The following is a 72089-nucleotide window of genomic DNA, read 5'->3' on the forward strand; positions in this document are numbered from 1 at the left end:
CAATAGCAGTTAGACTTATATACCGCTTCATAGGGCTTTCAGCCCTCTCTAAGCGGTTTACAGAGTCAGCATATTGCCCCCACAGTCTGGGTCTTCATTTCACCCACCTCGGAAGGATGGAAGGCTGAGTCAACCTTGAGCCAGTGAGATTTGAACCCCTGAACTGCAGATAGCAGTCAGCTGAAGTGGCCTGCAGTACTGCACCCTAACCACTGCGCCACCTCAACTAGCACATATGTGCAAGGGGAACCTTTTCCTTTACTTAAAATATTTCATTCTTCTTGGAGGTGTGGGTGCTAACTTTCTACAAAGTGAAAGTGGGGGGGGGGGTGAATCGGCTCGAGCTGAGCCCATGGCCAGATTCCTTTTTTTTTTAAATCAAAAGCATAAAACTGAAATTCTTGCAAAGGGAACGAGACGGATTTTCACCTGAGGGGACCTGTTAAACCAAGTTCTCGTGTGTACAATAGGGGGTCTCTTTTTCTTTAAATAATAATAATGAAAAATAAACAGGCTGAATGCCAGTGAACAAAATGTCTTTAAAATGGAGCACATCGAATGCCGCGTTTACAAGCGTGTGTCATCCCTCATTCTCAGGCCTGGCCGGCTATTTAAAATAAATATTTGCACTCTTTGGCTCATTAGAGTAACTTCCCTGCCTTGCCGCTTAGACTGTAGAGCAAGGGTGGGGAATCGTGGGCCTTATTTATGACTCGTGGACTTCAACTCCCCAAAATTCCTGAGCCAGAAACTTATAAAGATTTAAAGATTAGAACTGTGCTATTTTTAAACACCAGCTAGCTTTGTTCTTCAATCGGTTTTGTTGGAAGAAACATCCACCTGGTTCGGTTCCAAGCGAGGAGAAAGAAATTGGAAACATGGAGGCTGATTGGAAAGATGGGGTTTAATGATGAAGCGGTACCACCAAGCCCATGGTCTTCTGGTGCAGCTGGCAGCTGACCACCTGGAATTGGGAGTGAGGGGGTGTTTATGCCTTCTTTTGAGCTTTGAGCTTTGAGTTTCCTGTTCCTGTGCAAGAACATGTATTCTATTGTCTGTTGTCAGTTTCCTATGGGGTCAAGTTTGTCTGAGCTCTTAGGTTTGGTTGAAGTTTGCCGGGCGATGCAATGTCTTTAGGAGATTGTCCTATGCAGTGAGTTCTATGTTTTCTGCTAAATGGTCCTATTATGTCCCGAAGGGCCATTTCTTCATCCCATCACTTCTGGAGATGAAGATCTTCCAGATAGGCTGGCCCACTCCTGTTGTTTTCTGCCTTTAAAAACATGTTTCTCATTTAAGGTGAAGGCTCCCCTCGCGCACATGTGCTAGTCGTTCCCGTCTCTAGGGGGCGGTGCTCATCTCCATCTTAAAGCCGAAGAGCCAGCGCTGTCCGAAGACATCTCCGTGGTCATGTGGCCGATGACTAAACACCGAAGGTGTAGGGAACCAAAGGTGGTTCCTATTTTTCTACTGGCATTTTTTACGTGCTTTCGAACACGTAAAGCAGGAGCTGGGAGAAGTAACGGGAGCTAAAGTAATCTCTTTCAACAAATGGTTGTCCAACTTCTTATTAGAAATTGTGTTGGAGCATTCACAACTTCTGGAGGAAAGTTTTCCCACTGATTAGTTGTTCTAACTGTCAGGAAATTTCTCCTTAGTTCTATGTTGCTTCTCTCCTTGATTAGTTTCCACCCATTGCTTCTTGTCCTGCCCTCAGGTGCTTTGGAGAATAGCTTGACTCCCTCTTCTTTGTGGCAGCCCATGAGATATTGGAACACTGCTATCATGTCTCCCCTAGTCCTTCTTTTCATTAAACTAGACATACCCAGTTCCTGCAACTGTTCTTCATGTGTTTTACTCTCCAGTCCCCTAATCATCTTTGTTCCTCTTCTCTGTCCTCTTCTTCTTCTGCTGCTTCTTCTGCTGCTGCTTTCCCAAAGGTGCTTCTCAAGAGGCACCTGGGCCTTTCGGTTGTTCTTTGAAGACATTTTGTTTCTGATCCAAGAGGCTTCTTCAACTCTGAGCTGAAGTCGGAGCTGAAGAAGCTTCTTGGATGAGAAGCGAAACATCCTTCAAAGAACAACCAGAAAGTCCACGTGCCTTTTGAAAACACACCTTCGGGACAACCAAGACCTGGGTTGACGGAGAATCTCCATCGGCTTCTGCTGTTTTGTTTACTGAGAAGTCTCAAGAGGGGACAGCTGGGTTGAGACACAACGCGTAATAAATATGTCCCCAGCTGCAGCTTTGCGTCGTCAGATATTATTCCCCCACACTTTCTGATTCACTGTCCCTGCACGGATCTCAAGGAGGCCCCCACGCTTGTTAAAAGATTTAATCCCTCAACAACAACAACAACAAAACCCTTCATGGCTGGAAACTCTTTCAGACCTGAGTGATGTAAAGTGTCAGCTGCAAGACTCCATCTCAGCCTGGAAAACAAACAGATGAAAGAAGAAATGTGACGTAAGTTAACTTGTAGGCTTCAGCGGGGAACGGTTCTGTTATATAAATAACGGCTGGAGGGAAGGCGGCTATTTGTAGCTGCAGAGAAGCTCTCCACGGAGGGAGAATATTTTTGTCAATAATATTGAACCAGAAGAAGATTGCATTCAGTTTTGGCCACCATCAGTGGTGGCATTCAGTCGGATCGGACCGGTTTCGGCAAACCGGTAGTAGGAACCTGCAGGTCCACCTACCCTGGCACTGTGCCGTCCTAATTATCCAGGTTTTCTAAGCCGTGTGCATGCGTGCAAGCCGGTGGTGGATTGCTCATCCCATTCCAACCGGTACGGTTGGAACGGGGCCGGCGGCGTCCTCGTGCACGCGCGCAGTTCACGCATGCATCTTAGCGCCTGCGCGATGCTCCAGCTGCTCGTGGAGAATCGCGCAGGCGCTGTATGTGCCATGCGCCTGTGTGGAAGCGCAGAAGCCTTCAAAGACCGGTAAGGAGCGCGGGTGGGTGGGTGGGCCCTTCGGCGTTCCCGGAAGTTACATACTTCCAGGTTCACCGACCAACCGGTCCGCGGGGACCGCCGCGAACCGGTTGAAACCCACCCTGGTGCAAGCCTAGCGCACAAGCAAAGCGTATGCGTGCAAGCTGAGCACGCAAGCAAAGCGCATGCACGGGAGGCAAAATCCAGCCACGTTTTCTAAGAAGCCCCGCGCACAAGCTAAGTACAGGTGTGGAAGGCATGCGCACACTCACATTTTCAGTGCCCGGCGAACCGGTGGTAAAATTAGGTGAAACCCACCTCCAGCCACCATGTTACAAAAAAGATGTCGAGACTTCAGAAAAAGTGCAAAGAAGAGCAACGGGGATGATTAAAAGACTGGAGGCTAAAACATACAGAGGTTGCAAGATTAGGGTATGGTCCAGTCTAGAGAAATGAAGGACCAGGGATGACATGATAGCAGTGTTCCAATATTTGACGGGTTGTCATAAAGAAAAAGGAAGGCTGAGCGCCAACGAACAGAGGCCGTTGAACTCTGGTGCTGGAGAAGACTCCTGCGAGTCCCTTGGACTGCAAGGCCACCCAACCAGTTCAATCCTAGAGGAGATCAACCTTGGCTGGTCTTTAGAAGGCCAGATCCTGGAGATGAAACTCAAAGACTTTGGTCACCTAATGAGAAGGAAGGAAGCCAAAGAATGGGGGCCTTTGAACTCTGGTGATGGAGAAGACTCCTGCGAGTCCCTTGGACTGCAAGGTGATCAAACTGGTCAGTTCCAGAGGAGATCAACCCTGGCTGCTCTTTAGAAGGCCAGATCCTGAAGAGGAAACTCAAAGACTTTGGCCACCTAATGAGAAGGAAGGACTCCCTGGAGAAGAGCCTCATGCTGGGAAGGATGGAGGGCAAAAGAAGAAGGGGACGGCAGAGAAGGAGGTGGCTGGATGGAGTCATCGAAGCAGTCGGTGGAAGCTTAAATGGACTCCAGGGGATGGTAGAGGACAGGAAGGCCTGGAGGAACGTTGTCCATGGGGTCGCAATGGGTCAGACATGACTTTGCAACTAACAACAACTTAAAGAAGAAGGGGTTAGCTTATAGAATCAAGATTACGTGAAGTGTGCATACTACTTTATAATGGCTTGATAAGGCCACACTTGGAATGCTGCGTTCAGTTTTGGTTGCCATGATGTAAAAAAAAATACTGAGACTCTAGAAAGGGTGCAGAGAAGATCAACAAAGAGGATTAGGGGACTGGAAGCTAAAACATACAAAGAACGGTTGCAGGAACTGGGTGTGTCTAATGAAAAGAAGGACCAGGGGAGACATGATAACAGTCTTCCAAAATCCACAAAGAAGAGGGAGTCAAGCTATTCTCCAAGGCACCTGAGGTCAGAACAAGAAGCAATGGGTGGAAACTAATCAAGGAGAAGAGAAGCAACTTAGAACTGAGGAGAAATTTCCTAACAGTTAGAACAATTAATCAGTGGGACAACTTGCCTCCAGAAGTTGTGAATGCTCCAACAATGGAGGTTTTTAAGAAGATGTTGGACAACCATTTGTCTGGAGTGGTGTAGGGTTTCCTGTCTAGGCAGGGGGGTTGGACTAGAAGACCTCCAAGGTCCCTTCCAACTCTGTTATTCTATTCTTAGTTTCCTAGTTCAGAGAAGATGTCATTCCACTCTCCTTTTGCAGCTGTTCAAAGCATAGTTCTACAGTCTGGCTCGAAAGCTTCCTTCTTTGAAATTATGTGCAATCATTTTTCTGAATATTGATCCGGAATAATGCATGCATATTTATAACAAGCAAGTGGTTTTCAGAGCTAAAATTCCGACAACAGAATTTGATGTTTCTCCTTTTTCATTCCTGCCACCCGATTGCAAAGGGGGGGTGGATAAATAAATTCTTTTGCATTTGGTTCCTGCTGTTCTTATTTCAACTTTCCCAAGCATTGCATTTAAACATGTACTAATGTAATTTTTTAGAAGGCGTTCGCCAGAATGCACATTTTCAAATATGTAATGAAACCTTTGCAGAGGCAGAAACTGGACAGCGATATTCCAAAGTGGGGGGAAAAAAACGTTCCATTCTGAACACCATATTTGAAGTTGGAGTCAGAGAAATCAAAAATGTCCAGAGAAGAGCAATGAAGAGGAAGAGGGTCTTAGCAGTGGTGAAATTCAAACTTTTTCCCTACCGGTTCCGTGGGTGTGACGGTGTGGCTTGGTGGGAAATCGTCTGACTGGGTGGGCACGACCAACTTTTTTTAAACTTCTTTTTTTTTAGCATTTTTAACTATTGTATTTTTCAGAGCATAAGATGCGCCAAGGTTTTGAAGAGGCAAATTTTTAAAAAAGGTTTTGCACTCTGCAGACTTCCCAAAAAATTTTCATTTTTCGTTTTCGTGAAAAGGGGCCTATTTTGTGTCCAAAAAAAGGCATACACAACCTTTAGGAAGCTTATAGAGTGCTCCTAGGGGCAAAATCGAGCCAAAAAGCAGCCCATTTTTCGTTCATTTCTGCCCTCCCCAGCTCCCAGGAGCACTCTGGAAGCCTCCTAAAGGCTATGCATGGCCATTTTTGCAAAGGGGGCAAAGTTTCAGGAGGCCAAAAATGCTGTGTTCAGTTTATAAGACGCACCCAGATTTTCACCCTCTTTTTTGAGGGAAAAAATGTGCCTCTTATACTCCGAAAAATATGGTACTGATTCTCCAAAACCGGTAGTTTAAAAATGCTTTTAAAAAGTTTTTTTTAAGTTCCAACAATCAGCTGTCCCGTGCGATCATCGGAACTTTTTTTTTACTTTAAAAAATGCTTTAAAAAGTTTTTTTAAAAAAATTCCAATGATCGCACGGTACAGCTAATGGTTGCACAGCTGATCGTCGGAACGAGCCGAGGTGGCGCAGTGGTTAGGGTGCAGTACTGCAGGCCACTTCAGCTGACTGTTATTTGCAGTTCAGCGGTTCTAATCTCACCAGCTCAAGGTTGACTTAGCCTTCCATCCTTCCAAGGTGGGTGAAATGAGGACCCAGACTGTGGGGGCGATATGCTGACTCTGTAAACCGCTTAGAGAGGGCTGAAAGCTCTATGAAGCGGTATATAAGTCTGCTATTGCTATTGCTATAACTTTAAAAAAAAACTTTTTAAAGCATTTTTTACATGACTGACAGCTGTATTCTGACCTAGTCATCTGCTCTGGGAGACCGATCGGTTAGCATCGTAATGCCCAATGTTTTCATTCTCCAAGAACTGTGACAAAACCGCCAACCTCCTGAATGATTAATATTGTGCTTTCCACAAGAGACGTATTTATTTTGAAATGCCAAAAAAGCCAGCGCGTCCCTCTCCGCCAATGTTAATTTTTCAAGTGAGGAGCTAATGGGTTTTGACAGCAAGGCCATATTCAAATAGATTTGGACAATTCGTAGTATTCTCCTTTCAATGAGCTCTTGCTTCAGTGGGGATCCAATAATATTTGGAGTCAGAATACAGCCGGGAGGGACCTTGGAGGTCTTCTAGCCCAACCCCCTGCTCAAGCAGGAGACCCTATATCATTTCAGACAAGGGGCTGTCCAGTCTCTTCTTCAAAACCTCCAGTGATAAAGCACCCACATTTTCTGGAGGCAACTTGTGTGGCACTGGTTAATTATCCTCACTGTTAGGAAGTTCCCAAGTTGCTCCTCTTCTTGATTAGTTCCCATCCATTGCTTCTTGTCCTGCCTTCTGGTGCTTTGGAAAATAAGCTGACCCCGCCCCCATCCTCTTCTTTATGGCAGCCCCTCAAATATTGGAATACTGCTATCATGTCACCCCTTTTCTCTAGACTAGACAAACCGAAATCCTGCAGCCGTTCTTCCTATGTTTTAGTCTCCAAACCTTTAATCATCTTAGCTGCTCTTCTCTGCACTTTTTTTTCCAAAGTCTCAACCTCTTTTTTTTGTAATAGCAATAGCAGTTAGACTTATATACCGCTTCATAGGGTTTTCAGCCCTCTCTAAACAGTTTACAGAGTCAGCATATCGCCCCCACAGTCTGGGTCCTCATTTCACCCACCTCGGAAGGATGGAAGGCTGAGTCAACCTTCTAATGCGGTGACCAAACGAATAATTTTTTTATAATAGAATTTTTTGTAATGTGGTGGAAATATCTACAGACCCATCACATCCTGGACATCAATTGTTTCAACTTCTACCCTCAAAACAACACTTATAGGTATTGCACACCTGAACAACTAGACACAAGGACAGTTTCCCCCCCGAATGCCATCGCTCTGCCTGACAACTAATTCCCACAACACTGTCAAACTATTTCCTAAGACTGTATTACTATTATTATTCTCTTCCTTCCTATTACCCATCTCCTCCCACATATGACTATAACTTCTTGCTTGTATCTTTACAGTTTGCATTGTTTTATTTATGTTCCTAGTATGGTTTGATTGCTTATTTATTATCCTATGACTATCCCTAAGTGTTGTTTCTTATGATTCTGGATGAATGTATTTTTAATGCACACTGAGAGCTTATGCACCAAGGACAAATTCCTTCTGTGTCAGAGATTAATAGGATGGGGTGTGTCTAAAAAATATGGCATTAAATACAGCAGGATCCACAGAGCTTGGGATGTTATCTCCACACCAGCAGAGGGCAGTCTTCCCCAAGAAGATTTTTTGATAGCAAAAAAAAAATCATGAAAGTTGAAGATTTGAAAAATGTAATTAATCCCACAGTTCCAAAGTGATTCTCTTTCTCCCCCCTCTCTTTGTTTCTCTTTCTCTATCTCTGTTTCTCTGTGTCTCTCTGTTTCTCTCTCTGTCTCTCTCTGTCTCTGTCGCTCTCTCTGTTTTTTTCTTTCTCTCTCTCTGTTTCTCTGTGTGTCTCTGTCGCTCTTTCTCTTTCTCAGAGTTAAGCAAGGGTTAAAAGGCAAAAAATTCCTTATGCAAAGGAGGCACGTGATTCTCCCGCCTCCTGATCTGGGAGCAGCCAATCATGCCTTGCCTAAGTAAGTTGCTTTTTTATTTTACATTTTCATCATGGCGGGCGGACAAGAGGAGAGTTGAAATCCACAGCTGGAATCGGACGGAGCGAGGGGTGGGGGGATTCAAAAGAAGAAGATGTTGGACAGCTGCTTGTCAGGGATGGTATAAAGTGTCCTGCTTGAGAAGGGGGTTGGACTAGAAGACCTCCAAGGTCCCTTCCATCTGTATTCTGTATTATTCTGTATTCTGTATCACCTTCAGTGTGTGGTAGTAGAAACATGGAAAGATCCTAATACACCTACATGCTCTCCTGAAAGTTAATACATAGCAATCACGACACAATGCTCAAATAAATATGATAATTACTTGAATAACAGAGTTGGAAGGGACCTTGGAGGTCTTCTAGTCCAACCCCAGGCAGCTCAGGCAGGAAACCCTATACCGTTTCAGACAATTGGTTATCCAATCCCTTCTTAAAAACTTGGAGTGCCCACAACTTCTGGAGGCAAGTTTTTCCACTTGGAAAGTTTCTATGTGGTTTCACCACACTTGTTTGCCTCTAGCGTCTGTTTAAGCTGCCTCTCTTAATCTTCGGTGTAATAGGCACACCGCAATGGCCTAGTTGTGTATTGTGTCATACTGTTGTGTTCCATGAAGGTATGTGGAATTGCAAGTGTGCAACCCAAGTAGGACACTCACATGGCCTCCTTCATCTCGCACAAGGATGTGCATGTGGAAGTGTAAAGCGCTACCTATTAGCACCCCAGCCTTGTTGTGATAGTCACACAAAGCTCTCTTGGTCACACAATGCACCTCGGTGTCTTTCTCTCTTTGACTAAGCCCTCCTTGTTATGGATAAGAAAACAAATATTATTATGAATGGGCTGTTTTTGCTTCGCTCTGCTGTGCTTTAAATGAAAATATTGTTTTGCACAAGAATGGAAAAGGGAAGAGATCCCTACCGAGGAAATTGTAATTTAAAAATTGAATGTGCAGAAATGGATAGATTAACGCTTAAAATTAAGGAAAAGGTTATACAGTATTTTAATTGATTGTACTAAATCAACTTTGCAGTAATGGAAAGCACTGTGCAAATATATAATACACTAATATAAAGAGGCATTTGAGAGACTCTGGTTTCTTTCATTTAGCTTTTCATCTTACTGTTTATTATTAGATTCAGCTATTGTTTTCTTTTTTTTCTCTTAAAGGTAAAGGTTCCCCTCGCACTTAGTACGTGCTAGTCGTTCCTGACTCTAGGGGGCGGTGCTCATCTCCGTTTCAAAGCCAAAAAGCCAGCGCTATCCGAAGACGTCTCCGTGGTCTTGTGGCCGGCATGACTCAATGCCGAAGGCACACGGAATGCTGTTCCCTTCCCACCAAAGGTGGTTCCTATTTTTCTACTTGAATTTTTTACGTGCTTTCGAACTGCTAGGTTGGCAGAAGCTGGGACATGTCACGGGAGCTCACTCTGTTACGTGGCGCTAGGGATTCGAACCGGCGAACTGCCGACCTTTCTGATCGACAAGCTCAGCGTCTTAGCCCCTGAGCCACTGCATCCTTTTTTCTCTCTCTCTTACCGTAGTTTAAAAAGCAATTAATCACGGAAAGAGAGAGGGTATCAAATTCCCCAGGAAGTGAAGCCACTGGGAAAATATGCTGTTCTAAAGGCAATTAATAAAGGTAATAATTAAGATAACTTCACTGCAAGATCTACGTTTAATTACACCTGGCACATGGGATCTATGACTCAAGAAAGATAGACTTTGTAAGAGCAATGTTTCGTTAGGAGAAGAATATCAAGGTCACTCAAAACAAATACATTTCCTATCTGATGAAATCAATGCATCTCTTTTCTAACGTAAGGTAAATAAATTCTCTCACAAGCTTTAGATTATTTGTCAATTTTTGTCAGGGGCAACTCTGTAAGCCGTCCTGAGTCCCAAGCTTGGTTGAGCCTTGCTGGGTGATGTACCGTATTTTTCAGAGTATAAGACACACCTTCCCCTTCCCCCCCAAAAAAAGAGTGCGGAAATGTTGGTGCGTCTTATACAACGAATATAGCTATTTTTGGCTTCCCAAAGCCCCGCCCCCACATCCCATTGGTTTGAGCTTGGTTGAGCCTTGCTGGGTGATGTACCGTATTTTTCAGAATATAAGTCACACCTTTCCCCCCCCAAAAAAGAGTGCGGAAATGTTGGTGCGTCTTATACACCGAATACAGCTATTTTTGGCTTCCTGAAGCCCCACCCCCACATCCCATTTTTGTTTAAAAAAAACAGGCCGTTTTTTTTGTAAAAACGGGAACATTTCTGCCTTCCCCCACCCCCCAGAAGCATTCTGCAGGCTTCAGCAGGGCTGGGAGAAGGGAAAAATGCCCCCGTTTTGCCAAAAAATGGGAGCATTATTGCCTTCCCCGAGCCCTGCTGAAGCCTGCGGAATGCTGCTAGGGGCCGGGGAGGAGAATTTTTTTTTTCCTGATTTACCTCTTTGAAATCTTGGTGCATTTTATAGTCTGAAAAATACGGTAATCTTCCCATGTAGTGAGATTGGGTAGAGGGCTAATCCTACCTTTGTTGGATCCTGGGTGAGGGCATTTGCCTATGAATAGACCTAGCTAGCTCTTTATCTCTTAAGTGCCGGAGATCTGCTGTGGGCTATTGAGGAAGGTGGAGGCTATTAAAATGAGCCTGTTTCCTCCCTAAAAAAAACATGTGTCTCCATTTCTCATCCGGGGCAATATAATATTCTGCCTTTTTAAATATTTCCTAGACTGTTTCATTCTTCTAGGAGGGAGATGGGTGCTAATTTCCTACAACACTCAATAAACAGTTTGCACCAGAAAAATAGATCTGCCTCCTAGATTAAAGGGGTCCAACCTTTGCAACTTTAAGACCCGTAGACTTCAACTCCCAGAATCCTCCGTGCTTGGCTGGCTGGGGAATTCTGGGAATTGAAGTCCATAGTCAAGTTCTTGTGTTTTGGGGCAGATCTAAGCTTCTCTTACCTGAAATTTACCTCCTAAATGAAAACCAGTAAGAATACAGGTAGTCCACGGCCGAGCCACGAATCGACCTTGCCAAGTGAGAAATGTGTTCGGTGATCTCTGCCCTCTCTTACGACCTTTCTTTCCGCCGTTGTTAAGTGAACCACTGCAGTTGTTAAGTCAGTTAACACGGTGGCTTCAGTGAATCTGGCTTCTCCCTGGATTTTGCTCGTCGGAAGGTCGTAAAAGGGGATCAGCTGATCCCAGGATGCTGCAACCGTCATAAGTGTGAGTCACGTTTAATAAGCATCCGAATATAAGTCACGGGGGGATGCTACAACGGTCATTAAGTGTGAAAATCGGTCCTAAGTCACTCTTTTTTTTACTGCTGTTGTAACTTCAGTCACTAAATGAAGTGTTGTTAGTCGAGTTACGTAAGTAAGTAGTAAGTTACTACTACCTGTAGTAAAAAAAAAAATACAGTTGGGTAAATCTGTGCTTCAAGATATTGGCAAAGGACTCTCCCTACATCTCCACAATCGAAACCCCTCTCCCCTAGGTCCTCCTCGGCCACAAAGGGGTCTTTGAGCTGTATTAAGCAACCCTACCCATCATCCTGGGCAGAGAAGAGCAGGGAGGGTGGGGGGAATTTGCTGGAAAAGGACTGAGCAATAGTGTAGCATGCTACCCCACCCCCCCAAAAAAAAACCAAGAAAAAATGGGGTTTGACTGAGATCTGTTGCACCCCCTAAAAAACCCCAAGGAAGAAATCTGGGGTTCAGCTGGGGATCTGTTGCAACTAGATCCCCCCAAAAGAAAAAATGGGGTTCAGCTGGGCATGTGTTGCAACCCAGTGCCTCCTAAAAAAGAAAAAAATGGGGTTCAATTGAGGATCTGTTGCAACCAGATCCCCCCCAAAAGAAAAAATGGGGTTCAGCTGGGGATCTGTTGCAACCAGATCCCCCCCCAAAAATTGGGGTTCAGCTGGGGATCTGTTGCAACCCAGTGCCCCCTAAAAAAGAAAAAAATGGGGTTCAATTGAGGATCTGTTGCAACCAGATCCCCCCGAAAAGAAAAAATGGGGTTCAGCTGGGGATCTGTTGCAACCAGATCCCCCCCAAAAATTGGGGTTCAGCTGGGGATCTGTTGCAACCCAGTGCCTCCTAAAAAAAGGAAAAAAAATGGGGTTCAACTGAGGATCTGTTGCAACCAGATCCCCCAAAAGAAAAAATGGGGTTCAGCTGGGGATCTGTTGCAACCAGATCCCCCCCCAAAAAATGGGGTGCAGCTGGGGATCTGTTGCAACCCAGTGCCCCCTTAAAAAATGAAAAAATTGGGGTTCAGCTGGGAATTTTTTGCAACCAGGTGTCCCCCAAAAGAAAAAATGGGGTTCAGCTGGGGATGCGTTGCAACCAGGTGTCCCCCCCCCCAAAAAAAGCAAGGAAAAAATGGGGTTCAGCTGAGGATGTGCTGCAACCAGGTACCCCTAAAAGAAACTAGAAATTAATGGGGTTCGGCTGGGATCTGTTGCAACCCAGCGCCACCTTTAAAAACCAAAGGGAAAATCAGGGTTCAGCTGGGGACGTGTTGCAACCAGGCATAGCCCCCCCCCAAAAAAAAACCAATAAAAATTTTGCCAGAAAGGACTGAGCCACCCAGGAAAGAATTGCAGGCAAGGATTGCCTCTAAGGTGATCTCCTAGTGGTCCCCTCTCCTTCCCCTCCCTGTCCTTCAATGGGCGGAGCAGGGCGGAGCACCTCCTTGGGCGCCCCACCTCTCCGCCCCCCTCCCGCGCGGAGCTCCTCCCCTCTCCCCAGGCGGGCGCTGCCATTCGTCGGGGAGGTTCCCGCCCACCCTTTACTCCGCCCCCCGGGGCGGGGCCCGCCGAGAGAGCCGGCAGTCCGGCCTTTCCCTGCGCTTCTCTTGGCATCGGGATGGCGGCGGCGGAGGAGGCGGCGGCGGAGGAGGCGGCGGATCGCGCCCGGGCGGCGGCGGCCCAGTGGCTTCTCTGGGACAAGGTGAGAGATCGGAAGGGATCCCGAGGGTCGGTCGCCGCCCCGATTCCCGATCTCCCCCCCTCCCCACCCCTCCGCGGCGCTCCGGAGAGGAAGCTTCCCAGCAGAGGATCGCTCCCGGGGTTGGGGGAGTGGGGGGTTTCCTGGTGGCCTCCCTTCCTTGTGCTAAGGCTTTGTTCCAAGGCTAGCAAGGGGGTGCATGCTGGGATCTCTTGCAACCAGGCGTCGTCGTTTCCCCCCCCCCAAAGAAAAAAATTGGGGTTCGGCTGGGGATCTGTTGAAACCCAAGGCACCCCCCCAAAAAAGAAAAAAATGGGTTTTGCCTGGGATCTATTGCACCAGGAATCATTCCCACCCCCCAAAAAAAGAAAAAAATGGGGTTCACCTGGCATCTATTGCAACCAGGCACCCCCCCAAAAAAGAAAAAAATGGGGTTCGCCCGGCATCTATTGCAACCAGGCACCCCCCCAAAAAAGAAATAAATGGGGTTCTGTTGCAAGCCGGCGCACCCTAAAAAACCCTAAGAAAAAAGCATGGTTCACCTGGGGATCTGTTGCTACTAGGCACCCCCCCCCCCCAAAAAAATCAAGAAAAACTGGGGATCTGTTGCAACCAGACACCCCCCCCCCCACCAAAAGAAAAAAACTGGGGTTCGGCTGGGGATTTGTTGCAACCAGACCCCCCCCCCCAAAAGAAAAAAACGGGTTCGGCTGGGGATTTGTTGCAACCAGATCCCCCCCCCCCCCAAAGAAAAAACTGGGGTTCGGCTGGGGATTTGTTGCAACCAGACCACCACCACCCCAAAAAGAAAAAACTGGGGTTTGGCTGGGGATCTGTTGTTACCAGGCATTCCCCCCCCCTAAAAAAAAAACCAAGAAAAAAATGGGTTTTGACTAGGCTCTCCCCCCCTTGCAAAAAAAAAAAACCAAGGAAAAAAATGAGGATTGTGTCGTTTCCCCCCCCCCCTCCTTACTCTCAGTCCTGGCATTCCTTTGAATTGCTCCAATGGGTTTGTAACGGGGTGCCCTTTTTGCTCCCCCAAAGGTGTGTGTGTGTGTGTGTGTGCAGTGGGGGGGGGGGGTGGGACTGGTTTTGCTGGATTTCTGGCCAACACTTGAATCCTTCCTCCTTTGTTCCTCCTGCTGGCCGGCCTCCTGCCTCGGCAAAAAAATCTGATGCAAGTTCAAGGCCCAAGCGGGATTTGAACCAGCGGTGGCTTCTGGGTTGCTGTCATTCGAGGCTGCTTCTAATAGTAAATAAATCAGATGCCGGTGACAGTCGGTTCGCAAAACGCCCGTCTTTCTGCTTAACGGAGTCTGTTTTTCTCTAAACTGTACTATAGGCAAGATTACTAGGAGGATACTACTGCCTTGTGCTTTTAAGTCATTGCCCCATAGGCAGGTAGTCCTCGACTTACAATGGTTCATTTAATGACTGTCCGATGTTACAATGGTGCTGGGGAAAAAAATGGGGCCTTGGGCCATTTTTCACACTTACGACCAAGTGTTGCAAGCCTCCCCGGGGCCACATGATTTTCATTTGGATGCTTGACAACCTGACTCGCGTTTATGACGGTGGCGGCGTCGGCGTCACAGGATTCCCTTTTGCGACCTTCTGAAAAGCAACGTCAATGGGGGTGGGCGGATTCACTAAGCGGCCGCGTGACTCATTTACCGACTGCAGGGGTTCGCCTTGACAGCTGCAGCGAAAAAAGCGGTAAAATGAGGCACAGCTCACCTCGCAGGTGTCTCACTTAGCAGCATAAATTTTGGGCTCACTTGCGGTCGTAAGTTGAGGACTACCTGGACTGCCTTGATCATATGTCCCGGGGACGCTGCAGACGTCATAAAGATGAGTCAGTCGCCAAGCCCTTGAATTTCGATCACGTGACCTTGGAGGAAATGCTACGATGGTCGTAAGTGTGAAAAACGGCCATAAGTCCCTTTTCCCAGGGCCGTTGTAACTTCGAACATGGTCACTTAATGTTGTAAGTTGGGAACCGCTTTATAGCTCTTGGTGTTTATTTGCATTTTAATGTCCTGCTTAGTTTAATTTATTTATCCTTTCTCCATCTCGGTGGCCTGCAGAAGTATTCAGGATGGCTTGTGAAATAGGTTTTGGGACAATCCATAACAGAAGTGTGTTAAAGGGTCCCCTCTGAGCAGGGGGTTGGACTAGAAGCCCTCCAAGGTCCCTTCCAAATGCCTTAATTCTGGCATTCGGTTTGCTTGGCTATTTCAGTCGAATGGGCAATTATAAAGTCTTTTTGTCTTGATAGGGTCTCTTAGAAACCTAACGCAATTCATGTGACACACCTCGTTGTATCCTACGTAAGATAGCACAGCACAGAGCGAGCATTGAATCACGTAAATTTAATCATTCTGGGTTTCGATTTTATGAATAGGTTAAAGTACATAGTGTGTGCTACAAGCATGCAGTGCTTAGGGCATGTGATGATCCAAATTAAATTTTACAGCTCTCTGGAACACTTTTATATCCTGGTGGTTACATTTAATTAATCAGCACTGTCAATTTTTCAAAAAATAGAATAGAATAGTATAGAATATCAGAATAAAGAATAGAATAGAATAATATGGGAAAAGAATATGAATAGAATAGAATATCGGAAAAGAATATGAATAGAATAGAATAATATTGGAATAGAATAGAATATCAGAATAAAGAATAGAATATAGAATAGAGTATAATAATATCGGAATAGAATAGAATATCAGAATAAGGAATAGAATAAAATAGAATATCAGAATAAAGAAAAGGGTAGCATAGCTTAGCATAGAATAGAATATTAGATTAAAATAGAATAGAATATTGGAATAAAGAATAAAACAACAGAATAGGAATGGAATAGAACAGAATATCAGAACAAGGAATTGAATAGAATATCAGAATAAAAAATAGAATAGAGTAGAATAATATTGGAATAGAATAGAATATCAGAATAAAGAATAGGATAGAATAGAATAGAATATTGGAATAAAGAATAAAGCAGAATAAAATAGGAATAGAATAGAATATCGGAATATAGAATAGAATAGAGTAGAATAATATTGGAATAGAATAGAATATCAGAATAAAGAATAGAATAGAATATTGGAATAAAGAATAAAACAATAGAATAGGAATAGAATATCAGAATAAAGAATAGAATAGAGTAGAGTAGAATAATATCGGAATAGAACAAAACAGAACAGAATATCAGAATATAGAATAGAACAGAACAGAACAGAATATCAAAATAAAGAATTGCATAGCATAGAATAGAATAGAATATTAGAATAGAATAGAATGACCACCTCTTGATCTCAAGAATTTCTTGAACCAGAGACCTCTTGCAATGATGCAAGCAGAATAGAATTTTAATTGAGCAAACCTATTCTGCAAAAACCTTTTTAGGTGTTGCCCCCTCAAAGCCCCCATTAGTAAAGCAGATTTGCAACAGTCTCCACTCTTAACCAAGTAGCTCAGAGGGGCAGAAAAATTACAAAACTTTAAGTAAAGTTCAGTTGCATCGTTCGTCCGATAAGCCGAATTGTGCCTGTTGCGAAACAGGAATTGAATTTGGCAAGCTGTGACGTGGGCCGATCTCGTCATCCTGGAACGAACCAGGCAGCCGGCTGGAACACAGGAACAAACATTGGTTTCTACGTTTCACTCAAGCCAATTTATGACCAAGTAATCTGGAATTACAAAACGTTTTTTGAATTCAATTCAATTGAAATATCTCCCGTTTTATATACTCAGGATGGTTTTAGGTTAAGCCACCAGCAAAAGCGTGGAAGACTTTGCTTCTGTCACTAAAGATCATAAAATAGGAAATGAGATATAAATTGGCAATACGGTATCAAGCATAGGTTTCAAATTTTGGGCTCTCTTATGGTTGCAAGTCTAGAATTTGCCGTATACATATTAACCGTGTGTGTGTTTCTGTGTGTGTGTGTGTGTGTGTGTGTGTATTGCATATTGCGAATTATCCTAAAAATAGGAGTTCCAGGTGTAGTTATAAAAGAAGTAACAGACATTGCCATCTCCGGAACTTAAAATATATTGCTCACGCGTGCAGTGGCCAAATCGATTAATAGTGTATAAAGGCAGATGTCTCTTTAATGGTTTTTACACTTTGACGATCTTAGCAGTGGCTAATGAAAGCTAAGTCGTGTATGTGTTTGTGTGTGTGTGTGTATTGCATATTGCGAATTATCCTAAAAATATGAGTTCCAGGTGTAATTATAAAGGAAGAAACAGACATTGCGATTTCAGGAACTTAAAATATGTTGCTCACGCGTGCAGTGGCCAAATTGATTAATAGTGTATAGAGCCGAGGTGGCGCAGTGGAGAGCCGAGGTGGCGCAGTGGTTAGGGTGCAGTACTGCAGGCCACTTTAGCTGACTGTGATCTGCAGCTCAGCGGTTCAAATCTCACCGGCTCAAGGTCGACTCAGCCTTCCATCCTTCCGAAGTGGGTGAAATGAGGACCCGGACTGTGGAGGCAAGTTGCTGACTCAATTTGCTAAAAAAATTGTAAACCGCTTAGAGAGGGCTGAAAGCCCTATGAAGCGGTATATAAGTCTAATAAATAAATAAATAAATAAATAAAGTATGTGTGTGTGTGTTGCGAATTATCCTAAAAATATGAGTTCCAGGTGTAGTTATAAAAGAAGTAACAGACATTGCCATCTCTGGAACTTAAAATATATTGCTCACGCGTGCAGTGGCCAAATTGATTAAAAGTGTATAAAGGCAGATGTCTCTTTAATGGTTTTTATACTCTGACGATCTTAGCAGTGGCTAACAAAAGCTAAGTCGTGTGTGTGTTTGTGTGTGTGTGTGTATTGCATATTGCGAATTATCTTAAAAATATGAGTTCCAGGTGTAATTATAAAGGAAGAAACAGACATTGCGATTTCAGGAACTTAAAATATGTTGCTCACGCGTGCAGTGGCCAAATTGATTAATAGTGTATAAAGGCAGATGTCTCTTTAATGTTTTTTACACTCTGACAATCTTAGCTAAGTCATATATCTATCTATCTATCTATCTATCTATCTATCTATCTATCTATCTATCTATCTATATACGTGCATGTGTGTGTCTGTGACTATATATATTAGACAGGTAGGTAGGTAGGTAGGTATAGATATAGATATATGAGAAACACTTTCAAGAACCTCACCCTACAAGTATACAACAATTGGACATAACTAAACTCAAGTTTGTAATATTTTGCAGAACCCTAAAACCTTGGAAATAGTTAAGCAGCTGATTGCCAAGGGAAGCACGGAAGAACTATTGAAATGCTTCGGCTCACGGATGGAATTTGGGACGGCAGGACTTCGAGCGGCGATGGGACCAGGCACATCCCAGATGAACGACTTGACTATTATTCAGACTTCCCAGGTATCAGAGTTATTTCCGCGTGCGTATTTAAAAGAAGCTGGGCCCCCATTTTCCAAGCAACGATCCCCACTAAAGAAAGTTGGATGCGCGACTAACAATCAATTCACATTCGCTGAATAAAAAGGGTTTATGTCAGGACAAGGAGTCTGCTTCGTGGTTTGGTGAAGCGTCGGTCCGAACCAGGTGTACTAAAACCGCCGCAGCTTAATAAAACGGCTAAACGCAACTGCTTTGCTTTGTTTTCAGGGATTTTGTAGGTATCTGGAAAAGAACATCAGTGACCTGAAAAAGAGAGGAGTGGTTATAGGCTACGATGCGCGGGCCCATCCATCCAGTGGGGGTAGCAGCAAAAGGTATCCGTCACAATTCTTGCAGCGCTTGTCCAATTAGAGCAGGGGTGTCAAACTCAACGCCTGCAGGCTGGATGAAGCCCGCGGGGTGCTTAGATCTCACCCGCGGGGTCACACAGGAAACAGCGAAGAACCGGCCTGGGGTATCTCTGCCAATAAAAATGGAGCTCGAGAGGGCCTGCTGTGCTCCCCCGCCTCCCGGAGCTCCGTTTTCGGCCGCAATGGCCTCCTGCAACCCTCTGCCAGTGAAACCGGAGGGGAGGGCTGCAAACTCTGTTTTCGCAGGCAAAGCTCTTGGGCCCCCACAGGCGCTCCCGACATGATGTCGAGCTGACCATGCCCAACCTAGCCACGTCTCCTCCCCGGGGGGGGGGTGTGTTCTGTTAAGATACAGCCTGTTGTGCCTTTAAATGGCTTCTACTGTACTGCTGTAAAATGGCTTCTACTGTACAGTGCAGTGGAGTTGCCATGGTAACAGCTTCACAGTTCTCCACAAGGGGGCTCCCTCTGGTAAGGGAGAAAATCCGACATTAGAAATAACCTTTGGTCCGGACATTTTCCCCTTATAAATAAATCCCCAGGCAATGTCAGGTTATCAACTAGTGAGAAATATATTAATTTATTACTAAATGTGCTCATGGGTCAACTAATAAATTCATTTGATTGAGCCGACGTATTTATTTGGTAATTTTTTAGGCTGCCTGTCCTTCCCTCCCCCCTTACAAAGTGACTCTGGGCAGTTTATAAAACATAAGCTTTTGTTTTTGTTGGGAAAAATAATAATAATAGGTAAAGCCGCTTCAGGTGCCAACTAAACACAACAGTTCATTGTGATAGAATTCAAGTTTGACTTTTCACCTTTTTTTCCCCCCCTTTCTGGCTGTTAGGTTTGCAAGACTGACGGCCACAACATTCATCACCCAGGGAATTCCTGTCTACCTTTTCTCCCAGATCACACCGACTCCCTTTGTGGTAGGGTTTTCGTTGTCGTTTTTGTCACATCGTGCACGCCGGCAGGGCAGATACAGTGGGATCGTTTCTTCTTAACATTTGATCTATTCCGCATTTACAAATAACAGAAATATCATATTTCCAATCGTGTTGCTTTGTGCTTTATCTTATACATTTTCACTGTTACGGTTTCATACATAACTCTATTCTACGAATCTTAGCCATTGCCTATTTTGGATCTGTTCCATTTTGTCGATAAAGCATCGATAAAATGGTTCACCGGCAAATGCGCGCCCGACAAATGCACGGCGACAAAACCGCTGTGACAAAACGGCGACGTCGAAAGCGCATCTACACATGCGCGCCGACAAAAGCGCGCCATTGAAAACAACGTGAAAACAACGATAACAACGTTAATCCTAAACCTAACCCTAACCCCAACCCTAATCCTAACCTAAAAACCCTAATAGCGCATTTGTGGGCGCTGTTTTGTCGGCGCGCTTTAGTGGGCGCGCTTTCGACGTCACCGTTTTGTCGCGGCGTGCATTTGTCGGGTCACACGATAAAATTTATCCCAGATCCTATAATATTCTGATTCGTCTTTATTTTTCGATTCCCATGTCGATTTATCCATTTCAGCACAGGTCAGAATTTTCCTAATTATTTCCCCTTCTTGTGGAGTTTCCCTGTTTTTCCAATTTTGGGCAAAGACTGCCGTAATGATATGTATTGTTCAGTAAATGACCCCCTTGTTATATTTATGATTTATAATTCCCCAAAGAAAGAGTTCCGGTGTGAATTCTATTTCCTCTTCGGTCCTCTCTTATCAGCCACTTTTTGAATTTTCTGCCCATATTTTTTGGTTTTTTGGCACGACCACCACATGTGGAAGTACATGCCTGGTTCATAGTCACATTTTCAACAATTTGGTGCTCAGTTTCTGGACATTTTGGCAATTCTTGCGGGTGGAAGGTGCCACCTATAAAAAAATATAAGTTTTCCTTATACGGTATTGACAATGTTATTTTCCTGTTCCTTTCCCATGGTTTTTGCCATCTATCCAAGTGTATATTATAGCCAAAGTTTATCACCCATGCAACCATTGTCTCCTTAACCTGCTCTTCTTCCATCTTCTATTAAAAAGAGCCGAGGTGGCGCAGTGGTTAGGGTGCAGTACTGCAGGCCACTTCAGCTGACTGCTATCTGCAGTTTGGCGGTTCTAATCTCACCGGCTCAAGGTTGACTCAGCCTTCCATCCTTCCGAGGTGGGTAAAATGAGGACCCGGATTGTTGTTGGGGGCAATATGCTGACTCTGTAAACCGCTTAGAGAGGGCTGAAAGCCCTATGAAGCAGTATATAAGTCTAACTGCTATTGCTATTGCTATTCCAATAAGAATTGGAATGGGATTCTTTCAGGAGCATCCCCCAGAATATTGGTTCCATTTCTCTAGCCGTCCACCTCATCAAGTCATTTTGGTTTGTCATTGCAACATAAAAGCGTCTATGAAATCATAAACACAAGGGTGCTTCCTATAGAGGCAGTCCTCAGTTTACGGCCAAACTTTCCATCCCTGACAAGACATTTGTTAAGGGAGTGTTGAGCCATTATGTGACTTTTCTTGTCCCTGTTAAACGAAACTGCAGACGTTAAAGTTAGTCACACGGTTGTTAAGTGAATCTGCCTTCCCCCATTGGCTTGTTGGAAAGTCGCAAAAGGGGATCATGTGATGTCCCTCCCGCTGCTGCAACCTCCATAAATATGAGTCGGTTGCCAAGCGTCCAAATTTTGATCGGGTGACTATGGTGGCAGAAAACACCCCACAGCTCCACAACCCAGTCCTTTCAGCAGTTCCAAGAAGACTCCATACCCATTTGCACTGCTCAGGAGACCCTGAGGACAGAGATAAACCTCCCAAGTGGCCTCAACGACGCTCTCAAAGGATGCAAATGACCAGCTGTCTGCAAGGAGTATAAATCCTTCCATTCCCGACCATCCTGTCAGAGCTGAAGAAGCTCCTTGGATGAGAAGCGAAATGCCTTCAAAGAAAAGAAAGTCCAGTTGCCTCTTGATAAAAACATTTTGGACAACTATGACCTGGATGACCGAGAATCTCCATGGACATTGTTGTGGCCAACCAGCTGCCAACGGAGCTGGCGGCAGAGTTGGACGATGAGGTTGGGGAGGAACATGGGCCAGTTCTGGAGCCCGGGGAAGACACTGTGGGATGCTTTGTGTCAGGCACAGAGATTGAGACAGGGCCATCCAACATTTCCCAGCCCACTGTGGAAAGGCAGCTGCCTTTGGAGGCTGAGAGGGGTGAGGAGGAAGAACAGCTGGGGCCTGTTCCAGATGCACATATGCGCAGAGCAGTTAGGAGAGGTGAACAACGGAGGACAAGGAGTCGACTCAGGAAGCAAAGCAAACATGGATGCTGAATGGCCCCTCCCTGGCTGGGGAATCAATAGAAGGAAAGGGGAGTGGTGGTCGTAGGAGACAACAGTTCGTATTTCTGAAGATTTTGCCCATTGTGTTTCATGCCACAAAGTTCTGCTTGCCAGAACTCAATTTGCAGCCTTTTGGTGGCCTTGCCATTATCGCAAGGAATGATAAGGTCTGTTGCTACAATTAACTTGAAGGACCCGGGCTTTTCAGTGGGTGAATGCCATTAATTCACAAGTGGTAAATAAAGAGGGTTTTTTCGTGACAAGGACTCTTTCTTGCTTCTGCTAAGGCTGGGTCTGAACAGACATCATCCTTCTTCCTTCTTAATATTTTTCTTCTGGTTTCCTACAGCCATATGCAGTGACCCACCTCAAACTTGCTGCTGGAATTATGGTGACTGCATCTCACAACCCCAAACAAGACAATGGATATAAGGTATTACCTTGCATGGATTTCCTAGCAGAAATGTCTTGGGATGGATTGACGCACCAGGAGTTAAAAGCGCCAGGCTTAGGAACCAGGAGACAGTGAGTTCTAGTCTCATTTTTAGGCGTGAAAGTCGGCTGGGTGACTTTAAGCCAAATACTAGGAGACGGTGAGTTCTAGACCCACCTTAGACACAAAAGCTGACTGTGGGACTTTGGGCAATCACCAGGAGACTGTGAATTCTAGTCCTGCCTTAGGCATGAAAACCGGCTGGGTGACTTTGGGCCAATCACTGGGAGACGGTGAGTTGTAGTTCTGCCTTACGCATGAAAGCCAGCTGGGGGGACTTGGGGCCAATCACCAGGAGACAGTGAGTTGCAGTCTTGCCTTAGGCATGAAAGCCAGCTGGGTGACTGGGCCAATCACCAGGTGACAGTGAGTTCTAGTCCTGCCTTAGGCACGAAAACCAGCTGAGTGACTTTGGGTCACTAACTAAGAGATGTTGAATTCTAGTTCTACGTTAGGCATGAAAGCCAGCTGGGGGGGGGGGGACTTGGGGCCAATCACCAGGAGACGGTGAGTTCTAGTCCCGCCTTAGGCATGAAACCCAGCTTAGGCCCAACCCACCTCACAGTTGAGTTTTGCTGCTCTGATGTGGAAAATAGGGAGAAGGAAGGACTAGTTAGATACATCTACACCTTGAGTTGTTTATAAAGATTAGAGGCATTGTAGAAGTAAATAAAATAAAATAGTCTTTCGGTTAATTCCAGGGATGTTCGCGTGAATTTAAATTGCATAGGTCAGTGATGGCGAACGTTTTTTTGCTTGGGTGCCTGAAACCTGGGGAGGCAAAAAAACGGCACAAAAGGACTTACCGGAAGTTTGTTTCTGAACTTTTCACCATCCGGAGGCTCCGGAAGCTTTCCTAACGCCTGGGGAGGGCAAAAAGTGGCCTAGGTCAAGAAAACAGGCATAGGTCAAGCCAAAACGTTTGCTACTAAGGATTAAAAATAAATCCCTCTGGCCTTTAGGTCTATTGGGAGAATGGCTCTCAGATCATTGGGCCGCACGATCGCGGCATCGCCGACGCCATTAATGGGAACCTGGAGCCGTGGCCGCGAGCGTGGGAGGACAGCCTGATTGATCAGAGTCCCCTCCTCCACGACCCGTACGCGGCGGTTAACGAGGATTACTTCAAAGATATACAGCGGCACTGTTGTCACAGGTGAGTGGCTTATTCCATTGTAGGTAGTCCTCGACTTAACAACAGTTCGCTTAGTGACCAAAATTACAACGTGACTGGAAAAAGTGACTTACATTAGGACGCTCGACCACCGGCTCACATTTATGACGGTTGCAGTTTCCATGTGTGTGTGTGTGTGTGTGTGTGTGTGTGTGTGTGTGTGTGTGTGTGTTACGGGGTCCCCTCTTGCTCGACAACTGGCTCACATTTATGACGGTTGCAGTTTCCGTGTGTGTGTGTGTGTGTGTGTGTGTGTGTGTGTGTGTGTGTGTGTTACAGGGTCCCCTCTTGCGACCTTCTGACAAGCAAACTCAACCGGGAAATCCAGATTAACTTAACAACCTTGTTACTCGTTGTGCCACTTCAGTGACTTCACAAAGGTGGCAAGGGAAGTCGTAAAAACGGGGTTAGCAAAAACGGCGCTGAACAAATGTCTCGCTCAGCGACGTAAGTGCCGAGCTCCGTTGCGGTCGTAAGTCGAGGACTGCCTGTATTTACTCCAGGTTCCGTTTACGGGGCCGCCCATCTCAAGAAAGGGACGTTGGGTGGAGAACAGAAGCGGGGGGGGGAACCAAAGTCAAAACGGTTTCAATCATTACGCAATTCAAAATTCATAGCTGCTAAAGAATACCGTAGCTCAAATCACGAACACAGCTAGTGTCTTGTCTTATGAAGGCAATTGAGGCCAACATTTCTGTTACTAAGTGAAACATTTGTTAACGGAGTTTTGCCCCATTTTATGACATTTTGGGATGGCCCCGGGGGCGTGGCACGAAAGCAACACGACCAGAGAACAGGTGTAACTTGCCCCTTTGTTACTCCAGCTGTGCCCACATTCACAAGTCCTGGGGCAAAGCTCTCACAAGCACCTTCAGCAGCCTCTGTCTGCGAGTAATCCAGTAACCAGGTTAGCCAAACAGCAACCAGGGCCAGCAGTCCAATAAGCCAGCGTTGTGGCCCACCAGCATCAACAGAGCTGGCGGCAGAGTCGGAGAGTGAGGAGGTTGGGGAGGAACATGGGCCAGTCCTGGAGGATGGGGACGGCTCAGACGAGGGCTCTGCGCCGGAAGCAGAGACGAGGCCGAGGCCGTCTGAAAAGTGATCAGGTGCCTTCAGAGCTAGACAGCAGTGAAGCAGAGGAACAGCTGGAGCCTGTTCCCAGTGTGCGCATGCGCAGAGCTGCCGGAGGAGAAAAGAACAGCTCAGAAATCGGGGTCCACTTTGGGAGTAAAGCCGCAGGTGGACGGTGAATCTGCTGCCAGGACGCGACACTTTTTTTTCACTGCCATGATCATTTCAAATGGTCACTGAATGAACAGTTGTAAGTTGAGGACTAGCTCTCCTGAATTGAGCAATTTGTAAGCAAGTGTTCCATAATCCCCCCCCCCTTTTTTTTTGTTATTCCTCGCGGCAGACAATATTCTACCAGCTAAATGTCCTTCGTGTTACTTGATTTCAGGGATATAAACAAGGAGACCAAGTTGAAATTCGTTCACACCTCTGTCCACGGGGTAGGCCACGAGTTTGTGCAGTCGGCCTTTAAGGCCTTCGACTTTAGTCCTCCCTTCGCGGTGCCTGAACAGAAGGACCCCGATCCGGAATTTCCCACCGTAAAATACCCAAATCCAGAAGAAGGGAAAGGTGTACTGGTAAAAACACGATTTTAGTGCGTTGTCTTCCCATCTTCACTACGTCTCCCGTCCCTTCGGGCATTTCCTTTGCAGCTAAAGCGTAGTTCCGAACGTCGACATTCTTTCAAGCTTGCCTGCGCTTGTAACTCTCAAAAAAGGCTAGTCAATTTCTTCGCTTCTTCCGGCTTCTAATTTCCCAGCAGTTCGCAGGCAGCGGTTTTCAAAATGTGAGTCCTTTCATCTTTTTATTTCGCACCTCGTGCCATTTGAACCAGATCGAGCTTCTGAAATCTTTTACGCTTCTTCTTCCTTATGATGTTGGCATTGCGATCTACACTTCTGGAGCTTTGCAATAAATTAGGGGTGTCAATCTCAAGGCCTGCGGGCCGGATCTAGGCCTGCGGAGTGCTTAAATCTGGCCCATGGGGCTGTCCTGGAAATAGCAAAGGACCGTCCCACAGTGCCTCTGACAGCCAAAAAGGAATGCGCCCAGGTCCTCCCACTCCCCCATTTTGGCCACCGAAGTGCTGCAGGAGGACGTCCAGGCTGAAAACGGGGCACAGGGGGAGCTGCATGTGGCCCCATTGTGGCTCATTTTGCCCGGCAGGGTGCTGCAGGAGGCATCCGTCCTGTCTCCCCCACTTCCCCTCCCATCCGGCCCAAGGAGGAGAACTACAATGCTGATCCAGCTCTTAAAGAAATCCAGTTTGACACCCCTGCAATCAACTGGCGGAGATCTAGGACAATTCGCCATGGCCCAACCTCACCACGGGACCAGAGTTAACCCTAATATCCAAGAAACGGTGGACTAGAAGGGTTAAAGAAAAGATACAAAAGGAGGGACAGAACGAAACAGGATAGGCAAAAATTAAAATAATTTTTAAAATTGTTTTAAATAACTAAATTGAATTGTTGAATTGTCCTGCGGCGAGTTCGCCGCAGTAAGTTGGCGGTGATGAGACGGCCGTGGCGAATTGTCCCATTCCTACCATCCATTCTTGTTTTGGTGAGGGTAGAAGATTTTTTTTTCTTGGTTTTATTTTGAAGGATAATTTGCTCTGGTCTTTTTACTGTTTTCTCCTTCCAGACTCTCTCTTTTGCTCTGGCGGATAAAAAAGGCGCTCGGGTTATTTTAGCCAACGATCCGGACGCCGATCGGCTTGCAGTGGCCGAGAAACAAGGAAGGTTAGTTTGTCGATTACCAAACTTAATTATTCTTTGTTTGGGAGGAATACCTGGGAAGTATCAAATCATTTTTTTTTAAAAAAGAAAACTAATTTTTTGTACTACTGTGTTTCCCCAAAAATAAGACAGGGTCTTATTTTCTTTTGACTCCTGGATGGGTGGAAGCTAGTAGCTTCCACCCATCCAGTTCCAGTCAGGTGCAGAGACAAAGGATGACCTTGGCTTTCTAGAAAGAATGTTGTTATGGCTACATAGCATTTAAATCTGTACAATCCCATTTTCCCACAATAGAAAAGTAGAATAATAGAAAGTGTGGCAGGCCAAAGATCCAAAAGGAATATGGCTGCAGGCTTGACACAGATGTTATTAGTTGCGGGGTTAAAGAAATTGCTTAAGCAGGGGCTCGGTTTAGAAGACCTTCAAGGTCCCTTCCAACTCTGCTTGTTATTCTATTAAATCCTAGGCTAGATTCAGAACATAAAAAAATATCCTAAAAGATAGCCATAGTAAACGGCTACTTAACGAATGACTGCAATCCAAGAATTACATGTGAAGAAAAACAAAATCAGTGCAGGATTAGAATTTGTGTCATTGTTGCTATTGTTACCGTTTGGCTGACCTATTTATGTTGTCAGGTTATTGTCTCCTAACCACTGGAAGCCTCTCTCATCCCTGCAGTGGAGAATGGAAAGTGTTTTCCGGCAACGAATTTGGAGCTCTTTTAGGATGGTGGCTGTACACATGCTGGAAAAATCAAAATCAGACTCCCAATGCCATTAAAGACGTATATATGTTAGCGAGCACCGTGTCCTCCAAAATATTGCGAGCAATCGCTCTCAAGGAAGGTTTTCATTTTGAGGTAAGGTGTTCTGACCTAGGCTACCCAAAAGCACGAAGCTGACTCCTCGTCCCGATAAAACACCTTTTATTTAGTTTTAAAGGGAATTCCTCTCCAGCAAAGTCCCGGCCAACAGTCTTCCAAGAGATTTATCGGGCTTGGATTCCCGCCAGGCCGATGTCTTCCAAACACCACTCTGTAGCAGCAATTACTTGGCAGGAAGTCAAGAACAGATCTTCATTCTAATGAATTAAACTAATTGTCTCCTGCAAACTCCCCTCCCCTTTAGTTCCTCTTTATTCCCTATGGGAGGGGCCATTCACCGTCCACCTGTGGCCTGACTCCCAAGTCGACCCCTGTTCTTAAGCTGTTCCCTTCGCCTGGCAACTCTGTGCATGCGCACACTGGGAACAGGCTCCAGCTGTTCTTCTGCCTCACTGATGTCTGACTCTGAAGGCAGCTAATAACTGGCATACGGCCCTGCCCCCCTCTCTGCCTCCGACACAGAGCCCTCCTCAGAGCCTTCCCCAGACTCCAGGACTGGCCCATCTTCCTCCCCAACCTCCTCACTGTCCGAATCTGCTGCCAGATCCGCTAGCAGGCCACAACATATGGGTCAAGTTCTTTTTGGTTTCCCTTTGCAGGCAATCCTCGGCTTACGACCACAATTGACACCACCCCCCCCAAAAAAAAAATTCCTGTTGCTAAGCAAAACTTTGGTCGAGTGAGTTTTGCCCCCCTTTGAGTTTTGAGCCTGGGACACTGCAACCATCGTAAATCTGAGTCAGTTGCCAGTGGGGATGCTACAATGGTCGCTAAGCGTGAAAAGTGGTTGTAGGTCTTTGTTTTCAGTGCTGTTGTAACTTCGAACGGTCACTAAATAAATATATAAGTCGAGGACTGCCTGTAGCAATATTGCTGTACCTGGTGATGTCGCTGTGCCTCATATTTCCGATATCACTTAGAAGCTAATAAATGTATAGGCCCATGATGGCGAAGCTAGGTCACGCAAGCCGTCACCCCAGCTCAGCTTCATGGCGCATAAGTATGCTTCCCGCCAGCCAGCTGGTTTTCGGATCTGCCACGCATGTGCAGGGTTCATGTGGGAGATGCACATGCTTGCAGGAGGAGGGTCACGTGGGGACGGGGCACACCTCGGGGGTCACCTTCACAGGTGTGCGCGGGGGGTGGGTTGCATGCACATCACATTATGAGTGCACACGCACGCTTTGACAAAGAGGTTAGCCATCACTAGTGTAGGCATACGGTACGTCAGAAATATGAGGCCGAGTGACATCGCCACGTACAGCAATATTACTCCAGGTAGTAATAATAGATGCGTTTAAAAGAAATTCCTCTTCTTGTTCTCATGTATCTTTTCATTGAACCTTGGTCAACACAGGAAACGTTAACAGGATTTAAATGGATGGGAAATCGAGCCAAGGAGCTGATAGACCAAGGAAAAAATGTCTTATTTGCTTTTGAAGAAGCCATCGGTAATATGCTTCACCTTATGAAATAGTAACAGAACTATCTATCTATCTAATCATCTATCATCTATCAATCTATCTATCATCTATCTATCATCTATCTATCATCTATCTATCTATCTATCTATCTATCTATCTATCTATCTATCTATCTATCTATCTTCCATAAATGGTTGTATTTATGTATGTATGTATGTGTCAGCGTTCCAAGTATCATGTAGAATTAAATCAGAGTCCAAGGCAAAACGATCCTTAAAGTTCCAATTTAATAAATCAGACATCTTAGCACATCTGTGTAATCCCAATTCTGGATGTTACATCAGATTCCCACCCAGTTGAAAGTTCATGATCTTCTCTCCACACCCACAAATCCATCACATGGTCCAATCTTCTTCTTCCACGCTGTCATCTCCACCCAGCTGCTTCCGGTCAGGTGTAAAAGTACGGAGACAAAGATGACCTTGAGCTTCTAGAAAAGAATGACAACAATACATTCCACAATCCTACTCCTGTCTATTCCCCCCTCCCATCAACTATACTAATGAAACAGCATAATGAAATAAGGGAAAGTGTGGCAGGCCAAAGATCCTAACAGGAATATAATTGCAGGCCTGACAGTATGTATGTTCCAGCATAACTCTGGAACGCCTCGGGCAATTTCAATCAAACTTGGTAGACAGATGACTTACCCTCTGGAAACAAATATTGTGGGGGTAAGACACCCGTAACATCCCTCGGGGTGCGTGTTCTGTTACGATACAGCCTGTTTTCCCTTAAAATGGCTTATACTGTACTGCCGTAAAATGGCTTTACTGTACAGTGCAGTGGAGTTGCCATGGTAACGGTTTCACAGTACTCCACAGGGGGGCTCCTTCTGGGAAAGGGGAAAATCCAACATTAGAAATTACATTTGATCCGGACATTTCCCCCCTATAAATAAATACCCTGGCAACGCCGGGTTATCAGCACTAGTATTCTATATTTTAATTGTTAATTGTTCTCACTGTCAAGAAGTTTCTCCTTAATTCTAGGTTTCTTCTCTCTCTGATGAGTTTCTAACCATTGTTTCTTGTGCTGCCCTCTGGTGCTTTGGAGAAGAATTTGACACACAAACACACCCCTCTTCTTTGGGGCAGCCCCTCAAATACTAGAATATCGCTATCATGTCGCCCCTAATCCTTCTTTTCTTTAGACTAACCAGACCCAAATCCTGCAACCGCTCTTCATATGTTTTAGTCTCCGGGCCTTTAATTCATCTTAGTTGCTCTTCTTTGCACTTTTTCCAAAGTCTCAACATATATTATTTTTTTTGAAGTGTGGTGACCAAAATTGGTCGTAATGACTATTTTATGTGTCTTTTTGCATTTGATCACTTGTATCGGAGCAGTTTTACAAATAGGGTTTGGGGTATTTTTTTTTTCCTGTAAACTTTCAGGATATATGTGCAGCCCTGTCGTACTGGATAAAGACGGCGTGAGTGCTGCAGTCATAACCGCAGAGATGTCTAGCTTTCTGGCCACGAAGAATGTGACTCTGTCTCAGCAGCTGAAAAACATTTACACAGAGTGAGTATAATTTAACGAAACACCAAGTGCTTTTTTTTTTACATTTAAGGTACAGATAGCCCTCGACTTAAAGGAATTCATTCAGTGGCCGTTCGTAGTCACAACGGTGCTGAAAAAGGGGGCTTATTTTTCATACTTATGACCATTGCAGCATTCCCAGAAATCACGTGATCAAAATGGGAGAGGCGGGGCTGACGTCGCTACAACACGACATGCAATCTTGGTGCTCCAGGATTGCTGTTGATATCTCTGCTGCTGGACAGTCCTTTTTGGACCTAAACCGTCCCGAAGAGACGGTGATAGAGAAGGGCTCGTCCTGCTGATCTCGGGGGCATCGCAAAGCCTCTGATTGATCCAGGGGAAGCTCTTTCCTCCAGGCTACAAGACAAGCAGCCATTGAAGCTGCACAACGTTGGGACAGACCCCTGAAACGGAAGCAGAGCAGGACAGAGAGTGTGTCAAAATTGGTGAGATAAATTTTGCTATTGGAGAAGAGAATGCCCAAAAAGACTTAGAGCAAAATTAAAATTGAAGACAGAAGAGAGTAAGCGGCGGATCAAGCCTGTATTAAAATTAGAGTGTTATCTTTCTTTCCTTAACTTAGTTTTCTTTTTTTGGATGGAATTCTTACAAATGCCTCTTACTTTTTAAATTGGACTGATCTCTTTCTTCCTTTTTTTTTCTATTTTTCCTTACTTTTTGTATTTGGGGAGCAAGAATCTCTTTCTTTCTGGTAACGTTCGGGTGGATTTTACCTTTTAAAATCTTTCTCTCTTTCAAGCTCAGAACAAATAAAGGGCTAAAAGTAAAAGAAAAAGAAGTAACACTGCCACCTAGAGGCTGGGGGCTTAGAAACACAAATTCCCATGAACATTTGACTTATATTTTATATCTCAAAGTACTTGACTTGGTTTACTGAAAGGAACAGTGGGAAGAGCACGATTTGTTTATACAGGTGCTCTTTTGGAGTATTATCAGTAGCTGGACTATAGTTCAAAGTTTTTCTTCCTTTGTCTTCTTATATAGATACGGTTATCATATCACCAAGTCATCTTATTTTATCTGTAACGATCAGAAGGTCATCACAGCTCTGTTTGAGAAACTTCGGAATTACGAGGGGGAAAATACCTACCCCAAATCCTGTGGGAAATTTGCCGTCTCTGGAGTCAGAGATCTGACGACCGGTTTTGACAGTAACCAGACTGATAAAAAAGCAGTAAGTAACCTGGCCAGGTTTTCCACTGTGAAATCGTGGATTGTTCGGTTTTTTAGTGCCCATTCCTTCTTTCTCTCCTTAGTCCCAAGTTACTTTTTCAAAAGGCAACTTGAGTTTGCTTTGTTTCACGGGTGCTCGGTATTAAAAAAAAAAAAAGAAAAATAAATTAACTGGGAAAATACCCTTCCATTCTTCCTTTTTTAAAATGATTTTATTTATGGGTTTTTTTTTCTTGAACATATATGAATCCTCAGTGAACAAGTACGTTGTCTGGGTCAGTTTACTTTATTGTTGTTATTAGTTACTAAGTTGTATCCAACTCATTGCGACCCCCATGGACAACGTTCCTCTAGGCCTTCCTATCCTCTACCATCCTCTGGAATCCATTTAAGCTCACGCTTACTGCTTCAGTGACTCCATCCAGCCACCTCCTTCTCTGTCATCTCCTCCTTCTTTTGCCCTCCATCGTTCCCAGCATGAGGCTCTTCTCCAGTGAGTCCTTCCTTCTTATTAGGTGGCCAAAGCAGTTGAGTTTCCTCTTCAGGATCTGGCCTTCTAAAGAGGAGTTAGGGTTAGGGTTAGGGTTAGGGTTAGGGTTAGATCTAAAATACCAAAGCTGCTTCAATATTTTAATTGCCTCTTCTTTTTTTCTCAACGGGTCATGTATGACATGTCCTGTGGTTTTCATGTGTGAACATGTCACAAGGCTCTGATGAAAAGTTTTAGTTCTGGTCGCCACAATGTAAAAAAGATGTGGAGACTCTAGAAAGAGTGCAGAGAAGAGCAACCAAGATGATTATGGGACTGGAAGCTAAAACATGAGGAATGGTTGCAGGAACTGAGTATGTCTAGTTTAATGAAAAGAAGGACCAGGGGAGACAGGATAGCAGTCTTCCAATATCTCAGGGGTTGCCAGAAAGAAGAGGGAGTCAAGCTATTCTCCAAAGCACCTGAGGGCAGGACAAGAAGCAATGGGTGGAAACTAATCAAGAGGAGAAGCAACTTAGAACTGAGGAGAAATTTCCTGATAGTTAGAACAATTAATCAGTGGAACAACTTGCCTCCAGAAGTTGTGAATGCTCCAACACTGGAAGTTTTTAAGAAGATGTTGGATAACCATTTGTCTGAAGTGGTGTAGGTTTTCCTGCCTAGGCAGGGGGTTGGACTAGAAGATCTCCAAGGTCCCTTCCAACTCTGCTATTGTATTGTATTGTAAAAAGGGTTCTCTTGACTTCTCTGCTCTCAGGTGCTTCCCACCAGTAAAAGCAGCCAAATGATAACGTTTACGTTCAATAACGGAGGTGTGGCTACCATGAGAACCAGCGGGACCGAACCCAAAATCAAATATTACGCAGAAATTTGTTCACCTCCCGGAAACAGGTAGAGTTTGCACTTTTTTTTAAAGGAAATACTGATTAAAATTTGCATTTTGTGTGTTTAAGCAATGTCTAGACAGCTGTTTGTTCAAGATGTTTTATTCTGGATTTTTTTGCATGCAGATAAGCAGAGCTTATGAACCAAAAATGGTCCCTCCCATTAAATTTCCCCCCCAAAAAAGTGATTGTAAGGAAGTACAATGTTATATTTGTTCAATTAGACTGTGGCTTAATCCTAAAACAGGCTTAAAATCTCTCTGCGTTGGAGAGTCTCTGTCAAGCGAAGCTGAAATTTTGCTACCTCTTGTCTCATTTTAGTGATTTTGAAAAGCTGAAGGAAGAACTAGATGAACTGACCGCCGCTCTTGAAAAATATTTCTTTGAACCAGAGAAGAACAAGCTGCAACCCAAACCAGAGTGATAATATCTGCACTTCTTTTAAGCCTTGTATTCTTAAATAAAATACATAAAGGGGGGGGGGGAGGAAATTTAATTTCTTTACAGAACGACTTAGAATAAGTATATGGTCACTTCAAATGTACACCGGTCGGCATACATTAAAATGAAATTTCATTGAATACAGCTCTAAAAAGGGTTTCCTCCGCAATATACAATACATAAACATGACAAAATAAATAAAGATTATGCATATATCCACATATATGACATAGAGAAACAACGTATACATGTAAATGGCGAGAAAAACAATTCCTGTGAGTTTACCAGACGAATGGCATAGGGAGCGAAGCTGTCTCCAACAATGCTTTGAGCTCTAAGCATGCAGCATCCCGAATAACAGGAAGCGAGCTTCCTAGAATCTTCTCCACTGTCCTCACCACTCTCTGTATGGACTTTCTATCTGAGGCACGGCTGCCACCAAACCAAACAGGGATGCAGTTTGTTAAAACGCTCTCAGTTGTACCTCTGTAAAACATGGCCAGGACAGGAGAAAGAGGTGCTCTCCTCATCCGACGCAGGAAATGCAGATGCTGGTTTGCACGCTTCACTAAGGATGACGTGTGAGAGAGCAGTTCAGATAATTAGTTATCTGCACCTCCGGATACTTAATATTGTTGTCTACCTCCACAGCTGCATCCTTGATATTGAGTGGAGTATGACAATGCCAGCGGTTTCTAAAATCTAAAACAACTGGCTGAGTGAGTGATCTACACAGTAAGGAAATCTTCCCTGGTAAATTGTCAGACAATTTGAAAGTGATTTTTCTCCTAATAAACAAATTGCGTGTTCACATATCAATGATTTTAAGCCAAAAAGTGAAGTTTCAGTTGTATAAATAGCACTTGGACTTATATACCGCTCCCTAGTGCTTTACCGCACTCTCGGGGTGGTTTACAGAGTCAGCATCTTGCCCCCAACAATCTGGGTCCTCATTTTACCGACATCGGACGGACAGAGCGCTGAGTCATCCTTGAGCCGGTCAGGATTGAACTCCAGGCTGTGGGGAAAGTTTGCCTGCAATACTGCAATTTTAACACAGGCAGTGATTCACTAAAGAACGGTGGCAAGGAAGGTGGTTCAACGGGGCGAGACTCGCTTAACCAATGCCTCACTTAGCGACAGAAACATTGCGCTCAATCGTGGCTGTACGTCGAGGGGCTACCTGTACTGGGCTTCCTTGTGCAGAGTTCGCTTGCCATTGTGAGAAGAGATTTGTGGAGTGGAGGAACCGGGGGTCTGATGCCACAGGGCTTTTTGTGTTGTCCTTATTTTGTAGTCGTCTTCGGTAGCTGTTGTGGCCTGTTGGCCGCCAGCCCCTTCACCAGCCAAATCGGAGGAATCTGCATCAAGGTTTTGGTTTCAGGGAGGCCTGCTAGTTTTGGGCCTAGCAGGCCTCCCTGAAGCCTCCTGGGACCAAAAATGGGCAGGGGGCACCACAACCCCACCACCCCCTCTTTTTGGCCTAGCAGGCCTCCCTGAAGCCTCCTGGGACCAAAAACAGGCAGGGGGCACTGCAATCCTCCCATGGCCCATTTTGGGCCCAGCAGGCCTCCCTGAAGCCTCCTGGGACCAAAAACGGGGAGCGGGGGGTGCCACAACTCCCACATAGCCTTTAGGCCTAGCAGGCCTCCCTGAAGCCTCCTGGGACCAAAAACAGGCAGGGGGCACTGCAATCCCCCCATGACCCATTTTGGGCCTAACAGGCCTCCCTGAAGCCTCCTGGGACCAAAAATGGGGAGGGGGGGCCACAGCTCCCACACAGACTTTAGGCCTAGCAGGCCTCCCTGAAGCCTGCTGGCACTAAAAAATGGGCAGGAGGGGCACCACAACTCCCCCACAGCCTGTTTTGGACTTAGCAGGCCTCCCTGAAGCCTCCTGGGACCAAAAACAGGCAGGGGGCACTGCAATCCCCCCATGACCCACTTTGGGCCTAGCAGGCCTCCCTGAAGCCTCCTGGGACCAAAAATGGGGAGGGGGGGCCACAACTCCCACACAGCCTTTAGGCCTAGCAGGCCTCCCTGAAGCCTGCTGGCACTAAAAAATGGGCAGGAGGGGCACCACAACTCCCCCACAGCCTGTTTTGGACTTAGCAGGCCTCCCTGAAGCCTCCTGGGACCAAAAACAGGCAGGGGGGCACTGAAATCCCCCCCATGGACCGTTTTGGGCCTAGCAGGCCTCCCTGAAGCCTCCTGGGACCAAAAACAGGCAGGGGGGGCACTGAAATCCCCCCCCCACGGACCGTTTTGGGCCTAGCAGGCCTCCCTGAAGCCTCCTGGGACCAAAAACAGGCAGGGGGGCACCGAAATCCCCCCCCCCATGGACCGTTTTGGGCCTAGCAGGCCTTCTTGAAGCCTCCTGGAACCAAAACAGGCAGGGAGCAACAAAATCCCCCCCCCCAGACCATTTTGGGCCTAGCAGGCCTTCTTGAATTTGAATTTAATAAAATTTGAATTTTGAATTTAATAGAATTTGAATTTTGAATTTAATAAAATTTATATGCCGCCCAATCCTGTAGGACTCCGGGCGGCTTACAAATACAAAAATAAAGTCAAAAACTGAAATATAGGGAAAAGAAAAGATAGATTTAAAGACAACACACCAGACACTCAGTCCTAGATGGGGCTGGACCTCATTTTGGGGGGCAACAGCCCCAGGCCTGCCCGAACAGCCAGGATTTTGTGGCTTTTCAGAAGGCCGAGAGAGTGGGAAGGGTCCGGATCTCCGCGGGCAGATTGTTCTTGAAGCCTCCTGGGACCAAAAACAGGCAAGGGGGCACCGAAATCCCCCCCATGGACCATTTTGGGCCTAGCAGGCCTTCTTGAAGCCTCCTGGGACCACGGGCAGGGGAGCACTGCAATCCCCCCAAAGCCCATTTTGGGGCTAGCAGGCCTCCCTGAAGCCTCCTGGGACCAAAAACGGCAGGAGGGGCTTCGCAACTCCCCTACCACCTGTTTTGCGCCTAGCAGGCTTCCCTGAAGCCTGCTGGGACAAAAACGGGGCAGTGGGGGGGGGGAACACTGCATCCCCCCCATGTGCAACCCACCCCCTCATGCATGCACCCTGCCCCCCCCCCCCCGTGCATGGGTGACAGAGACCCAAAAATCAGCTGGCTAGCGGGAGGCACGCGCATGCGCAATGGAGCTGAGCCGGGAGCAACGACTCACATGCCCGCAGAGAGGGCTCCGCCTACCACCTGTGGCACGCGTACCACAGGTTCACCATCGCGGCCTCAGATGGTCCATGTAGGAAATACAGATAGTCTGTAGGACTTACAACAACAGGTCATTTAGTCACCCAAAGTTACGACGGCACTGAAAAAGTGACTGATGACCATTTTTCACGGTTATGAGCTTTGTAGCATCCCCACGGCCGTGCGATCCAACTTCTGACGCTTGGCACCTGGTTCGTACCTACGTTGCAGCATCCCGGGGTTATGGGATCCCCTTTTGCGACCTTCCAACAAGCAAAAGGTCAGTGGAATTGAATTGAATTTATTGAATTTATTGCATTTATATGCCCGAAGGGGACTCATTTACCTTTCTGATAAATTCTAGTCATCCTGCAACACCACTGAACATCACAACTTGGGTTACAACCAAATACGGAGGTAGTTCTTGACTTACCACCATTTGAAGTTACGGCGCTGAAAAATGCACTTACGACTGTGTTTCATGCCGTGTTTCTCCAAAAATAAGACAGGGTCTTATTTTCTTTTGACCCCCCCGAAATAAGCACTTTTGCGACCTTCGGGCGAGCAAAGTCAGTTGGTTCACTTAACAACGAGGTTACTAATTTAGCAACTGCAGTGATTCACTTAACAACCATGGGCCAGAATGGTCGTAAAACAGAGCAAAAATGACTCAGCCACTGTCTTGATTAGCAACAGAAATTTTGCACTCAGTTTGTGGTCGTAAGCCAAGGACTGCCAGAAGTCATGTAAATTACAATACTCATTGTGTACTGGTACTTGATGGTCAATGCAACTGATTTTTAGAAACTCAAATATTCATGCTAGAAAGACCATTGTGCTTTTTCTTAAAATTTATTTGTATAGATGAAGTCTGTTTACAGTTGCTTCAAACGGTGTTGTCTTTTATTGATCACAGGCAAAAGAATTAAATGTTTTCTCATATTTAGGCTGCCGGTGGGTGTCTGGGTGTTTCTTTTTTGTTACTGGTGAAACTAGTGTGTATGTGAAGCGAGGAAGGAGGCAGGATGTCTTAAGCTGGCAGTGCAGTTAATGCAAAGAGATGACTCACAGGGACTCAGGAAGGGAGGGAGGGACTAAGCAGAAGTGAAAGTTTTAAATAAAGTTCTGAAACTACAGCCAATTCCGGAATATGTTGAAATCAGTAATGCTGGTTAGATTACAATGCAAGTTCTGCTTACTCCGTCTCGTTCTTCGAGTTGTCAATATTTGAAATATCTGAAATGAGGAAAGGAAAGGAAAGGAAGATGGATGGATGGATGGATAGAGATAGATAGATAGATAGATAGATAGATAGATAGATAGATAGATAGATAGATAGATAGATAGATAGATAGATAGATAGATAGATATAGATATATAGATATAGATAGATAGGATAGAGATAATGTAGGATGGATGGGAGGATGGGCTAGAGAGAGAGAGAGAGGAAAAATGGATGGATGGATGATAGATGACAGATGATACAGAGATACATTGATGGATAGATTGATGACATAGGGAGGGAGGGAGGGGGAGATAGATAGATAGACAGACAGACAGACAGACAGACAGACAGATGATCGGCATAGGATAGAGATAATGGTGGATGGATGGGAGGATGGGATAGAGAGAGAGAGAGAAATGGATGGATGGATGGGTAGATGGATGGATGATAGATGACAGATGATACAGAGATACATCGATGGATAGATAGAAGGATAGATAGAAGGATAGATAGATGATAGATAGATAGATAGATAGATAGATAGATAGATAGATAGATAGATAGATAGATAGATAGATAGAATGTAGGATGGATGGGAGAATGGGATAGAGAGAGAAAAATGGATGGATGATAGATGACAGATGATACAGAGATACATCGATGGATAGATTGATGATATAGAGAGGGAGGGAGGGAGGGAAGGAGGGAGGGATATAGGTAGGTAGGTAGATAGAGACAGACAGACAGACAGACAGACATGATCGGCAGATAGGATAGAGATAATGGTGGCTAGATGGGAGGATGGGATAGAGAGAGAGAGAGAGAAATGGATGGATGGATGGATGGATGGATGGATGGATGGATGGATGGATGGATAGATAGATAGATAGATAGATAGATAGATAGATAGATAGATAGATAGATAATGGATGGATGGATGATAGATAAATGATAGATAGATACATGGATGGATGGATAGATAGATAGACAGATGATAGACAGACAGACTGACTGACTGACTGACCGACCGACTGACTGACTGACTTTGGACTGTCACTAAACGAATGATTGTAAATTGAAGATTAACTGGATACCTTTGCTAAAATACTTTTATGAAAATTCATGCCACAATGCATATTTATTACTCTTTTAAACTGCTCCAGCACACCCTATATTGTAGCAACGAATAGGCTGTCCCAAAGCCACGGCTGCTTAGAATTTCTGGACAGTGTCATTAGTTGTGCAGCCCTAAATGTCGCCCATAAAAGCGGATGAACTCATCCCCTCTATGAAAACCCTCATCCCTCGCCTGCAACGTCCCTCCCACCCGCGATCGGATCTCTTGCAAAGTTCAGGATCTTCTGTATACACCGAGGGCTTTAACAATGTAAAAATAGACCTGAGAAAATAAACACGTCACAAGACAAGAATCTGTCCTGATTTTACGTCCCTGGAGCCAACGGGAAAACTTTCCATTTGGTTTTAAGCAGACTTTGAATCTGACAATAATTAAGCAGTAGATTTAAACAAGCCAGGCAAAACCTTACATTTGCAAGCTGTCTCTCTCTCTCCATCTCCTATTATATCTGTCATCTTTCTCTCTCTCCCTCCCTCCATCTCTCTCTCTCATTATATCTATCTTTATGTCATCTTTATCATCTATTATCTATCTATCATCTTTCTGTCTGCCTGCCTGCCTGCCATCTTTATCTATCTATCTATCTATCTATCTATCTATCTATCTATCTATCTATCTATCTATCTATCTATCTATCTATCTATCTATCTACCTACCTACCTACCTACCTACCTACCTACCTACCTACCTACCTACCTACCTATCTGACTCTATTTGTCTGTCTATCTCTATCTATCTATCTATCTATCTATCTATCTATCTATCTATCTATCTATCTATCTATCTATCTTATCTTATCTTATCTTATCTATCTATCTATCTATCTATCTATCTATCTATCTATCTATATGTTATCATTTTTACCTATCATCTGTCTAGCTATCCATCCATCCATCCATCATCTGTCTGTCTGTCCATCCATCCATCCATCCATCCATCCATCCATCCATCCATCTATCTCTACGGTATCATAAATTGTTCCAACTCCTACCTTCAAAACGACGCTATAGGGCACTGCACATCAGAACAACTAGACACAAGGACAGTTTTTCCCCAAACGCCACCATTCTGCTAAAGAAATCATTCCTTCACCACTGTCAGACTATTCACTAAGTCTGCATTACTATTACTATTAATCTTCTCATTGTTCCTACCACCCATCTCCTCCCACTTATGACTGCAGGACTATAACTTTGTTGCTTATATCCTTAGATTTATCTTGTTTCCTAGTATGATTTGATTGTTTATTTGTACCCTATTAAGTGTGGTACCTTATGTTTCTTGACGAATGTATCTTTTCTTTTATGTACACTGCGAGCATCTGCACCAAAGGCAAATTCCTTGTGTGTCCAATCACACTTGGCCAATAAAAAAATTCTATTCTATTCTTTCCATATTCTATTCTGTTCTATTCTTTCCATATTCTATTCTATTCTTTCCATATTCCCTTCTCTTCTCTTCTCTTCTTTCCATATTCTATTCTATTATTTCCATATTCTATTCTGTTCTATTCTTTCCATATTCTATTCTATTCTATTCTTTCCATATTATATTCTATTCTTTCCATATTCTATTCTATTTTCTATTCTTTCCATATTCTATTCTTTCCATATTCTATTCTGTTCTATTATTTCCATATTCTATTCTTTCCATATTCTATTCTTTCCATATTCTATTCTTTCCATATTCTATTCTGTTCTATTCTTTCCATATTCTATTCTATTCTTTCCATATTCTATTCTGATCTATTCTTTCCATATTCTATTCTATTCTATTCTATTCTATTCTTTCCATATTATATTATATTCTTTCCATATTATATTCTATTTTATTCTATTCTTTCCATATTCTGTTCTGTTCTATTCTATTCTATTCTTATCCTATCCCATTCTGTAAGGCCAGAATTCCTCCTGCTTAAAACAGCCTGTGTACAAAGGGCAAGAGTCCCTCGCCAGCTGATGTGAGAAGGAGATCTTTTCTCCTGGGGGGTGGGGGGGTGGGGTGGGTGGCATCTGAAGATCTCTTCTCCTGTATCACCAGCTGGCTAAGAACTTCCTCCGAGTGCTCTTCCTCCTGCTTCAAATCAAACCCAAGGACATTTGAAGGGGAAAATAGATCTTGCCTGCAATGGTCCTAAATGTGGAAAAGAGTTGTAAGTCCCTTTCTTCGGTGCCATTGTAACATTGCATGGTCACTAAGTGAACTGTCGTAATTCGAGGGCTACTTGTAAAAGCCTGTGTTATTCCCTCCCACCAACAACACCCCCCCACCCCCTCACTCCCCATCACTGTCATCTCAAACTTTGTAACTCAATGTCAGGGTTCCAAATAGCATCCGAAAGTAAATCAGAGTCCGAGGCAAAGTATTGCTCAAAGTTCCAATTTATTTAAAAGAGCCATGTTGGCACATCTGGGAAAACCCAAATCTGAAAGCTTCCCAGTTTTCCCCACCCAGTTGAAAGTTCAAGATCTTGCCCCCCATACCCACCAGTCCATCTCATGGTCCAATCTCCCACTGCCATGCTGGCAGTTCCACCCCTCCAGTTCCGGTCAGGTGCAGAGGTGCAAAGGGTGACCTTGGCTTTCTCGAAAGAATGTTGTTATGGCTACATCGCATCTAACTCCGTACAATCCCCTCTCCCGGCCTGAGGCCTGACATTCAGTTTATATGGAGCAGCAAAGGAAGCCTAATAATTCCTCACATTCCTCCTCCTCTTTTCTTCTTCCTCCTCTGCCTCTCGTCCTCCTCCTCCCCTCCCCCTTCTAGCACTGATGATGTGACCTAGCTGGGTGGTGAAAAGTCTCCCAGAAATGCCTGCTTGGTCACCGAGTCTAGTCAGTTTCTCACACTCTCAAATTCTGTTAAGCCTCCTGGGAAAACCCCCGGCTCGAAATAGCAGCTGAATGTAGACAGCCTAGACGTCACGTTTTCCTCCAAACCCTGCCCCCACCCCCGTTGTTCTGCATACAACTTACATACGTGACCTTCTGTGGGGGAAACCACTTCCTATCCTCGCAGAGAAAGCAGGCACTAAATGTTCAGGTTTGCAGATGCTACTTCTACCATACTCCTTTTTTCAATCCGTTCCTTTAGGATTGCACCAAGTTCCTTCCCGGCTGAGAAGCAGCTTGGTCTAGTGGTTAGAGCACCCGGCGACTGTAGAAAGCAGCAGACTGTGAATTCCAGTCCTGCCTTAGGCATGAAAGACAGCCGAGTAATTCTTCTTGTCCTTATCCTTCCTCCTCCTCCTCTCCACAACCCCTGCTCCCTTCTAGCACTGATGACGTTCCCTAGCTGGATAATGAAATGTCTGCAAGGAAATCACCAAGCTCAGAGAGCACTAAGGACCCATTTTCTTCCCCCTCCTCCTTCAACCCCACTCCTTTCTAACACTGATGATGTTACTTAGTTGGGTCATGAAACGTCTGCAAGAAAATCACCAAACTCAGAGATCATTAAGGACCCCCACAGTCTTCCTCCTCCTCCTCCTCCTCCTGCCCCCTGCAAATCCCACTCCCTTCTAACCCAGATGGTGTCACCTAGCTGGTTCATGAAACATCTGCAAGAAAATCACAAAACTCCACACAAACAACCACACTTTCTTTCCCTTCTTCTTCCTCCTCTACCTCTCTGCAAACCCTGCTCCCATCCAGCATTGATGACGTTACCTGGTTGGGTTATGAAACATCTACAAGAAAAACACTAAGCTCAGAATGCACCAAGGACTTCCCATTATTATTATTATTATTATTCCTCCTCCTCCTCCTCCTCCTCCTCCTCCTCCTCCTCCTCCTCCTCCTCCTCCTCCTCCTCCTCCTCCTCCTCCTCCTCCTCCCTTCTAGCACTGATGATGTTACCTAGCTGGGTCATGTCTGCAAGAAAACCACAAAACTCAAGATAGCACACACAACCCCAGGGCCCTTTTCTTTCTCTTCTTCCCCTTCCTCCTCCTCCTCTCTGCAAACCCCACCCCCTTCTACCGGTAGCATTGATGACATTATGTAGTTGGGTCATGAAACATCTGCAAGAAAACCACCAAGGGAACACCAAGGGCTACTTCTTCCTCCTCCTCCTCTTCCTTCCCACTCCTCCTCTTCTTCTTCTTCCCCTCCTCCTCTCCCCTTCTTCTTCTTCTTCTTCTTCTTCTTCTTCTTCTTCTTCTTCTTCTTTTCTTCTTCTTCTTCTTCTTCTTCTTCTTCTTCTTCTTCTTCTTCTCCTTCTTCTTCCTTCTCCTCCCTCTCCTCTCCCTCCTCCTTCTCCCTGATGCTGTGACCTAGCTGGGTTACGAAACGTCTGCCAGACAAGCACCAGCCGGGACTCCACCCACCCACCCCTCCCCCTTGCCATTCCCCCCACCCGCGCCCAAGCGCTCCGGACGACCAGGGACCCTTCTATTTTTACCACTCGCCTTCCCACCCACCCCCCTCCAAGCCAGCGCCTGTCTTGCCCCGCCCTCCCGGCCTTTGGGCTCCTCCCCCAGGAGGGGAGGAAGGAAGGCAGAGAGGAGCCGCAAGCCAGAGCAGATAAGGCGGCGCGGGACCCCCTTTCCCGGCCAGGCGATGTCCTGGGAGAGCGCTCGGGGTCTCTAACCTCGCGGGTCGCCTCCCTTCGCCTCTTCTTGCAACCAGAGGGGAAGAGAGAGAGGGAGAGAGACGGACTTCTGCCTTCCTCCTCCTCCTCCTCCTCCTCCTCCTTTGCAAGCGGCTTCCCGCGACCCCGGGGAAGAATTGGGTAAGGGTCGCTTAGCTTGGCTTGTCAGCAAAGGGGGGGTGGGGCGCACGGGTGCAAATTCTCCCCCCTTCTCTCCCCTTAAAGTTGAGGCTGTGTCGTCCCAGTTTGCAAGGAGCCCCGTTCTCACCTCGAAGAGAAGAGACAAGTTGGGGGGGGGGGAGTTACGGCCAAGCCAGAGAAGCGAAAGTAGAACTTCTACTAGGAGAAATACGGGAAGCTGTTACGGTAGCTTGGAAAAGTCGGTATTTCAAAGGGCTTTTTAGAATGGAATAGAATAGAATAGAATAGAATAGAAATAAGAGTAGGGGAGGGTTGAGTTGAGTTGGAATTAGGATTAATAGAAATGGAAATAATATAAATAGAATAGAATTAGAATTAATAGAATTAATAGAAATAGAATAGAATTATAATTCATAGAAATAATAGAAATAGAATAGAATAGAATTAATAGAAATAGAAATAATGGAATAGAATTAGAATTAGAATTAATAGAAATTAGGGGACTGGATGTTAAAACATATAAAGAACAGTTGCAGGAACTGGGTGTGTCTAGTTTAATGAAAAGAAGGACTAGGGGAGACATGATAGCAGTCTTCTGATATCTCAGGGGCTGCCCCAAAGAAGAGGGAGTCAAGCTCTTCTCCAAAGCACCTGAGGGCAGGACAAGAAGCAATGGACGGAAACTAATCAAGGAGAGAAGCAACCTAGAACTAAGGAGAAATTTCCTGGTCGTGGGAACAATTAATCAGTGGAACAACTTGCCTCCAGAAGTTGTAAATGCTTCAACACTGGAGGTTTTTAAAGAAGCGATTGGACAATCATTTGTCTGGGATGGTGTAGGGTTTCCTGTCTAGACAGGGGGTTGGACTAGAAGACCTCCAAGGTCCCTTCCAACTCTGTTATTCTATACTATCCTACATAGAAATTAGAAATAGAATAGAATTAGAATTAATAGAAATAGAAATAATAGAAATAGAATAGGATAGAATTAGAATTAAGGCCAAGTGTGATTGGACGCACAAGGAATTTGGCTTCTGGCGCATATGCTCTCTGTACATTAAAAAAGTACATTCATTAAGAATCATAAGATACAACACTTAGTGATAGTCATACGTCACTATAATAGGCAATCAAATCATACTGCAAGTAGAGAGATCTTTCATAATCAATGGACATTTTAATAGCAATTCGTGTCATCCCGAATGGCACTTTGAAAGAGACTTCAGTTGGGTTTTTATTGTGATGTTTTTACCTGGTAGAGGTTAGACACAGATTAACGGAGTTGGAAGGGACCTTGTAGGTCATTTAGTCCAGCCCCTTTCCTGTGTCGAATTTCTTGTTTAAAAAATTATTTTTTAAAAAAAATGATGCATAAAACAATGAATTTACTTTTTAAAAAATGTTTTTTTAAATGTAAATGCATCAAAAAAAATTATGAATTTAAAAAAGGAATATAATATAATAATAATATTAATATAATATAATATAATATAATAATAATATAATATTATAATTTAATATAATATAATACAATACTATACTATACTATACTATACTATACTATACTATACTATACTATACTATACTATACTATACTATTATAATATAATTAATATAATATAAATATAAATATAATAATATAATATAATATAATATAATATAATATAATATAATATAATATAATATAATATAATATAATATAATATAATATAATATAATATAATATAATATAATATAATATAATATAATATAATATAATATAATAAATATAATATAATATAATATAATATAATATAATATAATATAATATAATATAATATAATATAATATAATATAATATAATATAATATAATATAATATAATATAATATAATATAATATAATAATATAATATATAAAGTGCTAGCTGGGCTGATCTGAACTTGCATCATGTTTCTGAACGAAGAGGGCACACACATAAATACACACCCCTGTGCAAAACTTGTGCATGTGTGCGTGATGTCCTCTCTCCTGCCTAGGGATCTGTTGAGAAAAAGATCCCTTTGACATCCAGTAATCTGAAACCTGCACCTGCCGGCATGGGAGAAGGAATTCCAGAAGGACAGTGCGATCCCAGGAATGACTTATTTGGAAACATTGCAGGAGATAAATCCTTTATCCTTCGGCTCTGCTGTCTTTGAAGCCGGCAGAAGTTATAACTACACGGAGTTCTCGGACTTACACCAATTCATTTAGTGACCGTCATTTAATTGAGTTGCGAAAGAGTGGTGCGTTGACCTAGAGGTGGCGCTCTGGAGGCTGTGAATTCGATCCTGGGTAGAGGCAGATATTTCTCTCCCTGGGCACAATGAGAATAGATCTGCTGAACAAAATTCCGCATCGGCGACATGGAAGGCATCTGGCCAGGAAACACTCAGCTCCATTCAGTTGCCCCTAACTCCATCCCGCAAGGGGTTACGGGGTCTTTAAAAGAAGATGATTTGATTTAGTTAAGAATTTAGTGACGACACTGAAAACTGCTGATCTTTCTGATCGACAGGATCAGCGTCTTAACCACTGCGCCACCCCATGATTACATCAGCTAATAATATATATTTTTTCTTTCCGTTTTAGAATTACAAGCCCGGCCAACCAATTGGGCTGAGGTACCCCCTTTCCCGTACTTTTTTAAAACATGGAACCTTTGTCGTTCAGCGTGAAAAACCCGGAGGCCTCTAATGACGGTTCGGTGGATTTCCGCCTTCAGCTGATCGGTTCCTTGCCGGTTCATTCTTTAACCACAATGCCCATGCTTCCTTGGATCGTAGCCCAGATCCGACAGCTCAGCATTCAGCCGTTGAAGGAAGACCCCGATGGTAGCCGAATTCGGATCTACGTCTCACCGGCCAGGATACGGTGTGAAGGAGACGCGGGGGAAAACCAGCATTGGGATCCTTTGATTTGTTCCAGCCACTTTGAGTGTCGGCCTCAAGATGTCCACAAGCTGATTCACAACAGCCAGGATCCCAGTTACTTCGCCTGCCTGATCAGAGACGGGCCCCCCCATCAGCCAAGTATCTGCTACGTTTTCAAAGCCGAAGATCAAACCAAGGTAAATGAATATTTGGGGGTTGGAGTAAAGCTAGGGGAGATGAGCAATCTCCTAGCACCGTGATGGCGAACCTATGGCACACGTGCCACAGGTGGCACGCGGAGCCATTTGTTAGGGTATGCAAGGCATTGCCCTGTCAGCTCCAGAAAGGATCCGCACGCTGGCCAGCTGACTTTAGCCTCCATTTTTGGCCGTTTTTCACCCTCCGGAGGCTTCCCTGAATAAATAAATAAATATATATATATATATATATATATATATATATATATATATATATATATATATATATATATATATATATATATATATATATATATATATATATATATATATATATATATATATATATATATATATATATATATACACACATACATACATATACATATACATATACATATACATATACATATACATACATACATACATACATACATACATACACACACACACACACACACACACACATATACATATATATGTTGTATTTGTACTGATAAATAAGAGCTAAATAGCTTGAAATAGATCTATACTAGTGCCCCTTTATTTATTTATCAGCACAAATGCAATACACATGTAACAAAGGCAACGTAAAAAAATGGCTTTCTACCTGGATGGCTCCTAGGGTGAGCCGAAAGACAGAAAAGGGAAGAAGTATGCTCTCTCCCATATTTGGGCATAACAGGGGTTGTGACACAATACATACATACATATGTACGTACATCAATGTGTGAAAAGTGTGGCACCTGGGTGATAATACATTCTAATGCAAATAATAGTGGTGGGTTTCAAAAATTGTTCGAACCTACACTGTAGGTGTGGCCGTCTTTGTGGGAGTGGCTTGCCACCCATGTGACCGGATGGGAGTGGCTTGCCGCCCACGTGACCGGATATGAAGATGCCGACGACACTTCTCGGAACCACCTTAAATTACCTCACACACAGCACTGGCATGCATAAGAATAGGATGTAAACTTGTTTTTCAAAAGGCATCTTTGGTTTGCGTTAAGACAACTTCAACACACGCAATGTTCTGATTGCACCACAAATGCAGTAGTCATCCTTACCTTTCACAGAGGCACTGAGTTTTATAAATATGAGCATGATAGTGTAGAATAATCATATCCAAGGACCAGTGGTGGGTTTCAAAAATTTTTGGGACCTCTTCTGTAGGTGTGGCCTGCTTTCCGGGTCCACTGGTGGAACCTCTTCTAACCGGTTCGGTAGATTTGACGAACCGGTTCTACTGAATAGGTGCGAACTGGTAGGAACCCACCTCTGCATCCCTTGTATAGTATTTTCCATTTTTTTCCCGCCATCTTCTTAAATCCATTCTCCATGATGTCCTTTGTGTTTTGAAAGATGAACGCCTTGCATTGGCTTTTTTGGCTGCCACCACACACGGTTGGCTCATATTTAAGTGGTTGTCCACTAAGACTCCAAAATCCCTCTCACAGTCACTGCTATTAAGCCAGGTTTCACCCAGTCTGTGTGTGTGCTTTTGGTTTTTCTTACCTAAGTAAAAGACTTTACTTTTCTTTACGCTGAATTTCATTTTGTTAGATAGGGCCCAGTGTTCAAATCTGTCAAGATCCATCTGCATCTTGAGCCTATCATCTATTGGCTATTCCTGCCAGCTTAGTATCAGATGATGATCTGAACCAAAAGGCTTGCTGAAGTGATAAATGACCATAAGCAAGGCTTGAATATTAGAAAATAGAATAATAGAGTTGGAAGCAGGGGTGAAATTCAACAGGTTCTGACAGGTTCTGGAGAACCGGTAGCGGAAATTTTGAGTAGTTCGGAGAACCGGCAAATACCACCTCTGGCTGGCCCCAGAGTGGGGTGAGAATGGAGATTTTGCAGTATCCTTCCCCTGGAGTGGGGAGGGAATGGAGGTTTTGCAGTATCCTTCCCCTGGAGTGAGGAGGGAATGGAGATTTTGCAGTATCCTTCCCCTGGAGTGGGGAGGGAATGGAGGTTTTGCAATATCTTTCCCCTGGAGTGGGGAGGGAATAGAAAGTTTACAGTATCCTTCCCCTGGAGTGGGGAGGAAATGGAGGTTTTGCAATATCCTTCCCCTGGAGTGAGGAGGGAATGGAGATTTTGCAGTATCCTTCCCCTGGAGTGGGGAGGGAATGGAGGTTTTGCAATATCCTTCCCCTGGAGTGGGGAGGGAATGGAGATTTTGCAGTATCCTTCCCCTGGAGTGGGGAGGAAATGGAGATTTTGCAATATCCTTCCCCTGGAGTGGGGAGGGAATGGGGATTTTACAGTATCCTTCCCCTGGAGTGGGGAGAGAATGGAGATTTTACAGTATCCTTCCCCTGGAGTGGGGAGGAAATGGAGATTTTGCAATATCCTTCCCCTGGAGTGGGGAGAGAATGGAGATTTTACAGTATCCTTCCCCTGGAGTGGGGAGGGAATGGGGATTTTGCTGAACAGCCATTTACCTGGAAGGATACAGGGTCGCCTGCATGAGCAGGGGGTTGGACTAGAAGACCTCCAAGGTCCCTTCCAACTCTGTTGTTCTATGCTCTGTCTGAACTGATCTGTTTTGCCGCTTTCTACACAGAAGCGGCAATACGCACAACTTTTCCCGCTGTCCTTCTCCTTACCGTTCTCTCACACGCTCAAATAGAGTTGCGGAGTTATATTTAACCTTTTGAAGGATTTTAGATCCAGGAAAAACATCCACCCATGAGGATTTCTGCAGACTGACAGCTCGAAGGCTTCAAAAACTACACCTAATCCCCCAGGACCGTGACCTAAAATACGATCCGTGCTTCTCCGGCGTCCTATTAATAGAGAAAGAGATTCCTTTTAAAACAAACAACACACAACACAGTGTATGTGCTGTGTCGTGTCTCTCTGGAGCCCGCTGAGCAAGGTTTCACTCTCTTTAGGAGAGGCATGTGGGGAAAAAAAAGAAAATAACTTGAATTCAGAACCATAAGATGGACCATCTCGAATGAATTGTCACATGTTGGTCCCTGGCCAACACGTGTGTTCACTTCCACAATCAGAGTCTCTTCTTTGAGAGATAAATTTGTGGAAGTGGGTTGAACACACATCTCTTACGATGCTTTAAATACCGCAACGATAGGATGCTTCATATTTCATATACTTTAGCAATCCAGGAGCATCTTTAAGAACAAGGAGCAGCTCGGCAATTCTCTTCCTTTCCACCAAGTTTTATCTTGTCAACTTCCTGCCACCGACATTCTTGTATTCCTTCTACTGTAGTAATTTCTCCTTGCAGCCACAGGGTGGAGCTCTGTCATAGAGAAGAATTGAGCTGTCCACCTTGCTTAGTACGGTATGTTGGGTGCACAGATAAAACATAGAATCGTAAGGCTGGAAGGGAGATCCTCTAGTCCAGGGGTCGGCAAAGTGCAGCTCTGGAGCCGCATGTGGCTCTTTCATCCTTCTGCTGTGGCTCCTTGTCACCGGTCAGCTCTACAATTGATAGGTTAGGACAGGTAGAGGAAAAAGGACGCCGCGCTAGGAGGAGACTCTATGGTGAGGGAACCAGATTTCCAGTTGGTAGAGGAAAAAGGATGCTGTGCTAGGAGGAGACTCTATAGTGGGGGAACCAGATTTCCAGTTGGTAGACGAAAAAGGACGCCATGCTAGGAGGAGACTCTATAGTGGGGGAACCGGATTTCCAGTTGGTAGAGGAAAAAGGATGCCGTGCTAGGAGGAGACTCTATAGTGGGGGAACCGGATTTCCAGTTGGTAGAGGAAAAAGGACGCCGTGCTAGGAGGAGACTCTATAGTGGGGAAACCGGATTTCCAGTTGGTAGAGGAAAAAGGACGCCGCGCTAGGAGGAGACTCTATGATGGGGGAACCGGATTTCCGGTCGGCTCCAGGATTGAAGGGGGGGGGCTTCCGGTTAGGACCTTTGTGGCTCTTTGAGCGTATGACTTCAGCTCCCAGAATTCCTCAGCCAGAAGCCCACAAGTGAGAGAGATCTTGGAGTTTTAGTGGACAACCACTCTGCTCAAATTCACGTTTATAGAGTCGATGGCACTATCTAATCCGTTTTTGGTCACCACGATGTAGAAAAGATGTGGAGACTCTAGAAAGAGTGCAGGGAAGAGAAACAAGGAGGATTAGGGGACTGGAGGCTAAAACATACAAAGAACAATTGCAGGAACTGAGTATATCTAGTTTAATGAAAAGAAGGACTAGGGGAGACATGATAGCAGTCTTCCAATATCTCAGGATCTGCCACAAAGAAGAGGGAGTCAAGCTATTCTCCTAGGCACCTGAGGGCAGAATAAGAAGCAATGGGTGGAAACTAATCAAGGAGAGAAGCAACTTAGAACTAAGGAGAAATTTCCTGATCGTGGGAACAATTAATCAGTGGAACAACTTGCCTCCAGAAGTTGTAAATGCTCCAACACAAGGTTTTTAAAGAAGCGATTGGACAATCATTTGACTGGGATGGTGTAGGGTTTCCTGCCGAGCAGGGGGTTGGACTAGAAGACCTCCAAGGTCCCTTCCAACTCTGTGATTCTATCTCCTCCTCTGCTGGTCCTCTTCTCCTTTGACCTTCCATCTTTCCCAACTTCAGGGTCTTCTCCAAGAGGTCCTTTCTTCTCGTTCGGTGGCCAAAGTCCTTGAGCTTCAGCTTCGGTATCTGTCTTTCCCAAGAACACTGGAGGATGTGATTTGATTCCCTTTTTGTAATTTCTACCGTGGATGAAAATTGGTATTTTCAAGTCAACGCTTGCTTGTATGTTAATTTGAAAATGTTCATAGGTCTGTTTGCACCGACTGGTATCTTAGTCAAACTTTATTGAGATGTACATCAAGACATTCCCTTGTTAGGCATCCGGTTTTCATTGTATACTTTTCAACTGGTTCTCCCACCACCACCTTTCATTTTAAAACATTTGGCTTTCAATACACGTCCAGAAAGGATGTGGTTGGCTCAGTGGCTAAGACACTGACCTTGTCAATCAGAAAGGCTGGCAGTTTGGCGGTTCGAATCCCCAGCGCCACATAACGGAGTGAGCTCCCGTGACTTGTCCCAGCTTCTGCCAGCCTAGAAGTTCGAAAGCACGTTAAAAAAATGCAGGTAGAAAAATAGGAAACCACCTTTGGTGGGAAGGTCACAGCGTTCCATGTACCTTTGGCGTTGAGTCATGCCAGCCACATGACCACGGAGACGTCTTCGGACAGCGGTGGCTCTTCGGCTTAGAAACGGAGATGAGCACCGCCCCCTAGAGTTGGGAACGAGTAGCACATATGCGTGAGGGGAACCTTTACCTTTACATGTACAGAATTGGACTTTGAAAAGAACCCAGCTTTGATAGCCATGGGTGAACCAAGCAGTGGGAAATGGGTTGGGTGTGGGATCGCAATTAAAAATGCAGTGGCGGTCTCCCATAGCTCTATTCATCATTTTTAAAATTCTCTGCTGATGTGATTGGCTTTCGCCTGTCTTCTGCCAACATAAACAGGGCCGGTGCTCGCAAAGGTTTCCAGTTGCAATCTACGTCTGAAGCATTTCTTTCAGTTTGGCCAGGAATCAGAAGTTGTTTTCATTGGCTTTTATAAAAATAGCTGCAGGCATGTGGGACACTCTGTCAGTGGTGCATATTTAAAAATATTGGTTATAGCTTTGGAGTTAATGCATAGCGATTGTCATACAGTTGCAAGGCTTTGTAAATGTCGGGACCGAGAACATTTGCAAATGTTCTGACCCAAAAGCATGAAGCAAACTCCTAGTCCCTTTTATTAATTTACTGTGAATTCTGCTCCTTCGCCTCCAGCAAAGTCTTCCAAAGGAGGATTTACAGTCACAGACCTTATCTGGCTTGGAGAGCTGCCAGGCTGATATCTGCAAAACTTGGCAAGGAGTCTCGGAGAGTCAGGAACCAATTAAGCGAACTAATTGTCTCCTGCAAACTCCACTCCCCTTTTGCTCCTCTTTATTTCCTCTGGGAGGGGCCGTTCATCATCCACCAACAAGATGAAGATCACCTGAAGTGTTAATACCTAGTCTAGTGAAGAGAAGGACCAGGGGAGACAGGATAACAATCTTCCAACATTTGAGGGACTGCCACAGAGAAAGAGTGGGGCCAAGCTTATTTCCCAAAGCACCCGAAGGCCAGACAAGGAAGAATGGATGGAAACTGACCAAGGAGAGATTCAATCTAGAAATAAGGAGAAATTTTATGACGGTGAGAACAATCAACCCATGGAACGGAAGTTGCCTTCGGAAGTTGCGGGAGCTTCATCCCGGGAAGATTTCCAGAAGACACTGGACTGCCCTCTGTCAGAAATGGTGCTTGGGCAGGGGGTTGGACTAGATGACCTACAAGATCCCTTCCAACTCTGTTATTATTCTGTTATTCAGAGGTTGTGGGAGCTCCATCCCTGGAAGCTTTCAAGAAGAGACTGGACTGCCCTCTGTCAGAAATGGTATAGGCAGGGTCTCCTGCTTGGGCAGGGGGTTGGATTAGATCAGTGTTTTTCAACTTTTTTTGTGCAAAGGCACACTTTTTTCATGAAAAAAATCACGAGGCACACCACCATTAGAAAATGTTAAAAAAATTTAACTCTGTGCCTATATTGACTATATATAAAGTGTTTTTCCCACGGCACACCTTACACTATGTCACGGCACACTAGTGTGCCGCGGCACAGTGGTTGAAAAACACTGGATTAGATGACCTACAAGGCCCCTTCCAGCTGTGTTATTCTATTCTCTTATTCTATTAAGTCTTAAAGCTGGTAAGTTTGGAGAGCCCTGGTCCAAGCCAAAACACAACTAATCACATTATATCTGATATGGTGGTAACGTTGGCTTCCATGGCTGGCTATAGTTAGCTTATGTGGCCAACTCTACAACTGAACCATTAAACCACAAAGCTGCTGGGAAAAACCTACAGGTAGTTATTGTGATTTGATTGTTGTTATTCAGCCACTCAGTTGTATCTGGCTCTTCGTGGAGTCTGCTCAAATTCACGTTTATAGAGTCGATGGCACTGTCTAATCCAGTTTTGGTCACCACAATGTAGAAAAGATGTGGAGACTCTGGAAAGAGTGCAGAGAAGAGCAACAAAGAGGATTAGGGGACTGGAGACTAAAACATACGAAGAACGGTTGCAGGAATTGAGTATGTCTAGTTTAATGAAAAGAAGGACTAGGGGAGACATGATAGCAGTCTTCCAATATCTCAGGGGTTGCCCCAAAGAAGAGGGAGTCAAGCTATTCTCCAAGGCACCTGAGGGCAGAACAAGAAGCAATGGGTATTTATTTATTTATTTATTAGATTTATATACCGCTTCATAGGGCTATCAGCCCTCTCTAAGCGGTTTACAAATTTTTTAGCAAATTGAGTCAGCAACTTGCCCCCACAGTCCGGCTCCTCATTTCACCCACCTCGGAAGGATGGAAGGCTGAGTCGACCTTGAGCCGGTGAGATTTGAACCGCTGAACTGCAGATCACAGTCAGCTAAAGTGGCCTGCAGTACTGCACCCTAACCACTGCGCCACCTTGGCTCTAGAGTAGAAACTAATCAAGGAGAAAAGCTGTTAATCTATATCTGTGTATTCCTCACCAATTTAATCAGCCTTCATCATCAACAATCAAATGAATTCTGATTTCAGTGCTTTCTGTAGCTTTCCGGCTGATCACCCTGTTCCTATTGCTTTATATACTGTAAAGTTGTGATCCCACCTATTAAACTTATTACTTTTCCTTCCTTTATAGATATTGGACTAGATTTTTTGCTTCTGAATAACTTATTCCATGACATCATGCATTCTAAAATTAATCTGCATTGGATTTTTTAAATATATTTTTTGCTGACCGAAGCGTAACAGAGTCGAGAGCATAATGCTATTTCCATTTCTTAAGGAAATTAAACTGAGTTGATTGATGGACTCATGAAACATGAGTGGGGTTTAGTTATGAAACAGGACACATGAGCTTTCTGCTTTGGGGGGGTTGTTAAACTTTAGGTTACTCTGTACAGATATTGTCTATGGCTTTCCAGTTTTAAACATAAGAGGGAAATATATTTGTTTGACAGAATAACAGAGCTGGAAGGGACCTTGGAGGTCTTCTAGTCTAACCCCCTGCTCAGGCAGGAAACCCTATACCATTTCAGACAAATGGTTGTCCAACTTCTTCTTAAAAACTTCCACTGTTGGGGCATTCACAACTTCTGGAGGCAAGTTGCTCCACTGATTAATTGTTCTCACTGCAGGAAATATCTGTCCTTACCACTTTCTATAGAGAGCATCCTATCATATAGCAATTCAGTCTGGATTGGAAGCCTTACTGCCATAGACAGGAAGGTGGTGCAGAGAGTGGTGAGGACAGCGGAAAAAGGTTATTGGCAGTTCCCTCCCTTGACTCCAGGACATGGCATAGAAGTGATGCTTGAGCAAGGTCTGCAGGATTGTCTTGGATGCTATACATCAGGGGTGTCAAACTCAAGGCCCGCGGGCCACATCCAGCCTGCGATGTGGTCAAATCCAACCCGTGATGTCAAATCCAGCCCATCCTGGAAACGGTAAGAGCAGAGGTGGGATCAGGCGGCTGCTACTGCCAGTTTGCTCAGGGATGCACGGACGCTTGACGTGCGATGCGTGCACATGCACAGTACTAAAAATACTTCTGCACATGCGCAGAAGTGTTGGAGCATTCACAACTTCTAGAGGCAAGTTGTCCCGCTGGTTAATTGTTGAAAAAGCACAACCATGACTGGGATGACTGAGAATCTCCATAGACACTAATGAGACAGAGTCGCGGTGGCGCAGTGGTTAGAGTGCAGTACTGCAGGCTACTTCTGCTGACTGCTGGCTGCCTGCAATTTGGCAGTTCAAATCTCACCAGGCTCAAGGTTGACTCAGCCTTCCATCCTTCCGAGGTGGGTAAAATGAGGAGCCAGATTGTTGGGGGCAAGAGGCTGACTGTGTAAACTGCTTAGAGAGGGCTGGAAAGGACCGTGAAGCAGTATATAAGTCTAAGTGCTATTGCTGTTATGCTGTTATGTTCTTTTCTTTCTACTGTAGCGAACAATACACGATAAAGTTTACAAAATAAGCCACCTCGCCTTTCCTTTTTCCTTTCTTTTTCTCTGCAGCTTTGCTTTCTGATAAACGTCCACCTGTGTTGATTCAAAAAGCTGCCAAACAGAGGAAGAATGGGAGGGAATGTAAGAGTAGGAAAGAGGGGAGGAATGGGAAGAAGAGGGGAAGGGTAAAGGGGAGGAAGGGGAAGGAGAGAAGGGAAAGGAGAGGAGGAAGGAAGGAAGGAGAGAAAAAATAGAAGAAAGGGGGTAGGAAGGAGGGAGGGAAGGAAGGAGGGAAGGAAGGAGAGAAGGAGAGAAGAAAGGAGGGAAGGAAGGAGAGAAGGAGAGAAGAAAGGAGGGAAGGAAGGAGGGAATGTAGGAGAGAAGGAAGGGGGGAAGGAAGGAGGAAAGGAAGGAGAGAAGGAGAGAAGAAAGGGAAGGAAGGAAGGAGAGAAGGAGGGAAGGGGGAAGGAGGGAAGGAAGGAGGGAAGGAAGGAGAGTAGGAGAGAAGAAACGAGGGAAGGAAAGAGGGAGGGAGGGAAGAAGAAGTAGGACCGTTGTAAGATAAGATGGATCTATGGGATGGTAAGAAAGCAATCTTCAAGTATATTGTCAATTGTAGGGGGAAAATTGTTACAAATACATATTATTAATAACAGTTATGAGATCATATAATTGTGAATCTATATATGAAATTGATAAAAAAAAAAATTTTTAAAGCTGCCAAAATCCGTAGCATGATACCTGGTCTGCGCACCGATGCTCACCTCAAAGTGGGCTTAATGAACAGTTTAAGCAGTATGCGGTTCAGCCAGCACATGTTGTGGCCCGCCAGCGGCTAGCAAAGCTGGCACCAGAGGCGTACAGTGAGGAGGCTGTGGAGGGGCATGGGCCAGTCCTGGAGGCCGGGGAAGGCTCGGACGAGGGCTCTCCGTCAGAGGCAGAGAGCGGGCCGAGGCCGTCTAGCAGTGATCAGGTGCCTTCAGAGCTAGACAGCAGTGAGGCAGAGGAACAGCTGGAGCCTGTTCCCAGTGTGCGCATGCGCAGAACTGCCAGAAGAAAAGAACAACTCAGAAATCAGGGTAGACTTGGGAGTAAAGCCACAGGTGGACGGTGATTGGCCCCCTCCCATAGGACATAAAAGAGGAGCGAAAGGGGAGGGGGCTTTTGCAGGAAACAATTCAATTGCAGATTGATAAGAGCTCAAACGGCAAGGATCACACATTGGGACATTTGCCAGATATTTTACAGACCCTAATATGTTACAAACACAAGGCGTTTTTGTTAGATATTCCCCTCCGCTGACAGACCGCAAGAGGTTTCCACTAAGGTCCCCTGCTCCGGCGGGAACAGAGGTTGAATCTCATTGGCTAAGAGGTCTGACAGATCCCTTTAAAAGGGGATGCTGCCCAACCCTTCCTCAGCCGGATGTTGTTACTGAACCCTTTGTCTGCCTCCTTTACCCGATTTAACAATAGCAATAGCAATAGCAGTTAGACTTATATGCCGCTTCATAGGGCTTTCAGCCCTCTCTAAGCGGTTTACAGAGTCAGCATATCGCCCCCACAGTCCGGGTCCTCATTTCATCCACCTCGGAAGGATGGAAGGCTGAGTCAACCTTGAGCCGGTGAGATTAGAACCGCTGAACTGCAGATAACAGTCAGCTGAAGTGGCCTGCACCGAGGTGGCGCAGTGGTTAAATGCAGCACTGCAGTTCAGCAGTTTGGCTGTTCAAATCCCACCAGGCTCAAGGTTGACTCAGCCTTCCATCCTTCCGAGGTGGGTAAAATGAGGACCCAGATTGTTGTTGGGGGCAATATGCTGACTCTGTAAACCGCTTAGAGAGGGCTGAAAGCCCTATGAAGCGGTATATAAGCCTAACTATTGCTATTGCTAACCACTGCGCCACCTCGGCTCTTAATATAGGTGCGTTACAGAAAACAGACCTTTCTACTAAAACCAACAAGTTTGTATCCTTATTGCTATTCCCCTTCATTTTGAAGGCTGAGATATATTTCCTGCGCAAACTCCCAGCCGCCCCACGCTGCCCTTCCTGTTAAAAGCAGGGCTCGTGAATGCTGCCTTTCATCCCAGCAACACTTTTAAAAGTTGCCAGTCTATCTTGGTTATTTTATTTTATTTCTCCTCCCCACCCCTCCCTTGGCCTTGGCTTGTCCCTGCCTGTTCCTTCAACACCAGCTGCTGCATTTCACAATTTCCTGACTGGTCCACAGGGCAGCCTTTGTTGGTGCTTCCTCCTTCTCCTCTTCCTCCTCTTCCTCCTCCCCCTCCTCTTTGAGAAGGAGAAGGGGGCGGGCTTGTCTTTTTGAAAGAGCCAACGGGAGGTTGTCTTCCACCCTTCGTCCCCACCCACTCCCGTCTTCTCTCTGCATTCAGGGAGAGCGGCTGGGCTAATGACCTCAGAGTTGGTTTTGAAGGAGGAAGCTAACCTATTCTTCCTTCGCAAACTCCCCAATGCTTCCTTGTCTCTCTGGAAAGGGATTGATGCTCCAGACGGATGTGGGAGAGCGAAGTCTGAGCAAGAAGTGGAGAGGACACTTGGCGTTGGATCTGGCCAGCCTTGGTTGGCTATCCTCTTCTTAGGATGTCACCCCTCTTTAACTGGGTAGCCAAGGTAGGATCCTTTCTCCCTCGCTCTGCTCTTCTTTGTCTCCAGAACAGGGGAAGGTTTGATGGTTGGAAAGTGCTGAGGGGGAGAGGAGAAATTCCTATAGCTGGAGGACCATAAATACCACAACTCCGGAGATTAGCAAATCCATGACACATCACGGGTCTGCTTTGAAGTTGCGGAGTTATAGCCCCTGGGTGCAACGGAGGAAATCGACGTGGTGATATATATAAAAACATTGTTTTGGATTTGAAGCCGGCCGTTCCTGTTTGTTTTGCTAAAGTAGCTTTTCGTTGTTTGGAAAGGTGGAAACGCTGGGTGGTGAAATAATTGAGGGGACAGAAAGGTGCCCCAGGAAAGCTGTATGTTTTAAGTCAGCGCTTAGAAGATTTTAGTGTCTTTTTCATTCATTCTGTTTTAAGTCAGCCACTGGATAGTACGAACGATGGGGTAAATTTGCACGCAGGGCTGTTTTACCCGCTCTCCAAAAGTTCATACATTTCAACCCAATTTTGAGTTTCCGCTAATAAAGCGGAAAGTTTCAAGTTAATAAACTTGAATTTTTACATCACGGAATTAAAATATTTTTTCCCCTCTCCCGATGTCCGTTCAGTGACAATTACAACTGAAAAGTTGAGCCAGAAGTTCAAGCTATATATATATGATGAGAGCTAAATAGCTTGAAATAGATCTATACTAGTCTCCCTTTATTTATTTATCAGCACAAATAAAAAAACACAAATATAACAAAAGGCAACAGTAAAAATATTGGGTTTCTGTCGTGATGGACTCTTGTGACGAGCCGAAGGACAGATGATGGAAGCAGTTAGCTTCCTCCCATAATTGGGGCTTACCAGGGGTTGTAAAAATCTAATAGATACCTTTCACCCTGGCTTCACTGATAACGGATAAGAGCCTGTGGCCTAATGGCTAAGATCTCTGCCTAGTATGCCTAGTGTGCAATATAGCCCAGGTTCAAATCCCAGTAAGGGTATGGCTAGCTGATGAGAGCTAAATAGCTTGAAATAGATCTATACTAGTCTCCCTTTATTTATTTATCAGCACAAATAAAACACACACACACACACACACACACACACACACACACACACACACATATATATATATATATATATATATATATATATAATTTTACGATTGTCTCTTTTGTTTTTAGCGTATACATTTTCCACACTTGGAACTGAACCCTGAAAGACATTTCTTCCAATGATTCCGTTAAATATGATTCCGTTAAATAAGTGATGCTACTAAAACAATATTTGCATTGCTATTGTCTATGTCTTGAGGTTACCACTGAGTCTTAGTACAAAGGGTGGGTCCTGTACTTCCAATTAGCTGTCCATCGTTCCTCCTTTTTCCTTTCATTTTGTTCCTCGAATTTCAGAAGGAAAAGCTATACGTTCTCTAGCATCACACTGGAGCTTTCTTTAAATTTTCTCCTTCCCGATGCTTATCCCATTCAAAATTTTGAGAAGATTCTTAAGATACAACATGGCTAAAATAAGTCTCTTATTGCTGACAAATAATGAAGTGTTATGTCCAGGATATAATTTCCTCTTGATAGTTCAACAAATTCAAACTTTTTAGATACCGTATTTTTCGGAGTATAAGACGCTCCGAAGTATAAGACACACCTACATAGCTTTTAGGGAGGAAAACAATCTGTCTCTGCCTTCCAGCAATTTGCCTCCTTGCAGCAAACAGCAAACAGCACAGACCCTGTTTGTAGTGTTACATTTCAGAGTATCCTTGTACAGATACTGTTAAAATTGATGTGGCTTTCTGGACTTATAGTTATTCTCTGCTATTTAAAAGAAGAAACAATAGCACTGGACCTCTTCAGATCAAGCATTTATTTAAAAAAAAAGCTTCTTCGTTTTGTTGTGTAGAACAATAATAAAGCAGTCTTTAAAAAAATAAGTCTAATCATTTGAACATTCTGTAGGCATTTATAATTGACTTTCCTCCTTGCAGCAAACAGCAAACAGCCTATTTCAGTTTAGCCTGATTAGCACCAGAAAAAAAAAAATCTGCCTCCCAGCAATTTGCCTCCTTGCAAACAAACAGCAAACAACACGTTTCATTTGATGTTTCGGGGTGCAGGGATTGCCATAGCCTACTGCCACAGCAAGCCCCATTTTCCCGTCTGCTGCAAGGAGGTAAATTGCTGGGAGGCAGAGGCCAAAGGGTGGGGGCCGGTGGGTGGCCGAGGCTACATTCGCTGTATAAGACGCACCCAAATTTTAACCCTCTTTTAGGGGGGGGGATGTGTCTTATACTCCGAAAAATACGATAGGTCTGTGAGCCAGAATTTATCTTCCAAGATTTCTCTCTGTCTTTTCAAATTACCTTTTCTTGGGACAGTTGAACTATCTTGACGGGATAAGTCTCTCTCGTAAATGAACCACCATAGAATCCTAGAGCTGGAAGGGACATCCGAGGTCTTCTAGTCCAACTCTCTGTTCAAGGCAGGAGATCTTATATCCTTCAGTTTATTTTTGGAAAACCTCCAACGACGGAGCACTCACAACTCCAGGAGGCAAACTCTTCCATTATTAATTGTTCTCACTGTCAGGGATTTTTTTCCCCCTTCCCTCCTCCTGGAGTCTGGGGAAGACTCTGATGAGGGCTCTGTGTTGGAGGCAGAGAGGGGGCTAGGGCCCTCTGACAGTTATCAGCTGCCTTCGGAGTCAGACATCAGTGGGGCAGATGAGCAGCTGGAGCCTGTTCCCAGTGTGCGCATGCGCAGAGCTGCCATACAAAGGAAACAGCTAAAGAACAGGAGTCGACTTGGGAGGAAGGCCACAGGAGGACAGTGAATGGCCCCTCCCAGAGAAAATAAAAGAGGAGTGAAAGAGGAGTGGAGCTTGCAGGAGACCATTAGTTCGCTTAATTGGTTCGTGACTCTCCGAGACTCCTTGCCAAGTTTTGCCGATATCGGCCTGGCAGCTCTCCAAGCCAGATAAGGTCTGTGACCGCAAATCCTCCCTTGAAAGACTTTGCTGGAGGTAAAAGAGCAGAATTCACAGTAAATTAATAACAGTGTTTTTTGTTAGGCAAGGAGTCTGCTTCATGCTCTTGGGAAACCTCAGTCAGAACAGCTCTAGAATTTTACATAATACATGAGAGAAAACAAGGGATTAATGACTGCATATTAAAAATAAATGATTGTACTGTCTCGATTAACTTTATTAAATATATAAACCTCCAGAAATGCTATGCTATGCAATACAGGCTCAGTTTCTTAATATACTGTTATAAGAGTACATGAGCATAGCTTCCAAAAATCTAACCTCTTGCCTTTAATTTTCCATCTACCAGAAACTCAAATACAGTTTTATTTATCTTGCTGCTTGGAGAGCCATGGTAGTATTAAGTAGAAATAATTAAGTAGAAGTTTCCTCCCTTCTTTTTTTCTTTTTTTAATGTCTCAATTTTAATGGTTTCCCTCCCCCCCAAATCACTACTTAAATAGATGCTCTCTGGATCCCAGAAGCAAAGAACGAAATGTATTATTAAAATGTACCCGTTAATACAACAAGAAACGTAAGTCTATTTTAGGGTTCACCAACAAATGCACGCCCGACAAATGTGCGCCGACAAAACCACGGCGAGAAAACCGTGATGTCGAAATCGCGCCCACAACAGCGCGCCCACAACAGCGCGCCGACAAAAGCGTGCCATCAGCAAACAACACCAAAACAAAGTAATAACCCTAACCCTAAACCTAACCCTAAACCTAACCCTAACCCTAAACCTAAACCTAACCCTAAACCTAACCCTAAACCTAACCCCAAACCTAAACCTAACCCTGAACCTAACCCTAACCCTAAACCTAACCCTAAACCTAACCCTAAACCTAACCCTAACGCTAACCCTAACCCTAAACCTAAACCTAACCCTAAACCTAAACCTAACCCTAAACCTAACCCCAAACCTAACCCTAAACCTAACCCTGAACCTAACCCTAACCCTAACCCTTACCTTAACCCTAATCGCACTTTTGTCAGTGCGCTGTTGTGGGCAAGATTTCGACGTCACGGTTTTCTCGCCGTGATTTTGTTGGCGCGCTTTTGTTGGGCGCTCATTTGTCGGGTATTTTAGAACAGAATAGAATTCTTTATTGGCCAAGTGTGATTGGACACAAGGAAGTTGTCTTTGGCTCTCAGTGTGCATAAAAAGACAAGATACATTCGTCACAAATCATAAGGTACAACACTAAATGATACCATGTTTCCCCCCAAAATAAGACAGGGTCTTATTTTCTTTTGACCCCCGAAATAAACGCTTGGCCTTATTTTCGGGTGTGGTGGTGGGGGGTGTCTTATTATTTTTGAGATGCAGGAGGCAGCCAGCATGGTCACCTCATGGCTGCTGCTGCGTACTGTTGCAAGTCGAGAAATACCTGTGTACAGTTGAACAGACTAATAGGGATTGCCAAGATTTAAAAAAAAAGCAGAACAATTTCTTCTAATGCTTCTGGCTTATAGTTGAAAGGAGAAAGTGGAAACCAGAATGACTCCTTTGAGGAATCAATCCGATTGTACTTAAACACAATATAGAATAAAATACTGCAAACAGGAACATGAATTATTGAAATAGGTGATTAATTCAATTTTTAAAAGGGGGGATGCAACCAATGATTTTTTTTTAAAAAAAGGATAATAGAGGACAGCCATTGCTCTGACGCGGTGGCTCAATGGCTAAGATGCTGAGCTTGTCGGTCAGAAAGGTCGGCAGTTCGAATCCCTAACACCATGTAACGGAGCGAGCTCCCGTTACCTGTCCCAGCTTCTGCCAACCTAGCAGTTCGAAAGCACGTGAAAAATGCAAGTAGAAAAATAGGGACCACCTTTGGTGGGAAGGGAACAGCGTTTCATGCACTTTCGGCGTTGATTCATGCCGGCCACATGACCACGGAGACGTCTTCGGACAGCGCTGGCTCTTTGGCTTTGAAACGGAGATGAGCACCGCCCCTTAGAGTTGGGAATGATTAGCACATATGTGGAAAGGGAACCTTTACCTTACTGCTCTTGCAAATTATGTCTAGGGGAGAAGAAAATTGCTTATAAACCCATTGGGAAGTTATCTAAATATAGTTTTCAAACAGCTTTGCATTTTCAACAGAATTTCATATTTCTTTATATCAAATTTATTGAGTTACCTTCCTTTCTCCAAGCCAGATAAGGTCTGTGACTGTAAATCCTCCTTTGAAAGACTTTGCCGGCTGTAAACGAGCAGAATTCACTGTAAATTAACAAAAGGGTTTTTTGACGGGACAAGGAGTTTGCTTCATGCTCTTGAGAAGCCTCGGTCAGAACACTCCCCGTGCTTGGGACAAGAATATCTGAGCCGCTTCTCAAATCCTATCTTTTAATTAATCATGGGTATAGAAATGTCGGTGCTTTGAATCTGTGTTGAATTGATAAGGCTTCTACTTTCGCCGTGTTTCCTGGTTCATAGAAGCAAAATGGGAGCCTTGGGAGAAATCATTTGTATTACCCTACAAGGCTGCAGAAATGCAGAGGTAGGGGTTTCCCCCCCCCTCAAACTTCACATCAACTATTTCACAAATTATATATGGAGGTTCCCATAAATTTATGTCATTTTCAGAGTAAGGACACATACATCATTCTTCGCTTGTCTGATTGTTTTGATAGGAATGGGTCTGGGAAAGGAATTATAAAATTCGAATAGGGGGATGTGAAAAAGTTCTCTTCGAGTGATGTGGAAGCACACGTCATGGGGATCGTAAAATAAGATGAAAATGGTTTTCTCACCCAGCCAAAGGTTTATGTAATTTTGCAAACTATAGATATGACAGAAGAAGCTAATATATTTGCTTCGTCACCCGTATAAAATCCTTCTTAAAGTCTACACACTCTGTTCTATTGTGCATCTCTCAGTCAAACAAAACTCTCAAGGTATTTTGGAAGTTAATTTGCAATACTCTCCCCAGTGTATTTCCAGAAAGAATAATGTCCCCTGTCTTCTTACTTCCTATTTTAAAATAATCCATCCCATTTGATGATGGAAGAATTAACTGGTGATTGTATCATTTCTGCTCTGTGTGTATTTGGAGGAATGATGACTGAGGAGGGAGAGATTAATTGAAGGCTGTAGGAGAAATAATTAGCAGTTGAATGTCAAAGAGTTATAAAGAATGGTAGTTGAGAGAGAGAGATGACAGATAGATGATAAATAATGAGAGAGAAATAAATGATAGATAGATAGATAGATAGATAGATAATAGACAGACAGACAGACAGACAGACAGACAGAAGACAGATAGATGATTGATAGAGAGATAGCGAAAGAGAGAGGACAGATAGATGATACATAATGAGAGAAATAAATGATAGATAGATAGATAGATAGATGATAGATAGATAGATAGATAGATAGATAGATAGATAGATAGATAGATAGATAGATAGATAGATAGATAGATGATGGATGGATGGATGGATGGATGGATGGATGGATCGATCGATCGATCGATCGATCAATCGATGGATCGATGGATGGACAGGCAGGCAGGCAGGCATGATATATAATGATAAATACATTATAGATAGGCAGGCAGAAGATGATAATGATAGATGATAGATAGATAGATAGATAGATAGATAGATAGATAGATAGATAGATAGATAGATAGATAGATAGATAGATAGATGGATAGATGATAGATAGATAGATAGATAGATAGATAGATAGATAGATAGATAGATAGATAGATGATGGATGGATCGATGGATGGATTGATGGATCGATGGATCGATGGACGGACAGGCAGGCAGGCAGGCATGATATATAATGATAAATACATTATAGATAGGCAGGCAGAAGATGATAATGATAGATGATAGATAGATAGATAGATAGATAGATAGATAGATAGATAGATAGATAGATAGATAGATAGATAGATAGATAGATAAATGATATAGATAGATAGATAGATAGATAGATAGATGATTAGATAGATAGATAGATAGATAGATAGATAGATAGATAGATAGATAGATGATAGATAGATAGATAGATAGATAGATAGATAGATAGATAGATAGATAGATGATAGATAGAGATAGATAATGATAAATACATGATAGACAGGCAGGCAGATGATAATGATAGATGATGATAATGACGATGAAGATAGACAGACAGATAAAATACACTGTAGATGATGATAGATAGATGATAGGTTGACAGACAAATGATACGTAATAATAGACAGATGATGATTATAGATAATACATAGATACAAACAACAGATATACCAGATTACTAAATTCCTAAATAACTGGCCAAACAAGCAAAGGAAAACAATCACATTTTGGGCGACCCCTATAAAGGCCTGTCGTAGGAAAAGCCTTCTCAGAAAACCCGTTACAAGTTCTCTTCTACTTTTATAGCAATAGCAGTAGACTTATATACCGCTTCATAGGCCTTTCAGGCCTCTCTAAGCGGTTTACAGAGAGTCAGCATATTGCCCCCAACAATCTGGGTCCTCATTTTACCCACCTCGGAAGGATGGAAGGCTGAGTCAACCCTGAGCCGGTGAGATTTGAACCGCTGACCTGCTGATCTAGCAGTAGCCTGCAGTGCTGCATTTAACCACTGCGCCACCTTGGCTCCAGAAGTACTTAAAAAAAAAAAGAAAACAGTTGAACCCTGGTTAAAGTTCAACTCCACGTTGGCTAAACTGAGCCACAGACTCAAATCTGAGGATGAGGTCATTCTTCCTGTTTCATTCTCAGGTCATTGTTCTTTCCCTTATGGGGATCCTCTGACTAATTCTCCTGAAATATGTCTGGGATCCATTAAATGCCCTTATTAGGTTTCTTCCTCAAATATTATTATTATTATTATTATTTGCCCCTCCTTCCTCCCCACCCCCCCAAATGTGGATAAAGAGAGATGCAAAAATCAGATTTTTTTTGCCCCCCTCTCCAGAAGGAGTGATTTTGAGGCCTTCTCCTCTTTTTATTCCTTCGGGAGAGAAGCCTTGTCTTTCAATCCAGCCTCCTCAGCCTCTCCTATTGCAGGAAATCCTCGCTTTGCAACAGAGGTGGGTTCCTACCAGTTCACACCTATTCGGTAGAACCGGTTCGTCAAATCTACCGAACCGGTTAGAAGAGGTTCCACCAGTGGACCCGGAAAGCAGGCCACACCTACAGAAGAGGTTCCAAAAATGTTTGAAACCCACCACTGGAGGAGACAGATACACACACATACACACACACACACACAGAGTGAGCAGACAGAATAGACAGACAGACAGACAGACACAGAGAGAGAATCACATAGAGAGACACAGAGGGAGGGAGGGAGGGAGGGAGGGAGGGAGGGAGGCAAAGAGACACACACACACACACACACACACACACTCACACTCACACAGAGAGAGAAAGAAAAAAGAAAGAAAGAAAAAAAAGAAAAAGTGAGAGAGAGATGAAAGAAAAAAAGAAAAAAGGGACAGAGAGACAAAAGGAAGGAAAGAAAAAAAAGAGAGAGAGAGAGAGAGAGAGAACACATGGCTGGCAAGCCACTCCCACCAGGTCACATGGCCGGCAAGCCACTCCCACAAAGGAGGCCACACCCACAGAGTAGGTTCGAAATTTTTTTGAAACCCACCACTGCTTTGCAACCACAATGGCACACAAAATTGCCAAGTCAATGATTGAAGCAGGATTCACTCAACAACTTCGCTGCTAACTGAAATCCTGCAGTGATTCGCTTAACAACTGTGGCAAGAAAAGTCGTAAAATTGGGGGTGGGGGAATCCCCTGAAAAACCGTTCCTCCTTAGCCGCAGAAGCTTTGGGCGCGATTGTGGTTGTGAGTCAGGGATAAGAGCCGAGGTGGCGCAGTGGTTAAATGCAGCACTGCAGGCTACTTCAGCTGACTGCAGCTCTGCAGTTCGGCTGTTCAAATCCCACCAGGCTCAAGGTTGACTCAGCCTTCCATCCTTCCGAGGTGGGTAAAATGAGGACCCGGATTGTTGTTGGGGGCAATATGCTGACTCTGTAAAACCGCTTAGAGAGGGCTGAAAGCCCTACGAAGCGGTATATAAGTCTAACTGCTATCTGTCTGCGAATCAAAGTCAAGAATTGCAATTCTGACACCCTTCTCTCTCACTTTTCTGTTGTGGTTTTTTTTCTTTTTTCTTCCTGTTTTCCTTCCCTTTGAAAACAAACATATACCATATTTTTTGGAGTATAAGGCACACCTTCCCCCCCCCAAAAAAAGAAGGTGAAAATCTGGGTGTGTCTTATACAGTGAATACAGCATTTTTGACCCTCTGAAACCCCACCGCCTTTGCAAAAATGGCCACGCATAATTTAATTTAATTATCAAAATTATATGCTACCCAATCCCGAAGGACTCCGGGCGGCTTACAAAAAAGAAGAAGAAAGAAAAAAGAGAAAGAAAAAAACAAGAAAAAAAGGCAGTTTAAAATCACAAAAACCACATGCATTCATTCTAATCGGGGCTGGACCTCAACAGTGAGGTCAACAGCCCCAGGCCTGCCGGAATAGCCAAGTTTTTACAGCTTTCCTGAAGGCCATGAGAGTGGGTAAGGTCCGGATCTCTGGGGGTAGCTGATTCCCAAGAGTCGGAGCAGCCACAGAGAAGGCTCTCCTCCGGGGGCCCGCCAGCCGACACTGTCTGGCTGACGGCATCTGAAGGAGGCCCAATCTGTGGGATCTTACTGGCCGCTGGGAGGTATGTGGCAGTAGGTGGTCTCGAAGGTACGCTGGCCCTAAGCCATGTAGGGCATAGCCTTTAGGAGGCTTCCAAAGTGCTCCTGGGGGCTGGGGAGGGCAAAAATGAGCCCTTTTTTGCTCGTTTTCGCCCCGACCGACCCAAGGAGCACCATATAAGTTTCCCAAAGCCTATGCATGCCCTGTTTTTATGCAAAAAAATGAGGTTTTGGGAGGCCTGCAAAGTGCAAAAAAAGGTTTTTTATTTACCTCTTCAAAATCTTTGTGCGTCTTATACTGCGGTGCGTCTTATAGTCCGAAAAATGTGGTATTTTAATCGATATTTATATTATGAATCTGTATCAGAAGTGGTTTTCAGCTGGTTCTTACTGGTTCGGGCGAACCGCTAGTAGCGGCTGCTGGAGGCTCCGCCCACCCACCCCGAAGTAATGCGTGACATTTGAGAACCTGTAGGAAAGGTAAGTGGATCCCACCATTGATCTGTATATATATATATTTTGCAGGTGCCTGAGATTATCAGCACCATCAGACAAGCAGGGAAGATCTCTCGTCAAGAAGACTTTCAGAACCAACCTGAAGATCCTTTTAGCAAGAAGTTTGAGGTGCTGTTTTGCGGCCGGGTGACGGTCGCGCACAAAAACGCCCCTCCGGCCCTCATCGATGAATGCATCGAGAAATTCAACGATGTGAGTGATACCAAAAACCTGGGCCTGTCCCGTCCAAATGACAGCGCCGAACACTTCCGCGGATTTTCCATCAGTGACAAATTCCGCTCCGTCTTCCAACCTTCGGCGAGCGAAGAGGAGGCCGCTAAACCCATGAGGAAATCTTACTCACAGCCTGGACTCCCTTCTTTTGCGTTGAAAAGGGACTCGCAGACCTGGAGCCTGAAGGGTAACAGCCTGGCCAGGTCCTTGGATGAAGACGACGCCATTTCCCTCAACTTAAAAAGTCAATTTATCCAGGGACAAAACGTACAGCCGACAGATATCGCTGGGAACCGGATTATGCTGTTCACGGTAAAAGCCTGATTTTGTTTGCTTAGAATTCCCAGGGTTGAGCTGCTGCGGGTTTGCGCAGGTTCAGGCGATCCTCTAGCTAAGGATCCGCCCAGTTCAGCGAACCCACAAATCTCACCCCTGCCTAGCCCCGCCCACCCCTCTAACCACACTGTGCCACTCCCAGGAGTCTCCACGTGGCTGGTTTTGAATGCCAGGTTAGTGCAGGGCCCACGCGAAGGCTCCGGGAGGACAAAAAACAGGTTTTTGCCCTCCCGGAGGCTTGAGGAAAACCTCCGTAGCCTGGGTAGGGTGAAAAACGCCTGCCCCCCACCATGGTGCAGAAGGATGACTAGGCCACGCCCACCATGGCCACACCCACCCAGCAACCAGGCAGAGAACCCATTGCTAAAACTTTTTCAAGCTTCTGACCGTTCCTAAGCATTGCTGTATTGCTAAGTGTTGAAACGCTGCAGATCCTTGAGAAGGGAGGACCGTATTTTTCAGAGTATAAGACGCACCTTTTTCCCTCAAAAAAGAGGATGAAAATCTGGGTGCGTCTTATACACTGAATACAGTCTTTTTGGCCTCCTGAACCCCCACCCCCTTTGCAAAAATGACCGTGCATAGCCTTTAGGAGGCTTCCTGAGTGCTCCTGGGGGGTTGGGGAGGGCAAAAATGAGCGAAAACGGCCCGTTTTTTGTTCGTTTTTGACCCCAACCCCCAAGAGCACTCTATAAGCCTCCGAAAGGCTATCCATGCCCTTTTTTTGACAAAAAATGGGCCCGTTTTGGCAAAAAAATGGGCCATTTTGGGGAGGTCTGCAGAGTGCAGAAACCTTTATTTTATTTTGCCTCTTCAAAATCTTGGTGCATCTTATACTCTGGTGCATCGTATACTCTGAAAAATATGGTAATTTTGGATGGGGTTTAGAATCCAATGGGCCCCACATCTTGTGATCCTTGGAGTCAAATTCCACCCATCATCCGTTGGGCCTGTAACTTTTCATCTGGGCTCGCTGCCTAATCTTGGAGAGTTTCAAGAGGAGTTTCCCAGTCTTATTTATAGTGAGTTAATGAAGGCAGAGTTCATTTGGGCCATTTCAAATAATTTCTCAGGAAGATTTTTTTTCCCCCAGGCTAAGCTGAGTAGCGGTTTCTGTGATAAATTAACAGCCGATTCACCTTCTGCCCTCTGGGCCATTCCTTTTCCCGGATTCTCACAATCTTTCTGCACTTTTCATACGAGCAAATGAACCAAGTTAGTCTTCCATTATCTGGTTTCCTTTCCAGTTATATTTGCAGTGACTATTTTCTTCATTCTTTGCAAACTTTAAGTTAGTTTGCATGAAATCAGGGAAGGGATGGAAGAATGGAAAAAAGGAAGGGAAGGGAAGAGAGGGTGAGGGGAGATAGAAGAGAGAAAGAAAAGAAAAAAGTAAAGAACAGGAAGGGAAGGGAAGGAAAGAGGAATGGACAAGAGGGGAAGGGAAGAGAAGGAAGGGAGAGAGAAGAGAGAAAGAAAAAAGTAAAGAACAGGAAAGGAAGGGAAGTGAACAAGAGAGGAAGGGAAGAGGAGGGGAGGGGAGAGAAGAGAGAAAAAAGAGAGAAAAGATACAGAAAGGAAAGGAAGGGAAGGGGACTGGACAAGAGCGAAAGGGAAGAGAAGGGGAGGGGAGAGGAGAGAAAGAAAAGATACAAAACAGGAAAGGAAGGGAAGGGAAGAGAAGGGGAAGGGAGAGAAGAGAGAAAGAAAAGAACAGGAAGGGAAGGGAAGGAAAGAGGAATGAACAAGAGGGGAAGGGAAGGGAAGAGGAGGGGGGAGAAGAGAGAAAGAAAAAAGAACAGGAAGAGAAGGGAAGGAAAGAGGAATGAACAAGAGGGGAAGGGAAGGGAAGAGGAGGGGGGAGAAGAGAGAAAGAAAAAAGAACAGGAAGAGGAGAAGGGAAGGAAAGAGGAATGGACAAGAGGGGAAAGGAAGAGAAGGGGAAGGGAGAGAGAAGAGAGAAAGAAAAAAGTAAAGAACAGGAAAGGAAAGGAAGGGAAGGGGAATGGACAAGAGGGGAAGAGAAGTGGAGTGGAGAGAGAAGAGAGAAAGGAAAAAGAACAGAACAGGAAGGGAAGGGTAATGGACAAGAGGGGAAGGGAGGGGAGGGAGAAGAGAGAAAGAAAAAAGAAAAGAACATGAAAATAAAGGAAAGGAAGCTCAGAGAGCACCAAGGACCCCCTCAATCAAAAGGTAGCAATGAAAAGAATGTAAACAGAAGTAAAATAATAAACAATGAAGCAAACAATGGAAAGGAACACAACAAGAATATATCAGTATGATTACCAAGAAGGAGAGACCGATGGGTGGAGAGGAGAAGACAGGGAGGGTGAGGGGGATATGCCATCTATGTACTGTCGAGGTCTAGATGAAATATATACAGATGGAACTAGTAATGTTTAGCCAAAGGAGGAGAAGGCTTAGGGGTGACCTGATCATAACTTCCAATCCTTGAAAGGCATCAATTTGCTCTCCATAGCAGCCTAGGACAGGGTGGGAAGCAATGGGCGGAAGCTCCTCAGATGGAGACCCAATCTGGAATTCCCTGGCAGTGAGAACAATTACTCAACAGAAGAACTTGCTTCTCAGGGTTGTGGGTGCTCCATCGCTGGAGGTCTTCATGGAAAGATTGGGACGATCGTTTGTCTGGGATGGCATGAAGATTCTTGTCTTGGGGCAGGTGGTGGGACTAGGAGACCTCCAAGTCTTCCTTCCAGCCCGAGGATCCTATCAT

The 72089-nt window shown here is 44.6% G+C and overlaps 2 protein-coding genes across 3 annotated transcripts in view; both read left to right on the top strand.

Moving 5' to 3' along the window:
- The first annotated feature begins 12844 nt into the window (after positions 1–12844).
- Positions 12845–33632, top strand: PGM2 (phosphoglucomutase 2). The gene is made up of 14 exons (XM_087723702.1): positions 12845–12928; positions 18172–18339; positions 18586–18692; positions 19577–19661; positions 22436–22519; positions 23542–23735; positions 25213–25402; positions 26472–26569; positions 27248–27428; positions 28810–28903; positions 30333–30462; positions 31489–31678; positions 32925–33058; positions 33373–33632. The coding sequence occupies exons 1-14, from the start codon at positions 12845–12847 to the stop codon at positions 33473–33475; spliced, it is 1842 nt and encodes a 613-aa protein (XP_087579828.1). The 3' UTR covers positions 33476–33632.
- Positions 33633–46413: 12781 nt separating this feature from the next.
- TBC1D1 (TBC1 domain family member 1) overlaps positions 46414–72089 on the top strand; it is a 69419-nt gene continuing 43743 nt past the window's right edge. Inside the window, exons 1-2 of one of the 2 annotated variants that reach the window (XM_087724805.1) lie at positions 46414–46887; positions 68816–69331. In XM_087724805.1, coding sequence (XP_087580931.1) covers positions 46471–46887; positions 68816–69331 — 933 coding nt within the window. In that variant the 5' untranslated portion in view covers positions 46414–46470. Of the gene's footprint in view, positions 46888–58405; positions 58562–68815; positions 69332–72089 lie in introns of those variants that run through there. The other variant, XM_087724806.1, reaches the window with a different exon arrangement.

Source organism: Thamnophis sirtalis, unplaced genomic scaffold (assembly GCF_051295495.1).
Source record: "Thamnophis sirtalis isolate CommonGarterSnake01/CBP01778 unplaced genomic scaffold, rThaSir2_p1.2 scaffold_10, whole genome shotgun sequence".
NCBI lineage: Eukaryota > Metazoa > Chordata > Lepidosauria > Squamata > Natricidae > Thamnophis > Thamnophis sirtalis.

Bases quoted from the DNA above. Each gene is read 5' to 3' on its own strand.
- PGM2 (XM_087723702.1), top strand. From the start codon at position 12,845: ATGGCGGCGGCGGAGGAGGCGGCGGCGGAGGAGGCGGCGGATCGCGCC. The intron at 25,403-26,471 runs GTAAAAACACGA...TTCTCCTTCCAG, and splicing joins AAGAAGGGAAAGGTGTACTG to ACTCTCTCTTTTGCTCTGGC. The intron at 27,429-28,809 runs GTAAGGTGTTCT...TGGTCAACACAG, and splicing joins AGGAAGGTTTTCATTTTGAG to GAAACGTTAACAGGATTTAA.